The 62,628-nt window shown below is 48.5% G+C and overlaps 1 protein-coding gene across 1 annotated transcript; it reads right to left on the bottom strand.

Moving 5' to 3' along the window:
• Positions 1-1,963: 1,963 nt before the first annotated feature.
• On the bottom strand, positions 1,964-39,054 carry Hs3st3b1 (heparan sulfate-glucosamine 3-sulfotransferase 3B1). Its single transcript, XM_005349870.2, has 2 exons — positions 38,145-39,054; positions 1,964-5,750 (listed from the first exon to the last, which is right to left on the bottom strand). The coding sequence occupies exons 1-2, from the start codon at positions 38,684-38,686 to the stop codon at positions 5,132-5,134; spliced, it is 1,161 nt and encodes a 386-aa protein (XP_005349927.1). The 5' UTR covers positions 38,687-39,054; the 3' UTR covers positions 1,964-5,131.
• Positions 39,055-62,628: the final 23,574 nt, after the last annotated feature.

Genomic DNA, 62,628 nt, shown 5'->3' with positions numbered 1-62,628 from the left:
AAAAAAAAAAAAAAAAAAAAAAAATTACAGCTTTCTATGTTTAGCGTGGTATCATGCACCAGGGTTCTTAAACTTCTATATCAGTCAAAAAATTACCTTGTGGCTTGAACATGAACACTCCCCCATAGGCTCATGTGTTCGAACTATTGATCCCCAGTTGGGTGGCACTGTTTCAGAAGGTTGAGGAACCTTTGGGGAGCCTTACTGGGGGAAATGGGCCACTGGGGGAGGGCTTTGAGGTTTTGTTATGCAACCCACTGCCCACCTGCCTCTTGATAGCATGCATAGCATAAGAGCTGCCTCTGTGCCTGATTCCTGTTTCCAAAGACCCTCCGTGGTGGGTGGCTTCTGCCCCTAAACTGTCAGTCACTTGTATACTCAGCTTCCCCACGTTGGAAAGCACTGACTCTCACAAGGAGAACCTCTTGGGTAGAGTCACAGAGATGGGGATTAAAAGGCTAGTTGAGGAAGATGGAGAGAAAGGAGGCAAGTTGGTCAGTCACCGTTCATGTTGCTCCACCCATGGATACAGAAAATCACCTTGACAAAACAGTCTGGTGTGATGCAAAGTGAATCCCTTACTGAGCTGACATCTGCACCTGAGATACACATTTGTGTTTACACATTATTGGACAGAAGGCCCTGTACATACAGATGTTACCTGATGATATACACTTGTGTTTACACGTTATTGGACAGAAGGCTCCGCACATACAGATGTTGCCCTGTGATACACACTTGTGTTTACATGCTATTAGACCGAAGGCCCTGTATATACAGATGCTATTCTACAGCAATACTTGTGAAATAAACAAACTTCTGTATCTGGGAAAAATAAAATAGGTTCTTGTTTTAAAAATTAATTACCATAAGAATCAGTTAAGTTTTTGTTGTTGCTATTGGTGGTGGTGGTGTTGGGGTGCTTTTATTTTTAACATAAAAACCTATAATCATATAGATGCTATACTATGTCAGGAAGAAAATAAGCTGACTTGGGAAAAACTGAAGATCTAGATTTCTTGTCCAAGCTATCTTTACCTCACATATAAGGGTCCAACTTAATATGAGCACAAAAGATGTGAGAAAGAAATACTGTTATTCAAACTTAAATTCACCTAGTCATGGGCTCAAGTTCACACCAGACCTTTATAGGACATGAGGCTGCCCACTCCTGCCCACCTTGGCTCTGGAAGTTAAAATCCCTGAGTAGTGGACAATACTGGACTCTCACGCTCTGTCTTGCTTCTTCAGTTAACAGAGACTCCATACACAATATCTGAAAAATTGGGGCTGGCAAAGTGGGTAAAGCTGCTTGCTACCAATTCTGATGACCCGAGTTCAATCCTTAGTCTTAGGACTACATGGTAGGACAGGATCAGATCTTGCAACTTGACCTTCATACACACACACACACACACATACACACACACGAATGCACATAGGCCCTGAGTAGAATTATTTTGATGTAGAACCTGTAATTCCAGCACTCAGGAGGCTGAGGCAGGATTGCTATGCATTTGAAGGCAGCTGAGGCTACAGTGTGAGAATGTCGCAGAAACATAAACAACAAAGGAGCCTGGGGAAAAATCTATCTGCCTGTCTCAGGATGACTTTGTGAGTGTGCAAACATGCCTGTCTACACGTGAGAAGTTATTAAAAATATGATGCTGGGCACTGGTGGCGCACGCCTTTAATCCCAGCACTCAGGAGGTAGAAGCAGGCGGATCTCTGTGAGTTTGAAGCTGCTCTGGTCTACAAGGCAAGTTCCAGGACAGCTAGAGCTACACAGAAAAATCCTGTCTCAAAAAACCGAAGAGAAACAGAGAGAGAAATATCACTCTCTTCTCCCAACTGCCACACACAGCAAAACAGGAACAAACTCACATGTTGGCAAAATATATTTTATTTGTTCATACAAAGAAAAGGTATGAATTACCAGAATTTCATTTGCCTAGAAACATCTTTCTCTGTGTAAAATTAATTTGTGTTATACATAGGACAAAATACTTGGTTTAATTTCTTTGTACATATTGGCTACTCTACCACCCACGCCATAGGAGACAGACTGCTAGAAGTTGCACCGCACTTTTGATTACTGGGCTGAATGAAACTCAGTCATAAATTAATGTTATAAAAATAAAAAAAAAACTAACCACACCTTCAAAATTCATTAACCATTCTTTCTGGAAAACTGAAGATAGGAGGGAGCCTTTCATTCCCCTTCCTTAGGAAAACAGCCAGGCAGGACCTGAAACTGGGTTTTCCCCCAAGAGCTGAAGTGCATCTGTCACTCAAAATGACTCCCCAAAAGTCCTATGCCCCCCTCAACATCTCTTCTCTACCATCCAATGAAGAGTTTATTCCCTAGTCATTCTGCCTGAAATACCATGGTGGGTACTACAGAGTAAATGAACGCACCTGTATGCAAACATCCCCAAAAAAGGCTTTCCATGGAAAGGAATAATAATAATTTTTTTAAAAAAAAAATTTTTAAAAATCTCCAAGTTTTTGTGGACTTTTTGTTTGTTCATTTTTAAACAAGGAAAGAAATGAAACTTTTGAAAAAGAAAGTACACCAAAAAAATGTGTCAGAGCTTTCCTATAAACTGGAAGAAACCTCAAACACGTGGTGGGACAAACTGCCAAGCCGTGGGCTGGTGCCTGCCTCCTAGCAGCTCAGAAGCAAAATTCAGCAGCTCTGCCAATGGCCAGAACAGGAAGAGACCTAAGGCTTAATGTTCCAAGTTGCCTAACTCCTCTGAGAAGAGGCCATGTGGGTCAGTAATCACCATCACAGGATGGAGCAGCCTCCTGGGCAGAGGCAGCATCCGGATCAGTCAGGAACTGTAAGCAATCGGGGCCTGATGAAGAGGCACACATGCTGTTTGATTTATCTGACTAACACTGAAAACCTCACCCTACTCCCTCAGTGCTAATTATTGACATCTGCTTAGATTCAAGGACTGTGACCGGGAACAGAATCTCCACTCATTTCAGTGTTCATGACTAAATGACCTCCTTCTAGCTCAGCACGGCTTGTTTTTGTTATAATCTAAAGCAAGGTGTAAACACCTTCAACAAAAATAAAAAAGTGTTCAGCTTGGAAAGAGGTCAGGAAAGCTCACTTGCTTTCTTCCCACTTGGCTGGGGACCGTTCTCCAAACTCTCCGTACTTCACAACAGACTCTGTAAGCAGCCAGAAAACCTTGGTGAAGGCCTCTGACAAGGCCTCTGCCTGTGAACAAGATTCTGCTGTGTGTGAGGGAAGGCGTTCTCGTTCTGATTTCAATCAGCCTTTCTCACAGAAAAGCGTGGCAAGCACTTTTTTTCCACACAGGTGTTTCCACACACCAGCAGCCTGCCAGGAGATGCTACGGTTGTGGTGTCAGCCTCAATGCAGGCAAAACACCACTATGCATAGACTGAAGAAATTGAACAAATGACCGTGAAATGGGCTGGAGATGTGGCTCAGTATTTGCCCAGTGTGCATAGGCCCAGGATTCTACCCTCAGCTCTGCAGAAAAGAGGAAAGAAATGGATGTAACATCTAAGGAACAAACAGCCAATAACCGCCTTCTTCCCACTCTGAGCTTGTCCAGGGACCATTCTGTTGCTCAGAATAAGCTAATTCAAGCTGGGCTATAATTTACAGAAAAATCACAAATTTGGTTACCAAAATATCCCTATAGACCATGGACACCTCTCACTAGTGTCTAAAGACAGGATGTCTTCTCTGTCCACGTTAACTTTGCTCATCCAGTCAAGTTAGCCCATAAAATATCCAAAATAATCCTTTGCAAATACCACAGTGCAGGCATTCCAAACACCCATGCATTTTCGATGGAAGTCTAACTCAGATAACAACCCTTTGGGGGTAGAAGCATTCTGGTTTAGGAAGTTAAGTATATCATGATGTAATGTCACCACACAGTTATACAAATGCCACTAACTAGCCAGAGGACCTCCCCAAGTGTCCTCCTAACACAGAGGTACAGGGAGAATCATCTGCATATTAGTAACAGAGCTGGCAACTGTTCTGCTAAGACCCCACTGCTTCGGAGGAGGCTGTATAAATGTTAGACTTGAGTGCCTACAAGCCACCTGAAGCCGGCTTTCCCAGCCTGGGCCCTCTAGGACAGCCTTCAAAGCCTGCTGTGGTCATTGCCGACAGAGCGCCTCTAGGATGGCCTACGCATTTGGCTGTGTGTCCCCCTCTTCTGCCAGGCTGCTTATCATATCTGAGGGTTTTGTCTTTTTCTCTCCGCTGAGGCTATGAGCCTACTATCCAGAGCCAGCTGGGCCTACATGTAGCAAAACCTCTCTAAACGCTGGCGGCAAAGGATACATCTGAGCCCTGTGGGTCTCGGCATCCAGCAGCCTGGGTTTGTGCCAATGGATCTGTATGGAAGCCTGGGGGACTCTTTGGTGTCACAGCAGAGCTGCATGACTGAGGAAAGCATCACGGTGTGATGCATGCACGCTTCTGCAAATGAGATGCCATCTCTTATGGAGAGCAGCGCTCTGAGTGTCTCACTCCTGGGATCTGGGAAAGGGGTCAATTGTTTGCATACACTTCCAGCTGGCTAAAAGGGACAGAGGGATAGTGCAGAAGGGGACTGGGGGTGGGGGGGGGCATAAGGACATGGGCCCCTGTAAGGGAGGTGAAGGAAACTCACGTTGGTGCTCTTATCAGCGAGGGTGATGAACCGCTTGTGTGAGTCCCACCTTCAGACTACAGCACGCTGAGACAGCTCGGTACTTCCAGGAGGTACCCAGGTAAGAAAACATTACAACCGGCTGAAGCAGCCAAGACCCAGGGAGAGAGCCCCTGGAGGACCCAAGGTGATTAACGGCTGAATACCCGTACCGAACAAAATCTCAAGTTGTGCTTTTCTTCTTCTTAAATACAATGGGGAGGGGAGGAAGCACCATCGATTGTGAGGGACAGAACAAAACGTCGGAGATAAACACTTTGGAATGTTAACAGACCGTGACTCGAACTCTGCAGAGTGTGGCTAGGCAGCTTAGTGAATTAATTGCTTGTGAATTAAAAATAAATTATTATAAAATAGATTTCTGTACATTTTACATACATATAATCTCTCTCAATAGATAAGCCCCGAGGGGAGACTTAGTCCCAGCCGAAGTCGCGGCCGGTCATCTGGTAGAACTTGCGGTTGAAGGGCCTGTAAAAGTCACGCAGCTGCCTCAGCACCTCGCGCGCAATGGCGGGGTGCGCGCGACCCTTAGTCTTGCCCAGGCAGTGCGGCTTGCCGCTGCCCTCCGCCTTCTTGAGGCATGGGAAGCCCTTGGTCTGGTTGAAGTAGAAGTGCTTGTCGGTGATGATGCGCTTGAGGCCCAGGAAATCCTGCACGCGGCGCAGCTCCCCGGCCGGGTCGCTGACCAGCCGCTCCCCGCTCACGAAAAGCATCTGGCCCAGCGGGAAGTGGCGCAGCCAGGGCTCCAGGTGCTTGGCATACAGGCCGATCTGGATGGCGCTCCAGGACGTGTCGATGAGGCCCGCGCTGCGGTTGCGGAACGTCAGGCTCTCGAAGCTGGGGATGTCCGGCCGCTTGGACAGCGTCTGCGTGTAGTCCGAGATGGCCCTAGTCACGGGGTCGCGCACCACCACGATGAGCTTGGTGTCCTTGGACATGGCAGAGATGCGCGCTGGTGCCTCCCGGGTCACGAAGTAGCTGGGCGTCTTCTCCATGGTGATCTGTCCCTCCAGGGTTCTGGGCATCAGGTCCCTGTGGGAGGCAAAGAAACAATCTGAGGTCAAAAATGAAGCTTGCTCAGCCTCCGGGCTCAATATCACACCTAACCCTGGCTCCCTCTTAAATTGAAGCTGTTTTTCAAAACAAAAATGAAACAGGATTTTAGAGGTAGGGTGCATTAATGCGACCCTAACCCCAAACTTGGAGGCCGAATAGCTCCCAGTTGAAGCTGAATGATTTTTCTCTAGATAAGGCCAAGTTCTCTGATGTGCTGGTGTGGGTGTTGCCTCTTAAGTTAACTCAAAGTATCATGTTTTCACGATACCCTGCCTCCTCCCACACTTGATAGATCTTCCCTCGGAAGTGGCCCTGTCCATAGCCCTTCGCATGCCCACTAAGCCCAGACAGTCTTGGGCACCAGAAACCCGACTTGACAAAACGGTCAAAAAGCAACCACACAGGCATTATCTAAAAACTCATCCAAAAACTCAATGAAGTCGGTACAAATGGACAGAAACGTACCACGTGAAAAATCTCAAGACACAATTCGGGAAGCTTCCAAAAAAAAAAAAAAAATCTTAGATTCCATTAGGGCAAATAATTACAAGATATCTACCAGAGGATCAATTTCACCGAAAAGTACTAGATAACACTGTTGGCACAGTCAACACCAGTTATGGTATCTGGGCTGGGTTTTTGCATCAGTAAATGATTATCATTTTAACTACATAAATTAGTGATGTGGCACCTTGGATACAAGACGTGAAACAGAAGGCAGGTGAACTAGCAGCCATTTGGAGTAGTTTGGGTTGTTCCATAGATTATTATTGTGACCCTGCAGAGACTGTTGTGAAGCCGGGTGGGTGGGGGCCAAGCCCTGAACCTAGGACTGAGGAGTCTGGATCCTGTCTACTTGAGGACATTCTCAGTAACTTCAATGAAGAAGCTCTAGGGAGTAAAACCGCACCCATCAAAGACAAGCAAAGGGAAACATGGGAGAAAAAGACTCAGGAAACTCTGGGTAGGGAGGGTGGCAGAGGTGAACGAGACTATGGCATTCAGGCACGCCTATCTCTGCGGTGGCAAACCGAAGGACAGAGAGACAGGAGCTGAGTGATAGATACATCCTCCTATGATGAGATGTCCAGATGTAGGGGCAATTCTAAAAAGGCTACACACACACACACACACACACACACACACACACACACACACACACACACTGTTCGATTTTTAACACTTAACATGGTGCACAGAATCACAGCAGGTATCCGCCAAACAAATATAAACAGTGACGGGTAAGTGTTCTTGCTGACAGGTAAGGCCCAACTGGAAATATCAAAGGCAAACGTCTGAGCTTTGTTTCCCAGTGTGAATGAGCTGGACTTGGAACCCCTTCTCTACTGCTTCACAGTTCTGTGGCCAGAAGATGAGTTATTTAACGTCTCTGAGCCTCAGGACCCTAATGTGCAAAACAGGAGTAATTTCATCTACCTGCTGAGTTGTCTGAGAGAATTAAAGGAGGGGTTCAGAGCCACGAGGGTTTAGCTTAAGGCTTGAAGGCTGTGAGTCTGGAGGTCAGGCCTAGGTTTCAGCTCCTGGCTTGGCTGTGTGTTTGTCTTATGGGGGGAGCTCTTCATCTGTAAAAATGGAAATAGCAGTAGCTACCTTCTGGGGGTTCAATAAAGATAAAAATAGTCACTAATCAATATGCTTAGAGCATACATGACATGCTCACCATGTCTGGTGCGTGCCTGATAATACCACTGTAGCTCCACTATTTATATTTCTGTGCACACGAGTCCTGCCAGTGTAGCTGGATCAAAGGAGGTACAGGAAAGACCCAGGTACTAGATTTGGTCACAGATCTAAGCCACCTATTTGCTGTGGGGTAGAGGTCTGACTGATTTTCACCTGGGCACAAATGGGAGGAAAAAAAAGACAATTTTTGCATCTTTGAGGGGGGGAGGGGATAAATACGCCCTTTTCACCAGACAGAACATTCTAAATGTCTAATTTCAGGGCAGCATACTGTCCACGGCAGTAATCCCAGCGCATTTTTAGAAATGACAGCATAAACTTTATTACATAAGACGGAAAGTTTGGTTTGCTGGAGAGCATGGCTCCTTCCAGGACAAGCCCACTGGGAATGCCACACCAGCACACTTTGCCCAGCCCAGAGGAAGCTCCGCACAGCCCCGCTGGGTGCTAAAGCCAGATTAACCCACTTTGCCCACTTAGTGTAGGGTAGCGGTGCCATCAGGCTAAGGTAATCAAGGATTAAAGAGTCCCAGCTCTCAACTTACTTAGCAAGTCTCTAAAAAGCAGGTCAGCTCAGACACGGGCCAGGTTTCTTCTCTGTGCTGAGCTGTCGGTGACTGGGTGGCTTATAAGAAATCCAGACTCAAAATAAAAGCAAGATGGCCATGTTGAGAGGCAATCGGGTACCCTCATCGTTGTCCCCGGCCCCCAGCCCCTGTCCCATCACAGGGTGACGTCTGCCTGCCTTCAGAGAGTCAGTCTGACCTGACATAGACTTTGAAGTCTGGCTGCCTGGTGTAGTTTTCAAGACCACAATGTATTAAAGAGTGTCGTCTGGATGGGTGACCTGCCTGTCCATGTGCCATCTTCCTCAGAGGAACGCTGACAGCCAGGATGGGTGTCCTGCTCTTAGAGGTGTTTAGAAAACTGGGAAGCTGACCTTGGTACCCAGACTAATAGGAGCTCATTGGCACTAGGAAAATGCTACCCATCACCTTCTGCCAGGGGCTTGGCAAGCTGGAGCAGAATATACTGCACACAGAGCACTGGCCACTCAGCCAGCTCTGCCCACAGACAGCAATGGATACAAGGACCTGCTCTCAGTCTGCCTGGTCCCACAGCACCCCTAAGGAGGGCCTGGTGGTAATGTTCCAATCGCCATTTGCAAGTAGGAAGCCATATAGTAGGAGCAGTAGAAGGGAACGGTGGCTACTTGACAAGGTCCCCGAGTTATGGACACTTGCTGTGCCTGAACGCCAGCTAGCCTGCTAGACTGAGTCGGGGACGTTGACTAGGGAAACCCCTGCCTCCAGGCATGCCCCATAGGACACTCCTCAAGCTACAGGACTTTGAGAGTTGTTAAAACAACAAAGCCAGGGCACCTACTTCTGTGACTGTGACACTCAGTCCCTGGTGTGGTGGAATCTGAGGCTGTCCTCCCCAGTGAGTTTGAAGCAGACAGCAGGTAGTCAGAAGTGTGTGTGTGTCTGGGTTTTGCTCCACCGAATGCTCCCAGGGCCCCCTTTGCAGACTTCAGGCCCATTTAGATCAAACTCTGGGGTTCTGACAGACCTGGCATCGATCTCCTACACACACACACAGCTACAGGTAGGCCTAAGGGAAGACTCAGAGGCCTGACTCAAATTCAGTCAAGCACTGAACCCTTGTTACACTACGCAGGGAACAGAGCACCACCCAAGAATACGAAGAACCCCTTCCATGGAACTTTCCAGGTGCTTACAGGGAAGCCCTTTCCTTCTACTTGGATCTGTCCTTTTCCCTACACCCCAACTCCACCAGCAGGTTCTGCAGCCAAGTTGTGCCCATGCACTACACACATGCATGCGTGCGCGCGCGCGCGCACACACACACACACACACACACACACACACACACACACACACACCTTCCACAACTTTCCTGAGCTCAACAGTGAGTCAGAGGGGAAAAGATAAACTGGCAGCCAAAGGCAAGACTTGCGCTCCCGAGTGGGCGCCTGCCCACCCCAGGCATCACAGAGGTCACTGCAGCCCCAGGCTGGCCCCCACAGAAGCGCATCCCATGGGGTAATTGAGCAGCTCATTACGAAAGCCAGTTTCTCAAATGGAGAGTCCCAGCTGATGATTACACCGTGCTTTGGAGGCTCACAAAGGAACTTTCACAGGCATTATCTGATTTAATCCCTCACCACAGGCCTTTGAGGTAGGTATTGTAATCCCCAATTTACTTATGAAGAAGCTGAGTCTAAAGCAGGGGGGTTGATGTGTGGGTCACAGAGCCAGGACTGCTGGTGCACCCCATCCCACCCATCCCCATGTCTCCCTTTCAGACGTCCTTGTATCTGAACAAAACTAAGAGTGCACGGAGCTGGGCATGTCTCTCTTTAGATACCTCTGTGTTCACAGACTCAATACCTCTGGTTCACAGATTAGAATCTTAATGGCAGATACTTAAGTCCCAATCAGACCCACTGCTGATCATAATTGTCCGAATAGGAGTTAGATTTCGAAACAATAAGCCTCTTTGGCTCACAAATCCCCATTGTTACCTGCATTTTATGGTGCCTGGAAAATCACCCATAGTTCCAAACAGCCCCTGCCCTCCAGCACCCCTGGCTCAGCCCCTCCTCTCCTCTTTGCCACCTGGGTGGGAAAATGCACCTTTCTGAAAGCACAAAAACCTGGTCCACGTCAGGAATCCAGGCTGGTGAAGCTGAAAGTGCAGATCTCTCAGCCCAAGGCTAAGAGAGAGACACTACCCATAGCGATTATGTACAAAAGCCCCTTAGGACGGCCTGGGAGACACTGCCTTGGCTTGTGTGCCTAACGCGAAAACAGAGTGACATTGCAGAAAGGATCCACTCCTCCAGTGAAACCTGCAGAGCGAGGCAAGCTTGTCACCCTATCTTAAAGCCTAGAGATAGATGCTCAGGAACTTCTGGGGAAGCCCAGAGCCTAAGAGCTGGATCTGAGAGCCGTACACTGCAGGCTAGGCGGGCTTAGAGGGGCGTGGGCTGACACCGTGTGGGAATATCTACAAGGAAGTCATGTGTGTCTCATTGTTGGCCAGGTTCTCCTCTAGGTGCACATCAGAACCCCTGAGGGTGGTTTAACAAGACTAAATGCCTGTGCTCCACCCACACAGACTGCATGAACCAGGCCCTGGCTGAGCAGCGCTCCAGCACAAGACTCTCTCCAGCGATTCGTGCGTGCAGACAGGATGCCGCATCTGTGACCTTGGACTCTCGTGTACTTTGTTCCCCCCACCCCCGCACCATTGGCTACTGTCAAGAAAAGACAGTGGTACACACTGAAAATCCCGGTACTCTGAACTGACAGCTGGCAGCTTTGGCTACATAGTGAATCCCAGGCCAGTCTGGGTTTGTGTCATCTGAATCTGTCTCAACAAACAAACAAAAAAGTGGGAAGAGGGGGCTGGAGAGATAGCTCTGTAGTCAAGAGTGTGTGATGCCTTGGGAAGGGTCTGAGTTCGAGTCCCAGCACCCACATCAGGAGACAGCCCACAACTGCCTGTAACTCCAGCTCTAGGGGATCCAATTCCAATTCATTCTTCTGGTCCCTGAGGACACTAGTACACACACACACACACACACACACACACACACACAGAGCATGTACACACATACGCATGCATATTTATGCACACATATACAAAGTGAAATGTATCTTTTTAAAAGTGTGCATCAGGTACAATACTGTGAGCAGAAATACAAGTTGTTTGGTGAATCTAAGATTATTTGGGTCAAAGTCCCAGAGGTCGGGTGGGAAGAGGGTCTCATTCTCTCAGCTGTCATTATACTTCATAGGAGTAAGGCTGTGTGTCCTGGTGGGCTCCAAATTGCAGACAAGAACATACAAATGTGGGCAGGCTTCCTGCAAACGGAAGCAAAGGTTCTGTTTCTGTCATGGATTGTTCTTTCTCTCTCCACACACAGATCTGATCATGAGCAAAAATCCACAGTGGGGCACACCGAAACTGCAGCCAGGGAAGCAGTACCCTTAACTCACAGGACACAGAAAGAAAATCCAAGAGGGCATCTGTTTTCCTCGCCAGAAGTCAGAGCCCATGGTGACAAACCGACAAAAGAATCAACTCTCCCTCACCCCGTCCGTGCTTTTTTCTCAAAGCACGGTAGTGCAAACTCCTATTTCTTCAAGTCCCATAGAATTCAAATGAATGTAAAAATTGGCCACTAGAGCTGGGCATGGGCATGGTAGCGCATGCCTGGAATCCCTGAGCTTGGGACGATGAGGCAGGAGGACTGCTTCCAGTGAGAGGCCAGTTATAGCTGCCGAGCAAAAAAGGAAAGAGTGGGAAGGAAGGAAGGAAGGAAGGAAGGAAGGAAGGAAGGAAGGAAGGAAGGAAGGAAAAAAGGAAGGAAAGAAGGAAGGAAAGAAGGAAGGAAGGAAAGGGTATTGAGCCATCTTCACTGCCCCTTTTGGTGGTGATGCTAGACAGTGAACCCAGGGTCAGGCCAGTGCTAAGAAAATGCTCCATCACTGAACTGTCATCTAAACCCTCTATTTATTTTGATGCAGGGTGTCATTAAGGTACCTGGACTGGTCTTGAACTTGTGATTCTCCTTCCTCAGCTTCTGAAGCTACTGGACCTACAGGCCTGCATGGACGGGCTTGGTCATCCATTCTAATATTCACACAGGGAGGATGAAGTGGACAACTAGAGTCCCAGTCTAGGGTGAGGTATCAACTGCATCATGCTATTATCTGCAGACTGGAGAACTCGGCGCAGAAGAGGAATCCGTGAATGCTGGTTGGTTTCCCCAGAAGAGATTCAGGGTACATGAGCACCAGACTAGGCTCTAGTAGGACTAGCTGGAAGCAAGTTGTTAAAAACAAAGCCCGAGGGAGTAAGAAATGAGAAAGGATCAGAGAAGTTCTACAAAGCACCGATTTTGATGTTTCTGAGCTTCAAATGCTGCCCCAATTTTCTTCCTTTGTCCTTTTTTTTCTTTCCTCTAGCAATACCCCCCACCCCCACCCCCCACCCCGGTCTGACCATCCAGCAGTGGAATTTCCTGCTTGAATGGGGAAATGACACGGCAAAAAGGAAGATTATTAAAATGGGCGTAACGCCTTTGCTGTAGCCTGACAGATGCTGGACAGTCACACAAAACAGTTGATGTGAGTTAATGGCCTTCAGAGACAACGCTGGTGTGGGTCAGGTCTGGTCTTCAGTCAACTGAGGAGAGCTGAGCAGGCAGGGGCTATGCAATCACATCCTTGCTCAGTTACGGGAATACTCCATGTTTTATGAATGCCCATGAAGACTTTTTTCTTCTTTTACAAGTTTTACTTTTTAAAATTATAGAAAAAAAATTCCATTCATGTCCAGTACTAAGAATGTTGACAGACCCACCATCCTGAAGCCTGTGTTGATAGCACTTACCCACCATGGCTTGGCATGTCCCCCAATACAGGACCAAAGACTACCAAGTCCCTGATACCGGTAAATACAAGTGAAATGAGAAAATGGTCACTAAAAACATGCAGATTTTCATAAAATAGGTATAGTTTCTGAAGTATTGAAGTAAGGTTATTCTGTGGGGCTCTCTGCCTCTCCTCAGTACGGCCTCTTGGTGCTCTATCCCCAAATCCACAGGCCTCGGGCTCCGCACTTATCAATCAGCCAGCAGAAGATGCCAATGGGCTCTGCCCATTCAGTTCCACAGTTCTGACCAAACACTCAAGGCCCATGCCAGGAAACTGATGACCAGCCTGTTTAGCATTTCCAAGAAGACCATGTCTAGGCCTGTGACAGTTCATAGACGCGGAACAGAAGAACCAAAGTTTCTAGGAAGACTGTGTCCCACACCCCTTTCCAAAGAAAAAAACCAGTTCCCCGGGAGATCCCAGCAATGAGGAAGCTGCCTTTAAATGTGGGTAAGGAAACCAAGAGTCCTTTTTTTTGAGTATTTGGCAAATCGTGAACACTGGTTTAGCAGTCCTAGGGGTCTAGGGACGGAGGGCTGACTAGGTGGGAGGTGTTTCAGGGCAGGAAAACCTGCTAGGACACTAAAGCAGCGGGGACAGGAAGTCTTAGCCAGCTTTCCATAGCTGCAATGAATTACCAGAGAGCAACCATTAACAGGGAGAAAGACTTGGTTCATTGTTTCGGAGATTTCATCTCATGGGCCCTGTTGCCTTTAGGCCTATAGCAAGGCAGAACTTCAGGGCTGTGGAGGATTGCACTCCAGGTTCAGAGTGAGGAGAGGGTGGGGGAAGGTCAATATCCTGCTCAGGGGCACACCCCCTGTAACTCAACTGCTGTCTACAAGGGTAACCTCCTAAAAGCTCCAGCAACTCCCAACGGAACAGAAGGGTTTGCACAGAGGGCACCGGCTGCTCCAGGCAGGCATGCTCCAGCGCTTTCCAAAAGAAATTCTAAGGCAGGCAGACCGCACCACGGTCATCTGTCCCGTCACAAGATCAGCCACAGCGGCAGGCCTGTGAGAAAACACTCCTTTCTGAACGCCTGTCCCCCACCTGAAGAAGGCTGCCCCAGATTCTCTGCTGTGTTTGGACCTGGTGGTGTGAGAAGTCACACTCAGGAGAAGTCTGTCCTTCCTCCCTTGTCTCCCTCCCTTGTTCTACAGGAAGACAGTCCCAGTCAGGGCTGGAGGAGGAACTCTTCTAGCAAAGTGAGTCTGGCAGTGCCCGGACAGACAGCCAATGAGAAGTAGAAGCTGAAGGGGGGGTCCTTTCTTTAGGGCACACTCCTCTTTCTTCCCAGGGGGCTCCATTTGGTGGAGGAGGACCAGGCTATCAGTTGTCAGTGGGGACCTTCATCTGGGCCCTCTCACTTCCGCTGAGGTCTGCAGCCCACCACAGCTGAGCCCCTTCAAAGGGCCACATCTCCAGAAGTAACTGTCTCCCACTGGGGGAAATGTTTGCATATCAAAGCACTCCTTTGGGAGAGTTTAAAATAATTTCAAATGAAACTGTAAATAGTCTAGATTTCAGGTCTTGCGGAAGTGATGTCATGATTCTTTAAAAGTTCACGGGTCCTTTCGCGCTTTCATTTTTTTTTTTAAGGTAATGGATTGGAAAGAAAGGAAATAACAAAGGATAGCTCCCCAGCCCCGGCCCCAACCCTTGCCCAAGGATTTGGCCTCCATTGTCCTGGAGTTTCAATGCTGCTCAGAAAGAAAAGCTTCTCAATGCTGAGGGGGGGGGGGGTGGGGGTGCGAATGAGCATCTCACTGCCGGGCAGCTGGAGCCCCCTTTCCTTGAGGCCTTTGCCTGGGTCTTAGGCCCAGCTCACAAAGGGGGTGGTTCCTGTTCCGGGAAGGGGCTGGGCCTTGGAAGGGGAGTGAAAAGCTAATGGGCTTTTGTGTTCCAGATCCCCAGGCTTCTGTTTCTGTTTACTGGGTCTCACTGAGGCCTGAAGAGGGGCAAATCTTGCAAAAGCTGAGGGATCTGTGTCCTGTTTCTGGGGGTGGGGGTGGGGGGAAGAAACCTTAAAATCATTAGGAAAAAAGACAGAAGTTTCTTCTGGACACCAGACTACAGAAAGCAAAAGAAAAAAGAGAGAGAGAGAGACCCAGAAGAGAGAAGAGAATGGCCCAAGATCCTACCTGCAGAATTTCACCACAGTGATTGGTCCCTAGGGTCATAAATACCCAGGGTGGGTGCAAACCTAGTCCTGTGACTTCACCTTCCTACTAGGAGCCAAGCTTAGGCAGTTTTCTGTGGTGTGTGTGCTCATGTGTGTGCGTGCATGTGTGTGTGTGTGTGTGTGTGTGCGTGTGTTTGCAGACCCCTTGGGCATCCCTGGTCAACAAAGAGCCAATGGAAATTGCTGAGCAAGGTCCCACTCCACCTGACCCCACATACACAGGGCGGGACAAAGAGCCAGCTTCTCTACACAGTGGCCCACTAGCCTAAGAAACCCTGAACTTCTGTTCCTGGCCTGCCTGTGCACCAGGCTGGGACCTTTCCCAGTGTAGACACATGAATGGATCTGGGCCAATGAGATGGCTCAGGAGGTGACTGGCCCCAGCTCCATGACCTAAGTTCAGCTCTTGGAACTGAACGCAGAAGGAGAGAACCAACTCCCAAAGGTTGTCCTTCCGCATCCACACGTACAAGCAGGAACACGCAGACACCTACACGCAGACAATAGCAATAATCATAGTACAAGAACTTGTTCTTTAATTCGGGGATCAGCTTACAAGTTGTGTAAGTAACCCTGACAATGGCCTTCCCATCTGTCTTCCCCTACTGCCAGCACTGGGTTGGCATAAGCTAGTAGATTATAAGCAGAAACCATCAACATTCGATGGCTGATGATGATGCTCCTGGGGTGGGCGAAGAATCAGAGAGGTGGCAGGAGATGTGACTGGGGAAGGTCAGTGTCAGATAACCTCAGATCTAGGCACCCACTTGTAAGCTGTCTTGTTGTAGTAGCAAGAAAAGAGGTTGTGGTCCAGGTTTGCGAAATAGAAACATCTGTCCCTCCATTTGCTTGCCTGCCTGCCCTCCCTCCCTCCCTCCCTCCTTCCTTCCTTCTTCCTTCTCCTCCTACCCAACATAGTTTGTAGGGGGATGAGCTCTGATAGCAACAGAATTCTCTCCAGGTGGGTGGGGGGTAGGCTACTCTCATTCCCTCTGATGGCTCCTAGTTCTTGGGGGGGGCGGGGGGATGGACAGCTGGAGACAGACATTGCACGGGTTCAGTACTTCAGTTCAAAGACTGATTTAAAAACAAACATTTGGAAAAGACCTGATTTCCTGGAGCCCCTTCCACTCCATGTCCTCCCTTTCTCAGACCCAGGAAGGATGACAGCCATAAAGATAACGGAGGCAGGACATGAGGAGGAGCAGCTTTTAATACAGCCGATAGGAATGTGGCGACAGAGGTCCATGAGAGGCTGGTGAAAAGTCATAATCCAAGCCACCAGTGAGCTCCCTTCTCCCTCTTGGGAAGTTAAGTGGGAGATAATGGCTAATCCTCCCCCCCACCCCTTCTGTTCACCAAGCAACCCTCCCACCCACCTCTTTCTGTTTACCAGCCAAAAGTCTACAAGGAAGGCAGGTTCAGGGAAGTGTCCAGTCCCCTTATCAATGACTTTAAAGGACCCAGGAACATCCTAGAAAGCAAGAGAAGCACTTTCCAACACAGCGACTCAGGAGGTATGAAACCTGGAAACACTGCTGACTGAGAACCAAGGTCCAGCTGGGTCTCCCATCTTGCACAACTTCTCTCTGGTTTACATCCTGGTTGGTTTGTCTGTGCGCTTGAAGCTTTCCAAGGAGCTCTTCGTTTAACAGCCACTGGAAGCCCCAGCCAGGCTCCACCTAGGTGAGAGACCACTTTCAGCTTACTATGATTGGAAGCTCCCTAGAGTCGGCCTTCAGCTGGAGAAAAAGACTCCCCGCCCTATCCGGGCTCACTTTCCCATTGCCGCAGTCAACCATGATGTCTAGAAGCCCAGTGGATTTTCAACAGACCACTACAGACTCCAATTTGCTTGGTATATTTCACACTGGAAGACAGAAGAAAGGGAGAGCTTGTTGCCGGCTGAAGCGATTGCTAAAATATTGTACAGGACCTGACTATGTCCCGTCATCACTGATTGTATCCTATGGAAACTCTTTAGAAGGTGGTGTTGCCTAACTGGTGAGCCCTGAGATAAAATCTCCAGCATCTCCTCAAAATTCAAAAGCGAGCATCCTCACCCTGGCCCCACACCCACTCCAAGAGAACAAAAGTAGCCACAACAAGGAAATCCAGTATGACCACAGAATTACTGAGGGAGCTAAGGATGACAAGCTCTTTGCCTTGCACAAGGCTTACTGAAAAACTAGCCTGGTTACTTAGTTTTAAAAGACCATGTATCTGGTTTGTAATACCTGTCTTATTTCATTAATCTGGGTGTTCTGCCTGCATAGATGCCTGTGCACTGCTTTCCTGTCTGGTGCTCCTGGAGGTCAGAGGCATATTGGATTCTCCTGCAACTGGAGTTACAGACATGAGCCATTGTGTCGGTGCTGAGAATTGGACTCAGTCCTCCGGAAGAACAAGCAATGCTCCGAATCTCCGAGTCCTAAGCCTATATATCTGAAAGCAAAATATTTTACAACATCTCATCATCTGATTGCCTCCCATATTTTGCTTTATACTTATTGAACTATGAATTGTTTTGTTTTTAAGTTACTTATTTATATTTTGTGCACATTGGTGTTTTGCCATGGGTGTTGTGTTGGGATCCTAGGAACTAAAGTTACAGACTGTTTTGAGCTGCCATGTGGGTGCTGGAAATTGAACCCTGTCCTCTGGGAGAACACTCGGTGATCTTAACCGCTGAGCCATCTCTCCAGCCCCTAGACTGTGAATTTTAAAGATATCTATCTTCGAAATAAGATAGCAAAATACCAGTGAGCGCTTGCAAGCTGTCAAGGAATCCAAAAGGAAGCAGTGAGCTATGCTTACAGCTCAGAATGGAAGGTCATGGGGCAGACATGTGAAGAGAATTGGGGGCAACCTGGAAGGATAAATTATCATGGGGCCTCAGCCTCCAGCTCTCAAAGATGACACATTTATGTATCACCACTCCCATTACATTAAGTGACACAATTACATTAAGAGGCCATCAACATTAAGAAGGTCCTGGGCTTGAATGTCAATCAAGAGCAAAGAGGAAGTGTGCTCTGAGATCAGAGAATCTATGCTACTTGAGAGGCAGGAGCAAAGAGCCAGCAAGTGTTGGCCGGTAATAAGCTATGCCCTCTGGTTCAAACTCATAAAAGGCTGTAGTTAGTGACTGCGAAGAAGATGGCTGTAGGGATGCCCCATTCTGTTCAGGTTGTTCTCAACATCAGTTTGCCCGGCAGGCTAACATGATCAAGACTGGGACAGTAGCAAAAGGATAACAGACTGTCATTTAAACAGCAGGACCTCCACAGAGGATGAGTTAGTGAGGCACCTTCTGGGAGGGCTATTTTATAGGCAGGAAACCTCCCCACAAATAGTGCTTATGTGGCCTCCCAATGAATCAAGCCCATATGGCTCAAGATGGGGAAAAGAACCCACGAGGGTGAAACTACGTTCCTGGAAAATGTCACACTTATGTCGGAGACTGAAGACTGACTGGCTTGAATTTTGTGACTAGGAGAAGTTGAAATGTTGCAGATTAAAAACCGAAATAATCTTGGGCTATCTTTATTCTCAGTAGCCAATTATCACTCACTTCTACATTTAGACTGCTATTCTTTTGATTATAAGATAAGACCTCTAGAATGCATTAACTTAGCACGCCACCACAGGCCAATAACCCTCAACATAAGAATGTCATCAGATAGCATCTCAGACCTATAGCAGAATCCTCCTACCCCTGTCTGCTGTGCTGATGTCCCCAGGAGTATATGAGGAAATGCACTGATTCACGACAGTGTTCTGTGACAATAAAAGCATATGTCACCTTGTTGATGGTGGAAGATGCCATTTGAGGCACCCTGAATTTCTACTGTCAGGCCATGGGAACTCATTTCTGACTCAGGAAAGGGACTTCTTCTACCTCTCTTTTCCTTTCTTTCTTACCGCATATCCTCCTGTCTCTCTCAATAACGGGAACTTGTTTTGCGGCCCGCACTGACCCAGAACCCATGATCCTCCTGCCTCAGCCTTCCAGGTGCTGAGATTACCTGTGAACACTACAGCACCAGGTTCAGAGAAGAAACTGTCTCTTGCTTCCTCCCCGTCGATGCTGAGAAGCAAGCTGAGGTTGCCCTCCCCCACCCTGCCCATCACTTCTACTTGCTGTTTCTGCAGATGTCTTTTTAAAAGACAAATCTCAAAACCTTCTAAGCCGTTCCTTGTGTTTTAAGCATGATAATCAAATGCTCTCTGGCCACATGACCTTTCTCCAAGTAAGAAGTACTACAAGACTTTGAGAGGACTAGCTCTGTAGCAGTTCCCTCCCCAACCCTTCAGACCAGCTCAGAGCTGTTTCTTCAAGGCATAATGATGTTCCTTGCTCCCCTGAGACCTTCCACCTCCAGAAACAACCTAATGATCTGTGTGCAGCCATTGGTCCCTTCAGTAACTGCTACCCCCCTAACGAGCACACAAGCCCCGCCGTAGCTTTTGTCCATCTGCTGTGACCGTCCTCGGGGAGTCCCAAGGCCGGGCTGTGTGTCTTGCCTGCACACTGACAAGAATGAATGACTGTTAGAGGAACGAAGAGTAAACAAACAAACAAGCGGCAGGTAGAATCTGCCTTTGCCCTCGGAGCCAATGAGAAGTCACACGATGCAGGAGCTGAGTGGCATGAAATGACATCTTAGGGGTGGAGGTAGGGGTTATCAGTATCATGGGTCTGCCAAAGACTAGTATAAAATAAATATATAAATACAGAAGGACAGAAAGAAATTGAAATAAAATTAAAGGAATAATAAGAAAACATTAAGAGTTGTCTCCACTCGAAAGTTGTGCATTGTTAAGATTCCAGCTTTGGTGACTTGGGAATTCCCAGCAGGGTGGAAGTCTTGAACATAGAGATGCAGACCAAGCCTCGGGCCCACGCTCCATGGATCTTCCTTCCCACCTCTCTGTGACAAAGTTCATTGTCCATTCATAAATTTATGTCAATATTCCTTTACTGCAAGGAAACTTACAAATCCTGTAACAACGGGAAGATTCGCCTGTTTCCTTCACTAACAATGAGTGAGAGAAAACCCTTCATGTGGTCTTGGTCTGTCTGTCTTGGAACATGAGTCATGGCCCTACCTTCTTCCCTCTCCTCCCTTCCTCTCTTCTTCTGTCATCTTTCTCTTCCTTTCCTTATCCTGTAACAAAAAAAGCTGGACGAACTTTGAGGTTTAGCTGTGTGTATGCCAGCGGCCAGCCTCCGGTCTCAGTACCAGAACAGTCATCTTTTCTTTCGCCCAGACAGGCGTCCATCATAGAGGGGAACTCATAGCCACCAGAGCTCACGTCTGTGAAGAATGTGGGTCATTAAATAGTACAGCAAGCAAGAAGGGTGTGTAGCCAGGCATGGTGGCATGTCCGTAGAATCTGAGGCAGGAGGATTTTGAGTTGGAGAAAATCCAGAGCTGTGCTACACAGCAAGACTCTGCACTTGCATGGCTGCAGCTTGCCTTCTCCTGAAGCCTAAAAGGCCGTAGTCGCTGCAGAGGCACCAAATGCGGCCAGTTCCTGATTCCTCTTTTCATCACTACTGGACATCTTTTAGTGTCATAGTCTATATGCTTTGCTTCACACACACACACACACACACACACACCCCTTACGGACCTTCCCAAGAAAGTATATTAAAATAAATGAAATGGCGTGAGCCCAAAGGCATGTGCTGGAGCGGGGCTGGAGGGTGCTGTGCTGGCAATGGGTCAACTCATTCAAAAACAACTTTGGAACAGGGGAAAGCTGCCCCCAGAAGAGCTAGGCGGAAGGTCTTAAGGAAACTGTCAGAGGGTTTAGCACCTATATGCTCTGAATTCATCCACCTGAGAAGGAGCAGGGTCCCTTCCCCAGAAGTTTTGAGGATGGAGTCATTCAGGAAAGAACATCAACTGAGAAGATTGGGGCTCTTGGCCCAAGAGTGAACACAGACAGAAATGGACAGCAGACCAATGCCGTACCCGATTCTCGGATATCAAGCTGCTGCAAAGCCATTTGGGCATATCGGGGGTGGGAGTGTCCAGCGTGAGTCAGTGATTGCCTCCCTCAGAGAGAGAGGCGCCACTGAGCCTCCGGGTTCTCTGGGCTCTGACAAAGCCAGATCAAACTTCTAAGTGTCGCCAGGCTCTCCCCTGGGAATCCACTCTCAGTCCCTGGGCTGAGAACACACACTAAGCCCATAAGTAAACAGCACCTAAAGGAGGGATCAGAGCCCGGCTTTCCTCAGCCCCATTAGCACGTTTGGGAAACAGATCAAACTGAAAGCTCCCCTGGGTTTGCTAAATGCCCAGAGTTAACTTGTCATCCTGAGGTGTCAAAATGCCCAAGTGACAGACAGCCCGGGACCAGGCACTGTGTGAAGAGGCCCTGCTCCAGTCTCCCTGGCTAGTGTCCTTCAGTGTGATCCTATCTCCACAAGGCTGTGGGTTAGTCATGCCTTCACTGCTGCTTTAAGAACAGAGGTTAAAAAAGAAGGTGGGCCGCGGTGGTGCGTGCCTTTAATCCCAGCACTCGGGAGGAAGAATCAGGTGGATCTCCATGAGTTCGAGGCCAGCCTGGATTACAGAGAGAGTTCCAGGACAGCTAGGACTGTTGTACAGAGAAACTCTGTCTCAAAACTCACCGCCTCCCCCTGCAAAAGAAAAAAAAAAAAAGAGGAAGGAAAGATCTGTTTTTTTCTCATGGTTTGAGGACTCCGGCTGTCATAAAGGGGAAGGCATAGCCACCAGAGCTCCTGTCTGTGAAGAACAGAAATGAGGCTCATTAAATATTACAGTCAGGCATGGAGGAATAAGCCTGGAACCTGAAGGCAGGGGGATTTCTGGATGGAGAAAATCCTGAGCTATGCTACAAAGCAAGACTTTTGCTGGACAAAAAGAGGGTAGGGAGGATGGGGCAGGAGACAAAAAACAAAAAGAAACCAACGACAGTGACTGAATTCCATGCCTTGGGCCAGAGTTCCTCAGCCTTTGGGAGTCACAGAGTCTGAGAAAGCAGAGGACCTCTTTGCAGCAAATAAAGGGAAGTTGCTCCTCAGTTTTAGGGGTACACAGACACAGGACAAGAGCTCCTGATGTCAGTGTACAAGAGATCGCGGGCCCATCGTCTGCTCAAGGTGCTAACAGGCCAGAGTGGACATGGATGCATTTGTCCGAGTGTTCGGATCCCATCGCACTGAAGCCCACAGGCTCAGCTCATTCTCAGGTGTTCTGTGTGAGGCTGGGGGCACTGCATTTTACTAAGCTTTGAAAGGATGAGGTCTGCACCATTCTGTCAAATCTCAAAAACATTGCCCAGTGTGATGCTCGAAGTGCCCCCTACAGAAACACAGCAGTCTGCCTCTGGCGAGGAAGAAGCAGGCTTACCCTACATCAGCCACGTTACCATGGAGCCCTGCAGATGGGGTGAGCAAAGGATGGACCTCAGGGGACAGTGCAGCTCAGGGAGGGCAGGCTCCTGGTCCCCAAATCCAATACCGGGCAAACGAAGGAGCAAAACTCAGACTCTAGAATGCTGAGTTTCTAGGGTCATCTCTACCCCAAGGCAACGGCTGTAAGAAGTGTCACACCCCACGTGCTGGTAATCTAAGATAGTTAGTGAGTTAGCAGTGGAGTCAACCTATGAGATCAAAATGTACAAATATCATCACCAGCATCCTCTGACCCATCCGTTATCACCAACCTCCTTTCTAAAGATCTCTGTCCTCCCACCTGCCAATCAAACCTGAAAAGTCTTGATTTAAAATTAATGTTGTTTGTAAGGACCGCATGTGATGATGAAACAAAGAGCATGCATAGACATTTATACATATATAAATGGAATTGCACATGCATGTCCATGAGAGGACATATTTGAGATGGTATGTGCACACAGCAGGGGTTGGTTATTCACAGGCTGTATATGTGACAGGAGTCCCATGTGACCTCAGCAGGTCCTGGGCTGAACCATCCGGGTATTAAGTGTGCTCAGATATTGACACAAAGGAGGAGATGGCATAATGAGCCATCGCTCAGAACACCATTAGGCGGAGTGTGACTGTGTGTACATGTGCATAAGAAAGACAGATTAATATAGGAAGTGGAAGCTGAATGGCCTTCCCTACAGCCAGCAGTCACAAAGCTAAAAGCCCGCAGCTTTGCCGGCCTCAGTTCCCGAGTTCCCGCTCCACAGCGCAGGCTTTCCCCCTTTTCTCAAGTGTGTCATCGTCCTACAGAAGACAAACACTTGCCCAAATGTTGAGACAGAATTTCAGGCCAGAATTGCTCAATGCTGGCTTGGCTTGGAGAGACAGATACTTCTCAAATAAAGAGCTGGAGGAGTTTCACAGGCAGTGCGGGCTGGCTGGGCAGAAGAGCCAGCATGAGGCTCTCTATGTCCAGGGTTCTCCTCCTCCCTTCTACTCCACCCCGGCTGTGAGAGGAGGAGAGAGATCCAAAAGCTAAGGCCAGAAGCCAGAGCTCGGTTGGTCTTTAGAAGAGGGGAGAATCAGGAAGCTGTGCCAGACTGCCCGGGCCCACTCACACCAGGAACAAACGGCTAATAAATCAGCCCTGCTAAGCCACTGAGGCTAGGAGTGAGACACCGTCCCATAGGCTGGCTCTCCTTCTAGCTCATTAACTATCTGAGATTACCACCAAATGGGGGGCGGCCTCTGAGCTGAAAATTAAATTAGCCTAGCTATAAGCCAGGGAGTGGATGTGTCTGTTGAGACAGGGATCCTGGGGAAAACCCAGCCACTGACGGGGCCCCTGTATCTGTCTTGTCCCCGACCCAGCCTCTCCTTTGGTGGCCAGATAAAAGTGAAAGTAAACAGGTTGTGCCGTGCAAAAGAGTGCAAAGAGAGCTTTTGTGCTGTTGTCTTTTGACGTGGAGTTTGCACTAGGGAGCCTTGGATTGAGACCCTCCTGACTGCCTATCACGTGCTGGGAGTATAGGCGTGCACTACCACTCTTGGCTAGAGTAGACATCTTAAGGATGTTTGGTACTGAGGCCTAAGGATGATGGCTCATGTCTATAGCACACTTGGTTAGCATGTGTAAGGGCCTGAGTTGAGTACTCAGAAAGAAGTTTGCCAATGGGGGGCAGGATGAAGGGATATTGAGATCAGAAAGAAAGAAGGAGGGGGGCTAGAGAGATGATGCAGTGGTTAAGAGCACTGACTGCTCTTCCAAAGGACCCAGCTTCAACTCCTAGCATCCACATGACAGTTCACCCCTGTAACTCCAGTTCCAGGGGATCTGATGTCCTCATCGAGACATACATCCAGGCAAAACACCAATGCAAATGAAATAAAAACAAATATTAAAAAAGAAAGAAACAGAGAGAAAGAAGGAAGGGACCAAGAGGGTGGGGTTGAAAATGCAGAGCCAGTGAAGAGGGAATCGGCTGTATATGCACCAATTCCTGGACCCTGCAAACGGGAAGGTGACCACACCCTCAGTACAGACGGTCACCTGCAGAGTCACCCACTTACTGTCAGGTGGGTACCCTGGCTCCAGCATCCCCCTCTTTAGGATCCAGGAATGCAGTGCAGAGTTTACAGCTGCTCCAGCTGCTGGTCCCATTTCGAAGTCGAATTTCTAATTACAGGGCTTTCCTTTAATGGCAGGCTCCATCCCAACAAGCAACAGAACCTCTTTGCGGATGAGGGTCCTCTCCTTCATCATGAAGGCTCTTGAGCCATGCCCTCTTATTCCGGACACCCTCTTTTCCACTCAGTCCCTGCTGAACTCTGTTCAACAGAATTGCTATTTTGGCTTCCAGGTTGAATACTGGGGCATGGGGACGGAAGCCCAGGACAGTCTGCATTAGTCACCTTGCTTCAGTCACTCGTCATTGTGACCAAATACATGATGAGAAGCCAACTGTAGAGAGGAAGGGCTCGTGAGGGGACACAGTCCTATAGAAGGAAAGGCCTGGAAGCAGACCTTTTTTTTTTTTTTTGTGATAGGAGGGTCCAGGCAGGAACCCTTACATCTTGGCAAGAGCATGCTAGTCAGAAGGTGGTCTGTAATATCCTTGAAACAAACAAAAGGCAGGTGCTCAGTAAATTACAAAAAAATCAGGCTGCAAGTCTCTTGGCCCTGTTGCTGTGAGAAAGAACCCTGAGCGAAAGTGACTGAAGGGAGAAAGGGCCTGTATGGCTTCTAGTTCCAGAGGAATACAGTCCACCATGTCAAGAAGGGCATGGTGGCAGGAACAGGAAGTTGGCCGGAAGGAAACACAGTGGCAACACAGGAAGTAGAGCTTGCTAAAATACTTCCTCCAGCCAGGCTCCCGTCTCCTAAAGGTTCACAGTCTCTTAGGCGGTGGCGGCGGCAGCAGCAGCAGCAGCTGTGGACAAAAGTTTACATATGTGGGCCTGGGCGGGCACCTCACACTCAAACACAACAACGGCAATTATAAAGAACAAAACCCAACGTTGGGGACATCCAGATAACAAACAAAATCCCTGCTGAAAAACCCTCATTCTTTCCTGTTTCCCAAGCCCTTTGCTGGTCCCCAAGGTAGACCTCTGGCAGGGAGAATTCTTTTTTTGTTCTTTGTTTGTTTGTTTTTTGAGACAAGGTTTCTCTGTGTAACAGCCCTAGCTGTCCGGCAAATCATTATGTAGACCAGGCTGGCCTCAAACAGTGATCTGCCTGCATCTGCCTCCCAAATGCTCGGATTAAAGGCGTGCGCCACCACCACCCAGGTAGCAGGTAGAATTCTGTAAATTATTCTATGGAGATATGAGAAACGGATTTTAGAACTGGGGAAAATTCCCAACAATTCCAAGTCAGAACACACAACGGACATGCAAGCATCAAGTGGAAAATTCTTTTTTTTTCATAAACATTATTAAGAAAAACTTGAAAATAAATTAAGCAAATCACACACCATAATTAACGAGACCCAACTTCTACTGGACTTCATGAATCCGTATAAGGTTAGAACTAGTGTTCGAAATAGAAGCTGTGAAGTTTCACACTAAACCTCACACTTTCAGGACCAAATACGTTTTATTACTTACCCACCACCCAAAACCAAAAACTCGGGAGAGTTAGAATTAGAAAAGCGATCAGCTTTCGATCCTCTTTCATGAGTCCTGTCCATCGCTTGCATTCAGTCTTCCCGCATCCCCTCATATTTAGCCTTTCTTTTTTCTTCTCTACATTTATACTGTTACCCACACAGGTATTTATTTACACACACACACATACACACACACACAGAGGGGGAGAGAGAGAGAATTAACTAGATTCTGTGTATGAGAGAGAAAATGCATCTTTCTCTTTCTGAGATTATGTGACCTTTTAAGTCCATCCATTTTCCTGCAAATATCTAAGTTCATTTTTCTTTATGGCTGGGTAGTATAGTATATAGATATATAGATGATAGATAGATAGATAGATAGATAGATAGATGATAGATGACAGGTAGATACCAAATTTTCTTATCCATCTGTTGATGGACAACTATGTTGATTTCAAATATTTGCTACAGCGAATAAAAGAGCAATAAACACAGAAATAAATAATTGAATTCTGTATGAAGGTCACATGGCAAAACAAAAGGCCAGCTTTTTATTGATCTATATTTGGCAATGTCTCCACGCAGCCTGGCTGTCAACTCCCGAGCCTCCTGCCTTGGCCTGCCAGGTGCTGAGCCCCACTGTTGATCCTGACTGGTGATCCCCACTGGCTGCTTCAGCCTTTCCACATTAGATCCTCAGAACCCTATCTACTCCCCCAAACTCACCTCCCCCACTGGGGGCCACATGGGTAGGAAGAGGGGGCTTCAACATTTTTCAAAGGAGAGAATGTCCATATGTAGTTGGCTGCTCTCAGCAAATGTTCTTAATTCAGAACACAGAATCCTCAGGAGCCTGTTTGGGGGTTTCCAGCTGTAACAGGAAGAAAATGCAATCCCCAAAATAACTAAAAATGAATGAGTGGTCATGCCCTGGAGGAGATGGTGGGAAGGGAGGCAGGGGTGGGGCAGCCCGACCCAGGAGCTACACCTCTTCTGGGGTCTCCTGTAACACCAGATAAAAGGGTGCAGTTCTAAGCCAAAGCCAATCAGCAATTGTGACCACTTTTATATGCCCTCATGGAAGGTTCCAGACTGAACTGAGTTACTCTGAAGTCAGGGCAGGGACAGGCCTAAGCCATGTGGGAAAGAGGGCAATGTGGCTTCTCTGGGCCTCAGAAGTCTGAGTGTTAGAAATGAAGGTTGGCCCTGCCCATGTGGCATTCCTTCACGGGCCTCCTGGCTCACAGTGCTGGCAGAGAAGCCCTGTCCAGGCATGCCCAGTTCTAAACTCACAGAAGTGGGTAAAGGACAGGCAGACGCTGGCAGCCATGCCCACAGCAGACTAGAGCCCATGTGTTCTTACACATTCCGGTGTCTGGAGTAGATGGGAATAATAGACCAGGGCCTTTCCCACAGAGCTTCAGAGCCCAGGATGAAGGAGAACCTAGGGCACTCGGGTACCCAAAAGCTGGGCATGGACACTGCGGTGACCACACTGGGAAGGACACAGCATCTGTCCAAGATGCCTAAGCAAGCCTGGTCGAGCAGGCTTAGTGCTAGCTACCTCAGGGTGATACCTACCAACTTTCCTGTCTAGCCTGCACTGACCTATCAAGTTACTTCATTTCCCTCAGAGATCCATAGGAAGAATTCAGACATATAGTTCAAACAAGGCTGGTGACAATCTTTGACACAGGAGAATCTGCTGACCTGAAAACTTCCTATGACTGGTAAAAATGAAGGATTCCCCTACCTCTAGATTCCTCCCCATGCCTAAACTCTTGACTTCCTGTGTGCTCCGACCAACTTTTAGTATTCTACCAAGACTCTTGGGCCTTTTTCTCTGCACTTAACACCTTAACAGCTTCCTTAACAATCTGCCAGTAAACTCAAATCCACCCTTCAAAGCCCAACACAGTAGGGCCCTTTGCTTGGTCCGGCTGTATTTCTCTTTATTCCTTATGCTTCTCATTAAGTTGACCCTAGCCAATACTGTGGGCTCCCTGAAGACTCAGACGGAAAACTAACAGCTTGCTTACTGAGTGCCTACTTACTACTTGATCCAGTTTAGATGTTCAAAACTTGGCAGAGAAAATCATGAATGAATGACAGTGGTGCGAAGTATCACCTAGGCATGACTGGCGACTGGGTAGTAAACCTGCCCTGTAACTGCCCAAATCTCACAAGACCTCAAGAAGAGAGAGAGAGAGAGAGAGAGAGAGAGAGAGAGAGAGAGAGAGAGAGAGCGCATTCAATGTCCCCGAAACAGACATGGAACTTTAGAGGACCAAAAAAGAGACAAGCATAAAAAGCTAGTTCAGGACCAGCAAACAGGATCTCGCTATGTGCCTGTCTGCTCTCTCTCTCTGCCCCGTGGACTGCCTCTGCCAAATGTCTGCCTCTGAGCAGGGGGTGGGGGTTGAGGGCATCCTGGCCTGGCAGGTGTTAGACAGACACCAAGTGGGAGGAGCCTACCCAAGACACTGAGCCAGGAGATAAGAAGGTGATCCTAGCAGGCTGAAATACAGACACTCCTGAAACCTAAGTGTACATCAGCAGTAATCAACCCCAAGTTCTTCAGCTAAACTGTCCCACCCACCTCCTGTCCTAATGACACCCAATCCGGAGAGCTCCTCTCTTTCCGGTGCAGTGGGGCTCAGGGTGCCTTCCAGCATTCTCTATGGCTGCAGACACAAAAACAGAACATGTGCTTTTTGTTTTGTTTTGTTTTGCTTCCAGCCCCAGGCTGTTGGTGTTTTGAAGTGTTGTTCACATTATTTAGTGAAGACCTCGGCACTACACCCAGGAAGAACAATGATCTTGGGGCCAGGGCAAAACACACAGAGACCACAGGAACACTGCTGAGCAGGGCGGAGACTAGCTCCATCGTTTCCAACGCAGGCAAACACCCTGCTCGGTAAACACCACAAGACTCGCCTTTGAAAGCAGACCTAGGCTGTTCGTGGAAAGCAGAACCTGCAATTAGCCTGCTCTGGGCAACAACAGCCAGGGGAGGCCTGCTAAAGAAGCCAATGGCAAGACCTGACTTGAAACTCTAGTTCACAAGCCTGCCTCCCACTCCTCAGTGGGCCACTTTCTAACCCCGCCTTTGTTTTACTACCCATCTTCACCTTCGTTATTGTTCACTCTGTAGCAAACCTCTTGGAGGGGGCCACATTGTATCTAAACAGCTATCCCAAGAGCCCAAGAGGCAGGCTTGCATATGGGATTTGATTCAAATAGTAAGAGGGGGCTACCTGTTCCTAGGGTAAAGATGGAGGGAGGCCAGAGTTGGAGGAAGGGAGGCAAAAGCAGAGACAGAGAACATGATCAGGAGGTCAAAGAACTGCAAGAAAACTCAGAGGCTTGCTCCATCAACATACTCCAAATTAGCATCCAGACAAACACATCACAAGATGATGGTTGACATGAATGAAAACAGGATACATACAGGAATTCTGGCTCAAAAGGAGATGCTAGGTCAAGCAAAATTAAACATACATATTTTGTATGTTATATGTATGATCAGAGAAAGAGAGACAGAGACAGAGACAGAGACAGAGAGAGAGAGAGAGAGAGAGAGAGAGAGAGAGAGAGAGAGAGAATTAGTAATACCAATAACTTTAGCCAGATAGTTCACTAAACAGCACCGCGGCCACTCTCTGTGGTAGAGCTGGAAGCATAGTTATCTCCCACACTGTGTCTTTGGTTCAGCCACACTGTTGGGTCCTGCCCTGGTTGTGTGAGGGGGGTGCTGGCATCAGAGACATGTGACTTTCTCAGGTATAAAGGTATCTGTGGCAAAGAACTGACTTTAAGAGTTACCAACAGGTGGAGAAAAAAAAATCTATTAGGGAACTAAACATTTCGAGACAGAAATTTCTCACTGGAATTGACTCAGGGCACCTGGCTGAGTAAGGCCTGTCCCAGGACGACTGCAGAGGTTCAAATACAAATGAAGCGAAATGGGCAAGAAGAAACAGTAAACCCCATTCCCAATGTTTGCGAGAAACAAGGCTGCGGAAATTTCACAATGAAAAGTGCATCGTAGACATGGAACTGGGCGTGCAGCTCCCTCCAATGCCAGAGTCATGGGGAGGGATGAACAAGCTGTGTTCCGTGCCCAGTACGGATGAGAGGGGCTAACCAGCTGCACCCTTTGCCAAAGTCGCACACACTAAGTCTGGACTGCTGTACGCGGTTCCCATCCTCAACACTGACAGCATCTTCACAGGCTACCGAACTGCTAAGGAAAGCCAGGGTGGTGGCAAGGCCCTTATCTGACCAAGGCTCATCCACTGTAAGAAATGCGCCCCTTGGTGGAGAACGGGTCTCGGAAGAATGATGTATCGAGGTGAGGGTACCCGGGAGATCTCTGTGCTTCACACTTTTCTCTTTTGTGAGCCTAAAACTGCTCCAGAAAATGAAGCCTAATCTTTTGAAGGCAACTGCCCAATAAATATGCCCTTGTTAGAGCAGTAGGGGGGAAAGTAAATACAGTTTATAAGAGTGCATTCATTACTCACTGAGCCTGGTGGCATACACCTCTAATCCAACCTACTCAGTAGCCAGAAGGACCCCAAGATAAAGGTCATCCTGGGTGAGCTGACTGGGATCTGCCTTGGATTTAAGCTTTGCTCCACTCCCTGCGGTACACACCCACCCACCCACTTGGGGCTTCTGCGGAGCTAATGGGTGGAAACAGGATGTTTCTTCTTTGTGTATCTGTGTTAACTGGCGGCGCTGGCACATGCTAAATGCCTGGAGCCTTAGGAACAATCATCTGGGAGGCCCCCAGGGACTCCTAAGGGATGGACTGAACAAGGACCAGCTTCCAGAAGGCGGGGAGGGGTCTGGAGGGACTGGTGTCTGATTGTGTCAGTCTCCCAGCCTTCCTCTCTTCCACAGAGTCTGCTCTTTAGGGCAAGAATGGGCTAAATCTTGGATTTTGTTTTTTTCAGTGCCACTTGCAGCAATAAGAAAGCAACTGCTCTCTTCTCCTCACGCCAGAACCAAGTTAGTTTCCACCGAACGCTTGCAGGCTGGGGTCCTGAAGGCGGCCCTGCCGGGCTGGCCAGTCTAATGCTGCAGCAAGGCTAACAAGAGGCTAGAACTGGGCAGAGAATCGCTCAGAGAAAGCCCATGGGCGGGCCTCCGTGCAAGCCCGACGCCATTGGTCTCTGGGCAGTCCCTTCCGACCAATGTGCGCGGCCTGAGGCAGCTCCGCCCGGCTCAGCCCCACAGGTGAGGTCCTGCCAGAAGCGCACGCGCACGCGTGGCAGAGGCTGGCCGGCGTGGGTCCCATTGCACACTAATGTCACCAGGCCTGGAGAGAGGACGGCGGCTCCTCCCTCACATCAGGAGAGGGCGTGGAAAAAGGCTTCTCGGCTCTTCCCAGTGCAGTTTACCCTCTTCACTGACTACCCCCAATCTCCAGAATCCCAGCGTGTGTGTGTGTGTGTGTGTGTGTGTGTGTGTGTGTGTGTGTGTGTGTGTGTGTGTGTTGCGTGTGCTGCAAGGCTGTGTGAGGCAATTTTTGGATCTGGACGTCCCACTAAGTCGCGGATGATGGATGGACACACCAGGAATGGTCATGGTCAGGGTCTCATCTAAGGAGGTTCGAAGCAGTCTTGCTGGGGCTGGAAGTGACAGAGACCTGATTATTAACAGGGTGCTGACTACTGTTCACATCTACCCTGAATACAAAGAAAATGTCTCGTTCTAACAACCAACGTACTTCGTGTCCTTTTATATATTGAGAAATGTGAACTCTTTACTAAAGGTCGTTAACAGCATCTATTTCCCTGGCTACACACTCAACTTTTACATGTAGTTTTTAACTGACACCATTTGTATGAAGTCATGAGGCCGAATGTGATGTCTCAATTCCTGGATACACGAGGGTCATTAGCATATCCATCACCTTAATTTCTTCGTGGTGGGGATGTACAAGTTTCTTCCATTCTGTTACATAATGCGTTATTGTTAGTTGGATCCTCCCTGCTGTGCTACAGAACTTCATAACTTTGCGGGGCAAACACGGAGTAGTACAACTTCATTGTGCACGCTTCTCACGTGTCACGGTGAACTCAGTTCTTTGAGTGAGTCAGGAACTTATGCTATTTTTTAAAAAAATATTTATCAAATGACAGCAAAGTTTGTGACGGGCACACGTAAAAGAATTTTAAGCAGATATACTAGAGAGCCCCTCCTGTGCTCCAGAACGGTATTGTAGGGCTTCTTGAGCACCAGGGACATTGTAACACTTAGCCTCCTGGCTATATGGAATTCCTATCAAATTACTAAGAATAATTATTGCTCCTCAAAGGTAACCTCGCCCATCTCTGGACAAGGATAAGAACCAGTCTACAGGCAGAAGCAGCAATTTTATTTGAGGTAGGATATTCTGGGAGCAAGGAATTAGACAGCCCTAACAAGGTAACAATTTAGATTATAAAGAAGTCTTCTGATCTATTAGTGTTCAGTGATACTGGTGTCCCATTTCTTCTTTCTTGTCACTTGAAGAAGGCAGGATATGCGCTCATGGCCCTCAACACCGTACCACACCCTGGGAGGAGGGGTCAAGTGTCTCCCACTGCCCTGCCCTGAATTCCTCTTGTTCTCTGGGATAACCCAGTGACAGGAGCTGCAGAACCCTCTGGAAATACCCTTCACAGCCCTAGAAGCTGTCTGTCTTCATGCATGTGGGCATTTTGTGCTTCTGTCAGTCAGTTTAACTTCTGTGTTCACAGAGTGAGAACAAGCAGCACCCAGAGGGGTCTTGGTTCCAGGCTTCGGATCTGATTCTGTGTAAACACATCACTCCTGATTTCAGAGAGCTGCCCGTTGTTTTTGTTTTGCTTGAAAAAAAAAGTTTATTCCTAGCAAACTTTCAATTGGAAATAAGTCTAGGGATTCAAAAAGTCACTTTGTAGGAGAAAACCTTATGTCTCATAGTATGGTTTAAACTGAAAAGATTAAACTGAAGCAAGCATATTTAGAATGAGAATTTGAGACATACTGATTTTTCAAAACATAAAAAAATCCCGGCAATTCAGGAGCTGTGTAAAATCACCCTGCCATGGCAAACAGAATACTGCTGACAGGAAAAACACATTTTGTAATTATTAGTGTACATTAAGTCACCACTTATTAAATAAGTAGATTCTTTTAAAAATGCAAAAATCAAACGTGATCAGCATTTAATTCCTATTTACCGTAGTAGCCTATCTCTTAAGAATATTTCCTAAGATATGGACTGCTAATTAATTTTCCTAGACCTGCTGGAAGGTCATTTGGAAGATAATAAGTGTAATTCAATTCATACATTTCGGCATTTTATTTATCTAAAACTAATAGGCCTCTATTAAATATTGACAATTTTATTAACTCAGCATCTGGGAAAAACACTTATGATTAGGTTAATTTATGTTATATTTTCCCCCCAACTTGTAAAAGATTAATCAACCATTTTATGGTGTAATTTAGGAACCTAATTAAAAACAGAGCCCAACACATGCTACACAGTCCTGCTGGTAAATCTTGACAGCGTTCTTACATAATGGTTTGTAGATCAAATTGTTGCATCTCGATGGAGATGTCTGACTTCCTCCCAGCAGCCTAGAAGTGGGTCCCATACTTGCCTTAAACTCAGGTCCAAGGAAGAGCAATTATTTAGAAACAGATCATCCTCAATGAGATCTTAGTCTCTAGTGAAGTCAGAAACAGGGCTGGCTGGCTACCAAGTTTTTCTAAACAGACTAGGCACATGGAGGCAGGAGATCAGCTAAAAATATAAAGGAAATTACTATTTTTCAGCTGGATTTTAGAACCCCTAGGAAAACTGCAGAGTTCCAGCTACATCTGCCTTTTGATTAATAAGTGCAAAGTCATTCTTGTGTCTTTCTTGTCTTTCTCTATCTTTTCCAGTGAAGAAATTAATTCCAAGGGGCTTGAGAATGTCACTTAACCTGGGCCTCGCAGCCTGAAAGGGGCAAATGGCATTGAATAAACCACTTCCTCCGGGAGACACAGGCTGTTTTCTCAGCCACTATCCTTGAGAGATATTTTTGTCATTTTAATGACTCCTTTGCTTCTAGCTGTGTGGTACAGAGAAATAAAAGTGCCAGAACGGTGTGATTGTCCACATCTAGTTAGAAACCAGTGTAGGATAGTTCCAAACCATCCTGACATTACAAAGGCTTTAAGATAAATGACAGCGTGGGCACTCTACATGGGGGGGGGGGATTGGAGGTGGGCAGGAAACCCACAAACTCTATTAGAGCAGAAATCACTTTGAATAATTACACATGAGTGACGCCATGTTCTGGTCACTAAAGTCCGGAAGCCTGGCACAGAATGACCTCTTGTTGGAATAAGACCTCTGCCACTTCTAGCTGGGAGTCTCTGAGCAAGTTGATTAGCCTCTTTGCCAGTGTCTCCTCACCATCCAAGTAGTCACTTCATGGATGGCAATGAGGATTAAACTAGCTAACTTGATCATTTGAAACAGTGCCTGGTTCAAACATTTAGTACAGTTTAACTACAACACTGGTAAACCACACATACACACACGCACGCACGCACACACACACACACACACACACGCACACGCACACGCACGCACACACGCACACACACACATGCACGGGCAAGGGTGGGGGTGGGGGATGGTCATTGAAGTGCCGCCTAACGAAATGGAAAGGAAAGCCATTCTGTGACAGGAGTTCCCACCACCGGTAAACTATGTGGAGCAAATGACAAGCCAACAAGGACTAAGTTAATTCCTAAACTTGGGCTATCAAATTCACGGAAATATACAAAAACTTAAACTGGATCAAGAAGAAATGCTTTTTAAAAACTGCAGCATTAATACTTCTCCAGTTTAAATCCGGGTACCAAGCTAGTTGGAGGTTTGCTTCACCTGGGGGGGGGGAGGGTTAAGTTCCTGCTCCCCTAGCCCCAAATCTCTCCTTCATGGCACTCACAGACAGCTCCATGAGCCCCTTAGACATCACCATCGGGCACTCTCTAAGCTTGGAGGCCGATTAGAGAACTAGAAAGTCTGCTCAGAGCTCTACAAACTGGGACTCAGGCAGCCAGAGGCTGGGACTAGCTCGCATTAGCTTTGTGCTGCTATTTGTAAACTCCGGTGCTGTAAAGAAGCATTATGTCTGGGTGGTGGCACAGAGTCAGCTCCAAGCTGCCACCTCTGCAGGCTCTGGCCTTCCAGGAGTCTGGGTCACCCATTGGCTGATGGTTTCTTGGTAGGGAGCTAGAAGGACTGCAAATTCCCTGGCATCCAGGAAAACCCACCAGGCCCTGGTTAGGCCCCTGGCGGGGCTTTGTATTAACCCATTAAACTCATTAACAACTTGCTCAGACACCGCCACGATCTCATTCTACAACCCATTGCTTGCTGACCCCAGAACTCACCATTCCACACCCCCTCCCATTTTGTCACAAATGCCTTTAAAAAGGCCAGTCCTCGCTCACACTCTGGCTTTGAGGACTGGTTTTAACCATTATTCTGCCTTGCAACTCTCTGGTTAATCATTATTTATGCTGTTCTCCAGCGGGCAGGCCTCTCTCCGGACCGAGCAGAAGGGACCCTGCAGGCCTGATTTGGCCCTGTGAGCCTGGTCGACTCCAGCCGGGCTAGGTGCAGCGCTCTGGGTCAGGGTTTCTGGCGCTTGTTGAAATTAAAGTTTCAGGGTTGCTTTCAAATTATTTGTGAAGTCCTTACAATGGCCCAGTCACCCAGAACAGTCTAAAGTGATTTACAAGTTTTAAGTACACAGAAAGCATTTTACATATTTTTTTTTTCTTTAAGAAAATATCCAGTAACTCTGCTGGCACGCCGATCCCTGGTGAGACAGCCCAGGAAGGTCTCAGTCAGGACACTTGTACCGTGGCAGTTAGATCCACCAGGTCACCGCCGCGGGGCCTGTGCCTCTCGGTGGCGTCAGAAGGTAGAGGACCCTGGTTCACCGCGGCCTGGTTGGGCCCGGTCTCCGAGGCTGCTGGCGCTACAGCTTCGGGTCGCCGGTCCCCGCCACGCTCTTGGGCTGCGCTCTCCGCCCTTCGAGCGAGCGCAGCCAGGGCCTCCAGCTCAGCAAGGGCGGTGGCAGGTGGAGGCAGCCACCTCCGCCTCCGCGCGAATCTTCCAGTGGGGATTTCCACCGCCTGCTCCAGGTGCCTCTAATACGCTCAAGTGCGCAGTGACTCGCCTTCCAGTTCCTCCCGACCCGGCCTCATGTGGGTCTGACCAAAAAGCCTGTGTTGCCTTGGGCTCGGCTCCACCACAAATGGTTCTAATCATTAGCCTGCCACCCTGTCCTCTGAACATTATCCCAGGAGCGGGGTGTGTATGGGGAGGATGTGGGATAGAGGTAATATCAACATATCGATAGAAATAGCCTATGGTTAGTGAGGCTAACCCCATGGTAAACTGCACCTGGCTACACCAAAGTATTGGCGCTTACGGGTCCACCCAGAATCCGCGTTATTCCCAGGGCTCCGATAAGCGCACCCATGCCCGCCGGTGGGACGTGAACCCGGGCGTTGCATCTGAGTCCCCCATTCCTAACCCGCAGTGTCCTGGGAACCGCGAAAAGGGCGGTGGTCACAGATGGCTTAAATCTCGAGACTTGGGCAACCCCTCACAATTAAAGGGAAAAAAAGCATAAAGGACAAAGGGGAGGGGGCGGGCTAGGCTGGGAAAGGAGCTGCTTTAATCCTCTGGGGTCAGGCCCTTTTATTCGCCACGCCGTCCGGGTCCTGGAAAGTATGGTCGAAGCAGAGAGCGAGGTTCGGTTCGTGTCTCTCCTTATTTTCGAAAGTCGTGACCCTCTTTGAAAGTAATTGGGTCTGGAAAAAAAACTCGAGGGAGAGGAGAGGACTCGGTGGTGACCTAAGGGACTGGGGACCCGACCGGGTTTCCGGAAACTGGGGTGTGACCCCTCCAGCAGCTCACACCAGCCCAACAACCCGGGATGCAGTGGGCAGAGGTCGCGATTGTGACCCCGGAGTCTGGGTCCCTTTGGAACTGGACACACATCCGGAAGTCACGACCTCGAAGCAACCCCCATTTCTCAATCAATGGTCCAGAGATATTCTTTGAGCCCGGACGTGTCCCAAGGTCCGCGGAAACTAGCGTCCTGGCCGGGGCTCTCTCAGCACAGAGGCCAGGGACACGGCAACGCGCCGGCAGCTCCCCGAGCGCCCAGAAGCTTTCGAAGTGGCTGCGGGCTGCAGTGCGCGCCTTTGCCCGACAGGGACCAGCACAGCTCCACGCCCGGCGCACAGCAGCCAGCAAATCGGCGCAGCAACCCCGCCACCCTCCCAAACACAGGGGGCTCTCCAGCCAAGCAGGTCAGACCCCCTTTGGGTTCCGGTAACAAGGAGAATTGTAACAAAAAGTTAACAGACTCAAGGCAGCCTTGGCGCCGAGCCTTAGCTTGTCCCCCTTTTCCCATCTGGGCAGCAGAAGCGACTCTAGCTGTTGGTGTGTGGAGGAGGCTGCGACCCAGAGACGCACAACACTCCCACAGCACTCCTCCCCGCGTCCCAGGCTGCGAAAACTACAAAATCCTAGCCACACCGAGTTATCCGATTGGGATATCGCCACCGCTGGAAAGTAGCTGGTTCCTCTGTCACTTCCCCAGTAGCTGCCGGGTATCTTTGCAGCCAGGTCGCCTGAATGATTCCAGAACGCAGCGGACCACGGAGCCACCCGCGCCCCGCTACAAGTTTTTGTAGGTTGCTGTCACAGCCTAGCCGCGCGCACCCAGATTCTCTGCCAGCATCCACCCACAATATGTGGTCGCTTTTTGGTCCCTGCCCTCCCTCGGTTGCCCGAAGTTGTACCCCTGCTACCTCCCCACCTGACGAGCAACGGCTCCGGGGGGTGGAGGTGGGGGCTCAAGGCCCGGATCGCGGCCGGCACAGCCGGCCGCTGGAGAGGAAACTCACCGGTACCAGGCGAGGCCCTTATGGTAGCTGCGGTCGAAGAAGTGAGGCTCGGCACCCACAGCGCGCACGTCGGGGTGCACGCGCAGGAACTCCAGCAGCGCCCTCGTGCCGCCCTTCTTCACGCCGATGATGATGGCCTGCGGCAGCTGCTTGCTCCCAGAGCCGCTGAAGAAGCTGGAGATGGGGCTGGGGGAGTCCGGTGCCTCCGGACTCTGCTCCTCTTGACTCCCGGCGACTACTGTCTTATCCTTGCCTGCAGCCAGCGACGCCCGAAAAGGCATCTTAGGGAATGTCTCATTCGGAGCTGTGACCAGTGCTGGCTGAGCGTGAGCAGCGCGGGATCCCGAGCCCAGAAGCAGCAGGCCGGGCGCGGCGGTGCAAGAGCCGGCGCACGAGTATAGGAACATGTAGAGCCAGAGGCAGAGCATGGCGAAGAGCAGCGCGAGCTTCCTCCTCACCGGCGGCGGGGGCTGCGGCGGTTGCGGCAGGAACCGGCCCGGGACATCGAGGCAGGACCGGCCGCCGCTCAGGCGCTGCCCCATGCGCGGCCGGCTGGCGCGGCCAGGGGCATGGCTCAGCACATGGCGCGAGTCCTGCCGGAGCAGAGAACACCAAGAGGGTCCCCTGCCGCTCTGCGCCCGAAGGATTCGGTTTATTGCCCTCGTGTGCGCGCTGCTGCCGAGGCTGAGGCTCTTTCCCGGGTGGCGGCGGCAGCTGCAGCGGCGACGGCTCTTGACATGTTGCCCACCAGAAGCCGGGACTGGAACGCAAAGTCAGGGCGGCGAGAATTGCGGGCAGATGCGCTGCGGAGGACGCTGTATCCTGCACCCCGGATACTCTGGACGGGGCGCACAGCAGCTCGCCGGGGCTGCCTCCTCGCAGCCAGGAGATTGAGAGCAGCCCCGGCGCTTGCCCGCAGAGGCTGCGGAGAACTGCGCAGGAAGAGAGCCCGGCACTGAGGTGGAGTGGGCGGTCCCGGCCTTCAGAGTGACGGGCCGCGCTACCTACCAGGAACCGCGAGCTGCATGCAAATGTCAGAGCTTCACCCAAGTCGAAACAGCCAATCGTCTCTCGGAACGTGGGGGTGTGGAAAGGGCTCGGAAAGGGGGGGTAGAGCAGTCTGGGGTTATTATTGGCTTCAGAACTCAAGGGGCAGGCTCGGGGAGGCGGGGCCACTAGCTGGTGACAGGAGCAGATGGTGAGGATGCTGGAGTGACCTGGCTCTGGAAGAGGTCCCACTCAGAGTGGAGCTCTCCTGTACACGCGCGCTTTTCCGCACTCGATCCTGGAGCCAGTCTTGGCTGTAGTCGCCTTGTGCAGTCCCCATCCAAGAGTTTCGCCATCCCATCCGGTTCCAGAGTGTAAGAGCTGCAGGGCGGAGATGGGGAATAAGAGGGAACCCCAACCTGTATCTAGCCCTACCGCGTACCCAATTCTACACTCTAGGATCGGGGAAACAGACTCTGATTTAGGAAGTTTAATCAGGGGAAATCGGCGGAAGTCACTGACAGCCTTTCCCCGTTGTGTCTTAACATTTGTTGAGGGCGATCTCCTTGCCCTTGCCTGGGACAGACGGAAACTTTACCTTGCGCTTTCCCAACTGTCTTGAAAGGGCTGTGGAGATGGGTAGAGGGGAGGGAGATAATTTGATTAATTTAAGACCCTAGCTGAAAATTAAAGTCGCATGTAGGAGGTTTTATATGGGTATCTGTTCTTTGGCAACATTAATTTGACAATACGCTAACTTCTTGAATAAACAATAAAGCCTGCATCTGCCTGCCCCTGCTTAGGAGAAACAATGACTTTCTGACCTATGACATTGATTCTTAGGCGTTTTTCTCCAGCATTTTTTTAAAAGACGAATGTCGAAATAAGGCACATCCACGAGTAGTGAGTAGCACCTATTTAATAATGAAAATCCATTCCGAAGTCCTTCCTAGTTTCGCACATTTGTCTAGGGGAGAGGCCGGCAAGAGGGTCTTCGCAGAAACTGTTGGCGCTTGTGCAGGAAGCGCGGGCGCTGGTGATTCGCGGGGCTAAATTCCTGCGCGGACATTCAGAGTTAGGAAGGTCGGGATGTTGGAGTTTACCCGGGTGGCTTGGGGCCTTTCATTGCCTGGAACCCATCCTCCGCAAGGCCGACAAGACTCTGGTGCCAGGCTGCGTGCGATTCCGGGGCAGAATACTCGTTCCTTTCGACCCCCGTGCGGGCCACGGAGGCCCAGGAGGTGACTCACTGTGTGGCCACCGGCAAGCTGCTCTTCCCGGTGGGCACAGGCTGGCGAAGCGGACCAGATCTTATCCTCCCCCACCCCGACTCCAGCTATCTGGGACCAACGTACAGGTAACCAGAGAGCATACTTTCCCTTCCGGAATAAATGTCTCCAAGCGCCCGGAGCTCTTGCTGCTCCCCCGACGCAGTACGGGTTCCGGCCGCTGGAATCAAGCTGAGAAAGTGAGTTTGAGTTACGCACCTCGGATTTGAAAGTGCATCCTAGCCATCGCGATGACCGAAGAGTGCAAGATAACAGAGCGGTCACCACCGACCCTACGTGCCTCTGCTATGCTCTTTAGACATCTCTGTGTATCTAGCTCGAGCCCAAGCCAATGTCCCACAAAACTGTCGAAAGGGAAATCATTTGGTTGGAGGACACTTTTCTTTCTTCTCGTTTATTATAGCAGTTAGAATTCCCAGGGTTGTGTCGTCCCCATCCCACCCCACCCCACCTCCCGCCGCCACTATCGCTAAGACGTTTGGTCTTCGAAGTGATTTAATCGCCCTCCCTTTTAATCGGTCAATTTCATTTTATTTTAAACTTCTAATGCAGGGAGCAAATGCATTTCTGGGCATTAGCCCGACTTTTTGTTCTGAGACCGAGATGGAAACATCATCGGTGTCTCCGAAGGACGCGTTTTCAAGTTCTCGTTATTTAGATGGGAAGGAAGTTACTGATTTGTGAGTGGTAAATTGTAGTTCCCACGTGGCTCCCTTCAGGCCTGACTGAGTGGGAATAAAAATGATCCCTGTCCTGTGGGTTAGCAAAGTGAGCAAGTGAGCGATTACAAATCGAGGCCACCGGATATATTTGGAGTCTCTTTTTCCGGGGGTGGAAAGAGGAAGGCAGCAAGTGGAAGCAAAAGACGTGGGCGTCGGAAATTGCCAAGAGTGTGGCGCTGAGCTGAGCGCCCCAGGGCTAAGTCGCAGCCTAGCCCACTCAGTTCCACTACAGAAAACAATAGGGGAGGTGTACACTTGGGCCACGCTAAGGCACCGGCCACTCAAGGTCAGAATCGCAGCTCCAGCGAGTTGCAGAGGGCGAACGCTGGCTTTAGCCCTTTTGCCTTCGGGCTCTTGAGAAGCTGTCCTCCAGCCTTTGAGAGTTACTCCTGAGCCGCTGCTCCCCTTGATCCGACCTCAGCAGACGTAAACTCTTACGTGGCCTTATGCAGCAAACGCGAGGTCCGACGTTCGTTCCTAGGCAGAGCAGAAAGCCAAGCTGTCTGAGAGCCCAGCTGGACCCCCTTCCCTTACCTGTCGCTCCTGCATCCATCAAGAGCCACCACCAAAACCAGAAGAAAAGATTTCCCTCCAATAATCTTATCCACAATGTTTGCTCTTTGGAATATACGTTAAGGAGAGAATTCAAATTCAGCACACCTGTGAGGTTTACGTCTTATTTGGGTTGTTTTATTTATGATTAACTAATGGGGGCGCGTACCCAGGGCCTGGATGGCGGTTCTAATCTGCAGGGCAGCGGTAGTCTTTGCCCTTTTCCCCCAGGTCCTGCTGCTAGCAACCTGTTGTGTCCCCCGAACTTTCTAAAAGGACTGGCTTGAACCAAGATTCAAGCAGAACTCGTTCCTGAGTTTCCATCCTAGGGTCGAGCCGCCTCCTCCAGCTATGCCTGCGATCAGCCTCCTTTCTGGTGGCTTCGCCCCCACCGCCACCTCCACCCCCGCCTGTCCCTGAGGGACTGCAGAGCAGCATTTCCTGGGCGGCCTGAACCGGCGTTCCAGAGTCCCAGTTCCTGCCACCGGAACCCTCAGCATCGCTCTTTGCCAGCTCAGCCGCCCCAGGAACTGAGCAGCTGCTAGCCGGATCTGCCCTCCTTGGCCAGGCGGGAGGGATCGGCGGTGGGTGCGGCCGCGGGTACCCTGCCCGCCCGCCAGGGAGCGCTCCGGCTGCGCTACTGCTGGATTGATGGCCGCTGCCGTCTGCTCTCGGCAGCGCCTTAAGGAGAGGTTTAGACTCGATACCTACTGCTGTTGGCGCCTCCTGGACATCACAGGCGCTTGGGTCCTTTCTGTTTCCTCCCAAGGCTAAGGATGCGGCAGCCCAGAGGCTAAGCGTAGGGTGGGGGAGTGAGTGAGGAATCCCTGGAGATGGAGATGGTGGGATTGGGGGCAGGGGGGGAAGGGGGGCGGTGATTCTCCAAAAAGGCTAGAAAAGCAACGGACTGCCAGGCCCCTCTTTGAGGCAAGAAGAGCCAACATCAATCCCAATGGGAAGCTGAACCCAGACTCTGACTAAATAAAGCGTGGCCGTTGGGGAACCCAGCCGTCAGCCTTACAAGGGAGATACGAGTCCTTATATCATAAGGAAAAATGTGTGACACCCAGATTGGGCTGGTGGCTCGTGATGCGATGATTAAGTGCTGTGCTCACTCTACAGTCTTTCTGTACCGTGCAGGGCATACTGACTGGGCAGGGGATTCCTGGCACCCAGGGCAGGCCATGGAAATCGGGGAGACCCAGAGATGCCTGGCGCCCTTCCGGGTGGATGCTTCCATACTCTGGAAGTCAATTTCTGTCAGGAAGTCCTCTTCTCACAGCCTGGCTGTCTACAGGCTCCACCACGAGGGCTGCTCAAATTGAGGGGGGCAAAGCGACCTTTACTCAGCTGTGCCTTGCCAAAGCCGGGACTCTGCCGCCCCTTAAAAAGTCCTCTGATTATACTTTCGTCAGAGTTCCCAGTCGAAGGGGGTGATTCTTCCCTGCCAGGACTCTGACCTGTGCTCTGGTAGATCTACATTGCTTTCCCTGATCTGCCTCCCATTTCCTGCCTGCAGGAAAGTCCAAAGCCTCAGAACATTAGGTCATAGATTCGGTCTTCAGTCCTTCCTCTTAGAAGCAGACCCTCAAACCCCAGGCCTGTTCTGGGGCTTCAGCTCTCCCAGTCAAGCTGTTGCAGCAGCGGAGGGAAAGAAGGCTGAAAAAGACCCATCCTATTTGTCTTTCTCACCACAGACTTCCAAGGGGACATAAAGTTGTGCTACAACCCTGAGTATCTTCAGGACACCCACCTCCCCGGCCTCTAAAACAGGCTTTCATCTTTTGTCTGTTTTGTTTTGTTTGCGGCAGGGTTTCATGATGTAGCTCTGGCTGTCCTGGAACTCACTATGTAGACTCTGTAGACCAGACTGGTCTTGAACTCAGAGATCCTGTTGCCTCTGCTTCCCAAGATTAAAGAAGCTGTGCCTCTCTCCAATGAGACAAGGATTTCTGGAGCTTCGCTGGGAACACCCAGAAGGCAGGGCACTGCCGACTCCCTGGGACACAAGAGTGACCCCAGTAGAGCTCTAGACCTCAGCATTTCTCACCCCAAAGGTATCTTCCTTAATGTACCAGCCGAGGGCATGTTATCCATTCATCTGCTATCCCTGGCTGCAGAGTCTCTATGGAGAGCAGCAGGGTTTAAAGGCAGGCAGATCCCTCCACAGGGAAATGACTGAAGCCTTCTGAGCTCCAGAACCTCCTATAGGGTCAGCAAAGGATGAAGGATGTGGACCCATATCCCAGCTCCACTTCTGGTCCCTGTCCAAACCTGATCCTTGACCCCTCTACAGTGGGGATTAGGAGTGGGGAAGGTGGAGCAGAACACTCTTCTTTTGCTTCCTGCATACTTCCTAGGACCTACCTGTACCCCATCTCTGGCATGGTTCATATCAGCACCCAGCCTGCTTTTATTCATAGCAACATCTGTGTATTTTCTATCTTCTTTCTGGTTCCTTTTAGTGGAGCTATTTTTATTTATTAAGGATAGAAAATTATTTAGCTTCCAAAAATAGTCAAATGTATAAGAAACACTGATTATGTCTCTTTCAGAAACAAACCTTGACTCTCTCTTTCCAGACACCGCCATGGTTTCGTAGTACACACTGCCATTTTTTTTTTACACTGTTCTACATTTATTTTTATGTGTATGAGTGCTTTGCCTGCATCTACGTAGGTGTCTGGTACCCACGGACGTCAGTGGAACTGTAGTTAGAGATAGTTGTGAAACACCATGTGGGGGCTGGCAACAAAGCAACAGGTGTTTTTAATCGCCGAACTTTCTCTCCAGCCCTGCAGCTCATTTCTACAAAGCTGGGAGTATTAAGTAGCCACTCTACCTTGACACAGGTGACCACGCCCTATCAGTGTATATATAGATAACATCAGTGCTACATTCGTGTTAGTGGCCAGTACTGATAGGGTATTAACTAAAGAACCACAGTTTGCATTAGGCTTTGGCCTTAGAGTTGAACGCCCTGTGAGGGTTGACAACTGGATAATGACAAGAATCCACCATTATTAAGAACTCACAGAACAGGTTCCCTGCCCTAAGAGCCCAGTATCCTGACCTGCCCACCACACACCCTGTCACAGCGACTTTTCTCCATAGTTCCACTTTTGCCATATATCACTGCAGCGGCCTCTGTGTTTTCCTAACTCTGTGGCATTAAAGAGGTGTGACCTTGGGAGCTGAAGGAACTCTGAGGCTTTGGCTTCGTGAACGGGACTGGTATCTCGGAGACAGGGCACCACAGAAAGTTTATCCTTTTTGGCCTCTCCTCCCATCTCTTTGGCCACTTGAGACATAGCACTCCTCCTCGAGAGAGGACCACTGCTCCTGCCGGTGCCTCTGCCTTGAAATGCTGTCACCTTAATGATGAAGGAAATAGTGGACATTTGAAGTCACTATTTCTTTTTACATTTACTTATTTACTTATTTTTATTTATTTATTTATTTATTTATTTATTTATTTATTTATTTATTTATTTATAGAAGGGTAGAATGCACGTGTGTCATGCATTCCACCCTTCTATAAATAAATGACCTCCGCTCATGTGGCGGTCAGAGGACAAGTTGCAGGAGTTCGTTCTCTCTATTTTCCACGTGGGTCCCGGTACTTGAACTCAGGCCCCCACTCTTGGCAGCAAACCCTCTTACCCTCTGAGACACCTCAAGGGGCTCTGAAGTCACCCACTTTTGAATTGGGTTCTTATGAAGCAACTGATAACAGGATCAGAGCGCACCCTCATATCTGAAGACATTTTAGGGTTTTTTTTGTCCTTTTTTTCTTTTTCAAATATTTGGCTGCCTGTAAACACGATCTCGGGAACTGATGGCTCACGTGGGACTCTGATCCTCCTCTTCCCTTCCTATTTACCTATAAAATTCTTCAGTTTAAAGACTCAGATCTTCCAATTGGAGTGAATTTATTTTTTTTAAAGATTATTTGGTTTTATTTTATGAGCATGAGTGTTTGCCTGCATGTTTATATGTGCACCATGTGAGTGTGACCAGAGACCAGAAAAGGCCAACCTGGAGCTGGAGCTACAAAGAGTTGTGAGCTGCCCTGTGGGTGCTGAGAACTGAATTCGAGTCCTTTGTGAGGCCAGCCAGTGCTCCTAGCCGCTGAGCCATGTCTCCAGCCAGCGGCTTTATCACTAGCATGACTGCTTTCCTGGCATTGGTCTGCTCCACTTCCTGCTTCTTGTGCATTCTGTGGCAGCTGGGTGGTACTCTTTGATGTCCCCACTTAGGCTCTCCCTCACCTGTACTGTTGAGAGGCCACACCCTCCTGGGCTCAAAGGCTTTCTTCCTGGTCATATTCTGCTTGTTGGGCCTTTTCTCTCTGCTAGGTCCCCTTGGTGTGTTCGCTCTTCCCGGGGGCCCCTCAGTGGGGACATCTGCTTGCTGCAGCTGTAGCCTGCAGAGGAGCAGTCCTGAGTGATGACAGCAGCCCCTGTCTCTGGGTGCCTGCGGGGAAGCAGTGTTGTCAGTGGTCCACACAGATGGAGGACAGGGACGCTCTCCTTCTAAACTCCGCCCACCTCACATCACCAGTTTCCCTCCGCTCAAGCCCCGCCCCGACTCCCAAAGCAGGTTAGGCCATTCCTTGCCCCGTGCGTGTGCATTACCACTAAACGCCACGCCCAGTCCTGCCACCTCTCTTGGGAGAATTTTGGAGATGAACACATCTAAGATAGCATGTTCCCAGAGTTCCAGTCCAGAAGGAAGCTAGAAGATGCTTTTCTGTCCCATTTCACCTGAGCTGGAGGTGCTGAGTTCAAGCCTAGCACTGTCTTCCTCCACACTTGGAGCTTTAGTTGGTTTTGCCTTCAACTTACTATTTGCTGCCCTTTGTCTCGGCTTAGTCCTCTTCTGTCAACTTCCCAAATGTCAATATTGCTCCAGCTTTCCCGGGCCCCCTTCCCCGACTCAGCCAGTCTCACCCAGGGCTCGTTTTACCTTTACCCCTTCTTCAGTGACATTTAACAGTCTATAGGGACATTTTTTTTTTTTTTTTTTTTTTGGTTGTAGCATCTAGTGGGCAGACGCTGGCTCACAGCTTAACAAGCTGCAAGGCTCAGGCAGCGAGGCCCTGGCCCCAGTGCCCACAGGAGGAGCACAAGGGGCCACACTGCATGGGGATGCAGTATGATTCTGCCTAGCCCTATGACTTTAAAGACTTTACATGGTCTAACGAACCCAGATGTTCACTTGCAACCCAGACCCAACCCTCAGCGTTTGGATGTGGCCACCCAACTGAATTATACCGATTCCACTTGAACTTCTCACAGAAACATCAGAACTTAAATATAACAAGGATGGGCATCTTGTTCCACCACAATTTAAATTCAAAACTGTCAGCTTTTTGTGGTGTTACTTTTTTTTTTTTTTTTTTTTTTTTAGAGAACAGCCCGTTGTCTTCAATAATGGCTGCACCACTTTACAATCTCAGTAACAGTGCATAAGGGTCTGGCTTTTCTACAGCTTGCTGAACCCTGTTTTCCATTTCTTTTCTTTTTCTTTCTCCTCCTCTTCATCTTCCTTTCTTTCATTTATTTTTGTTATTTCAGGTTGAACCCAGGGTTCTCCCCCCCCCCCACACATGGTTTCTCTATGTAGTCCTGGCTGTCCCGGAACTCACTCTAAAGACCAGGCTGACCTCAAACTCTGAGATCCTCCTGCCTCTGCCTCCCAAGTGCTAAGATCAAAGGTGTGTACCACATGCCAGTCTTTCTTTCTCTTTTTCTTTCTTTTCTTCTTTCCTTCTTTCCTTGGGGGGGGGCAGGGTCTTCTATATACTAGGAAAGTGCTCTGAACTCTACCAAGAATCCAGGGCCTGTTGCTCCAGGTCTATAATCCCATCAGTCCTGGGCTCAGTGTGTTACCTTTCTTTAGCAGCAGTGGTTATCATGGGTGTGAGGTCCTCAAAATGGCATTGGTTTTTGTTCCCTAATAATTCTGCTATCTGAGGATGCTTTATTTTATTTTTTTTCCTTCTTTCTTTTTGTTTGTTTGTTTGGTTGGTTGGTTTTGGTTTTTGTGAGACAGAGTTTTTATGTAACAGCACTGGGTGTCCCAGAACTCACTCTGTAGACCAGCCTGGCCTCAAACTCACAGAGCTCCGCCTGCCTCTGCCTCCCAGGCGCTGGGATTAAAGGTGCACACCACACCTTAAAAGATGCTTTCTCTGTACAGGCTGCAGACTCAGAAGCAGTGCCACTCACCGGTGAGGCTCTTTCAGCGACTCCAGGATTGAAAACATTGAGCTACAATCCAGGTTTCTCCATGCCCTTAAAAATTTGGATCAGACAACCCCTTTGGATGTCAGTGTGGCGATTTCTCAGAAGATTGGGAAACAACCTCCCTCAAGACTCAGTAATACCACTTTTGAGTATATACCCAAAGGATGCTCAATCATGCCACAAAGACATGTGCTCAACTGTGTTCACAGCAGCTTTGTTTGTTATAGCCAGAACCTGGAAACAACCTAAATGCCTCTCGACTGAAGAATGGATAAGGAAAATGTGGTACATTTATACAATGGAGTATTACACAGAAAAAATAATGACATCTTGAATTTTGCAGGAAAATAGATGGAGCTAGAAAGCATTATTTTGAGTGAGGTAACCCAGACACAGAAAGATAATTATCACATGTACTCACTCATAGGTGGTTTTTAAACATAAAGCAAAGAAAACCAGCCTACAAACTACAATCCCAGAGAACTTAGACAACAATGAGGACACTAAGAGAGACTTACATAGATCTAATCTACATGGGAAGTAGAAAAAGACAAGATCTCCTGAGTAAATTGGGAGCATGGGGACATTGGGGGAGGGCTGAAGGAGGAAGGAGAGAGGCAGGGAGGGGAGCAGAGAAAAATGTAGAGCTCAATAAAAATCAATTAAAAAAATGTGGACCAGTCTGTAGTTTTCACCCATCAAAATTGGCCCTCTTCCTGTTTCAATCATTACAGCCACCAAGGCTCCTACCTAAGAGGATGCTGAGGACCTGCCTTCAGCAGCAGATCCTCCCTACACAGAGAGAGGGAATGGCGGCGCCACACCCAGGAGTCCAGATGCCTCAGTAAATTGCTCAGGGAATTGGAGGAGCTTTTGAAGTAGCAGGTGGCAGTCTGCAAGTCTTTGAACCAGATTCTATTTACTTATTGGCTAAAAAGGAATCGTGGTGTTTTAATCGAAGAGAAAATCCTCAGAGGTATCTGGGGCATCGGAGGTTCTTATAGCATGTCTCCCCAAGGTCTGCGTTAGTGTATCCAACATTGTAATCTGATGCCTCTGAAGGCAGCAAGAAGTTATGTGCTGTTAGATGCTGCTGGCTATCAGAGGTCCTTTCTGCATCTTGAGATGTGTTACTCCAGGATGCCCCTGTAGCCAGGAATTCATTGTCTTGTATTTCTGACAAGCCACCACGTTCTTCAATTGTAGTCTGTGTGTGTGTGTGTGTGTGTGTGTGTGTGTGTGTGTGTGTGCGCGCATGTTTGTGCATGTATGTGTGTGTTGCTGGGCATCAAACTCAGGCCTTGAGCATTCTAGGTTCAGCCCGGGAGCTCCATCCTACACCCCTTGACTTTAATAAATGCAGATTCTGGGACTAGGTGCCACTCAGAAGTTAAGCGCACTTGTTACTCTTCCAGAGAAACCTCTCCCACATACCCATATCCCCCACATACTTCTAGTCCCCCACACCTCATACCTCATACCCCCCACACCATAACCTTTCCCTAGTACCTCATACCTCCACCATAACTTTCCCCCCACACTCCATCCCCCTGCCATAGCCCCCTACACACCCTATATCTCCCCACACTATCACCCCACACACTGGAAATACCTTTTCAGCCCCACAATCAATTCAGCCTGTACCAACCCCAGAGAGTACTGTCTACATCCTTTCTCCAGAGACATGGTGAGAGTCACCACCTTGCAGGATAACGCTGTGACTCCTGTTCCCTGTACTTATTCTAAGATTGAGGAAGGCAGTGCTGAGCCTGCAGGCATGGGCACTTGGGATTTTTGGACTGGCATTCACACAAAATCACCTGTAGTTTAAATAGCAGTTGCCTTTAAATGCTACAAATTTGAAATTGAATTTGAAAAGAGGCAAGGGCCATTCATAGTTTGGCCAAACATGGCCTGAACGAAATACAAGACCTATAGCATTTTGACCTTCAGCCTCTGGCCTACACAAACCCCTCTCTTCTTTCTGATCTAGAAGCCCAGAGGAAACAACAGCTTCCCAGCACACAGAGTGGAAACATCTCCTATAAAGGAGAAAGCATTGTCAGGGTGGAGGTGACTTTTGAAGGCCATTCAGAGCAGTAGGCACATCCCCAGAACGCAAAGGCCTCTGGTTCCAGGAGTGGTGCCTTAGGGAGCTCTGCCGGTCAGCTTTAAGGTCCATTCTGCCTCTGCATGGTTGACCTTTCCTCTTTACACACATGCCTAGCTTCACCACCCAGGGAACAACTTCAAGTTCTCTTTGGGAATTGCCCTCCATTGTAGCATGAATTCTAATTGTTCTTAATAAAAACCAGAGTCAGATATCAGGGGTGTGGAAGCTGAGAGATCAGAGAAGCAGTGCATGTGGCCAGCCACCAGAGAGTCCTTTCATCTCTACCAATGCAAAGATGGAAAGGGTGATCCTGTCCTCAGACTGTCTCCTCAGACTGTCTCCTCAGACTGTCTCCTCCCACCTTGTATTCTCCTCTCTGCCCAGCCATATCACTCCTGTCTCCATCTCCCTAGTGCTGGGATTAAAGGCATGATATCCCAAGTTCTGGGATCACCTTTGTGTGATTTCTGTTTCTCCTTTAGACAGACTCAATCTTGTGTAGCCCAGGGTGGCCTTGAACTCACAGAGATCCTCTACCTCTGTCTCCAGAGTCCTGGGATTAAAGATGTGAGCCACCACTGCCCGGCCTCTAATAGTTTAGCTCTGCATTCTGATATTTATGCAAGCTTTATTTGTTAAAATATCACCACCTTTTCCTTTTTTTTGTCTAAAATAAAAAAGGTTATAACTAATATAAGAAAAACTATATACAATAAGTACAATAACCATATACAATACATACAGGCAATAAGCACATCAACAATGTCTAGTCCATTTGCATTTGACAAATTCAGAGAAAAATACTCCATTTGCGAGTCAAAAGTGTTGTGCCTAATTCACTTTCTAGTCTAACTTTATTTTTTTGTTTTGTTTTGGTTTTTGGTTTTGGTTTTGGTCTTTGAAAACAGGGTTTCTCTGTGTAGCCCTGGCTATACTGAACTTGCTCTGTAGACCAGGCTTGGCCTTGAACTCACAGAGATCCACCTGCCTCTGCCTCCCACGTGTGTGTCACCACCACTCACCTTTTGCTTTGGTTTTTCTAACTTGTATTACCATCCAAAATTATCTTTTGATGTCTTTCAAACTTATAAACTTTATAGCTCTTTAATGAGTTTCCTTTCTGAGTCTGGTAAACAAGGAAGATTATAACTATAACTCTCTAGTCTCCAACTCCCTCAGAGATCCGAGAAGGAAATAATATTAACTGAGTAAGCAGGAAGTGTAAGCAAGTGACTCCCCCAAAAATGTGAGGAACAGCTGACTGCCTGGACAGTCACCCAAGGTTCCACTGCAATGTTAGAGCCTCCGTCTTCAGCCTACAGTCCTAGAATATTCGACAGACTTTTTATTGTCATTGTTTAGGGGGATTGGTGACAAGTTGCTATTGATAATGAACAGGAAAAAAGCTAAACAAAAGAGATTAGATACAGAATTTTTGTTTTAAAGAAAAGGGAGGCATATAGATATGATAAAATAAAAAGGCAGATTATTGAACCTACTTTTAAAAAGCAACTACTAGTTTTAAATATTTTACACTGGATTGGACTTTTGCTTATTATATACAAATTTTGTATGTTGATACAAATTTGAGGTTAATTTTGTTAGAACATACTACACATACATTTCTACTCTTGTTCAAAGTACTATACCTATACAGCTCAATTAACAATATAACGAAAATTTCTAGTTCTTAAAAGTTATTATTACCAACTGTTTAGAATAAGAAGATGCAGATTAATAATTAATCACTTATTACAAATAAACTTGCAGTCACATTAAGTATGTTTTTAAGATAAAACAGAGATATATTTTAAGTAGACAGGTCATAGTCAAACATTTCAGATCTACAGAATATGACATTTAAGATGTTTTAATAACATAGGTTTTAAAATGATAATGAGACATGTCTGCTCCTGGTAGCACCAATCTACTTCATAGAAGGTAACTGGCATTGAAGAAACTCCACTTTCTTTGTGGCAAAAGTAAGCACTGAACAAGAAAGTGTCCTTGCCTCGCTTGCTGACAGTATGCTCTCCAAACTGGACAAGCAGGACACAAAAGAGAATGATTGCCAAGACAAGGTGGGACAGTCCTTCAAAAGTCCTGCTCCACTGCCCTCTGCCCCACTGCCTGACCCAGTCTGCTGCTCACAGAATGTGCTCACAAATTTCTGAGACTGAAAGTAGTTAAGTCACCTGAGCATCTTGGATTACTATATCCCAGTTGGGTCTGAACACCCATCAACAGAACATGGACAACGGTCTGGTCTGCTTCAGACCTTAGACATGCAAACATAAATCATCCACAGATCAAAACCTTTCTGTAGTCTTCCCTCCCTCCTTCCCTCCCTCCCTCCCTCCCTCCCTCCCTCCCTCTTGACCTTTCCTAAACTAACCCCTAAACTGGACACCACTAGCAACAGGCATGATTGTAAATAAAGGTTATTAACCATGCACTTTGAACAACTCATGGCTCAAGGTAATTTTGATACCATTAAGTGTGGATATTATATAAAAACATAATATATTCACGGTGACGGGGAGAACAGCACACTAACGTGAATGGGGATGAGAAGGGAATGCAGGTAGAAACTGCATGAGGCAGTTTAAATGGAGAGTCCTTCCCATTTATGTGGACCTGTCTTTGGAAGTAGGAACAGGTACTAACCAAGGTAGTGAGGAGGGCTAAGTTATCTCCTTATATGCTGGGCAGTTTTTCTCAACTTGATACAATGTAGCATTACCTGGAAACCAACTGAGAAACTGCCTCCATTTGAATAGCCTGTATGCATATCTGTGGGACATTTTCTTGATTAATGATTGATATGAGAAGCCCAGTCTACCATGTGTGGTACCAACCCTCGGCAGACAGTCCTGGATCTTACTAGAAAGCAAACTAAGCCAGCCATGAAGAGCAAGCCAGTAAGCAGTGCTAAGCTCTTTCCTTTAGTTCCTGCATCAAGCTCCCGCCCAGATGCCCCTGCATAATGGACTGCAATCGATATGTGGGAATAAAGTCCTTCCTTCCCCAGCTCGCCTTTTATCTGTGTTTTATCACTGTAACAGAAAGCTAATTCAGACACTACCTGACAGTCTGGAAATCAATGACCGGCCTGCCTTTCAAAGCAGCATTTTGTGACCCTCTGTCTGCTTTTGGCACCCTTGATTGAGAGGAGAAACAAGCATCATCTAGCTGTGATCCGTGCAATCCCACGTCATGGGCCTGTGTCGTGTAGTGTGTGGTGGTCCAGGGCTTGGTGAAGGTCTGGCATTTCTAAACCTGTTTCTCCTTTTCTGCTTGGCCTCCAAACCCTGGACATTTTGACTTTTTTTTTCAGCCTCCCTCAATGGTCCTACAAATGCCGGTGGCCATAAATGTCCTCTGGGTGCCTTGATGGCTTCCCCGTTTTCAGCTGCCCAGCCTCTGAGACGCAGCCTTCTTCCAGAGACATCGGCATCGCACTGCCTCCACCTGAGTCCACACGCCAGGGCTTCTCTCCTGGACGAGGACACAATACCCTCTTAGAGTTCCAATTCTCAGCGCTTCATCTTGCTGCCAGCGATATGACAAAGGACCAGTCACTCCCTGCATCCAGCCATCTCAGTCACCTTCTGCCACCCCCCGACCCTTTCCGTTCCACCGGTTGCCTTTCACTCTGATGAGCACATGTCCCATAGTGACTTTTGAGAATGCTACCCACCATTCTGTGTCCTTGTCTCCAATCTCTGTGTGGTTCCTGCTTTCCAGCTACCTGCTCTCATTCACACATCGCCAGTCCGAAAGACTTTCCTTGGAATTGTGGGAAAGCAGGTTCCTCATTCCTCAGGGGGCACAATCATCCCCTTGTGGTTGGTACCCATGAGACCTTGCAAAAGACACTAAGGACGGGATTGTTTCTCTTTCCTTTGTGCTGAGATCTCGTAAGCTCAGAGTCACATCAAGAATGTGCCAAAAAATGTCTCTGGTCTTCTTGTTATGGAGGAATGGCAAGCCAGAGGGTGGGGGCAGAGCAGGGTGTCTTTCCGCCATGGCAGTATTGAAGACAAGCGGAAGCAGACAGAAGCAACTCTGTCAGAACCCTGGAGACAGCTCAAAGCTTCACACTAATTATGTGAATGACAATAATAGCCAACAATGTTGTCCTGTCTTCAAAACAGTAGGAAAGCTGGGTGTGCCAACCCAGCCTCTGCTGAGTTCCTCCCCAGAACACTGGCAGTCTTGGCCTTGGAGGAGCAGCAGCCCGAGTGCCCACTTTGGGACTCAGGTTCTTTGAATGAGAGGGAGCAAATTAGAGTGCAGGCGTGTTTTGAATTTGCTGGAGGAACTTGAAGGAGCGGTCTTTGTGTGAGCTGAGCACTAGAGAGAGCCAGGGGGTTGCCTGTGGTCCCAGCACTAGAGAGAGAGAGAGCCAGGGGGTTGCCTGTCATCCCAGCACTAGAGAGAGCTAGCCTGTGACCTGAGCACTAGAAAGACAGGGGCAGGAGGCCAACTTGGGCTGCAAATGGAGACTCTATTTCAAACAAAACAAAAAAACCCAAACCATACTGACCAACCAAAGACCCAGAGATATCTGGGAGAGACATGATGGGCCAGGACCTAGACCACCCAAGGCCCCCAGGAAACAAAGGCAGCAGAATCCTGCCCCAGGTATGACAGGGTTTAGGGAGGCACACACATGCCTCAGGCTCCTGAATGCTGGGAAAAGAACAAAATGACTTTAGGATTTTGTCTTAGGCTCCTCTATCATTTAGGGCGATTCTTGTTGAGAACTGAGGGAGTGTCCCAGAAACAAAGTCAACAGCAAACACCAGCAGGACCCCTTCTCTTTTGTGTGCGCGAGTATTCTGTGTACACATTTGACTTCAAGCCATTCAAGGAAAACGATGTCAAAACACTAGCTAAACACAAGCGAAAAGAAGAAACCAATGCCCACACACAAGTAATAGGCTTTGCAGAGGGACTTAGAAAGTAGTTTTTGTTGTTGTTTTTAAACAGACAATTACAGCCTTCGACAATCAAAGCAAATGAACAAAGCCCAAAGAAAACAAACAAGTCAATAAAAAACCCAGGGAAGGGCGATCACCTGATCTCTAGAATTACAGCATCACACCGAGAAATGTCCAGGTGTCAGAGGCAACAAAGCTCAAGGCACCTGGAGACTGGAAGACTTGGCTCAGAAAAAGGGCAAAGTTAGGAGAAAAACTACCCCCAAGGAGTCAAAGAAATCAGATAGACTTAACAAGGTAACTATCTTAAGTATTCTCATACCCAAAATGAACTGAAATAAAACAACAAATGAAATAAATGAGAATATCATTAAAGCGTAAGAAATCTTATTTTTTTAAAGAACCAAACAGAAACTCTACACTAAAAACAAACAAACAAACAAACAAACAAAAAGCCTTTCAAAAGAGATTCAAAAGCAGATGTCCAGCTCTCCCTTCTCTTCCTTTTTGGAGGCAAACTCTTGCTGCATAGTAATGGTGATCCTCCTGCCTCGGCCGTCCAAGCGGTGGGATTACAGGTGTGTACCACCATGCCCAGCCCCAAAGCAAATCTGAGTAGGCAAAACAAACACAAACAAATGTGTTAGACTTAGAGCTAAAATTAGCAGACTCTGAAATCAAGAAAAGGAAGAAACGTGAGCACGAGGGGCCTACGGGCACAGTGAGGCGAGCCAACAAATACAGCAACACAAGAATGAGGAAGAGGCACAGAGAGACAGAGACACACAGAGAAAGACTAACACCCCAGACAAAATGGTGGGGCTGCAGAGGTGGTTCACTGGTTAAGTGCACTGGCTGCTCTCCCTGGCGACCCAGGTTTGATTCCCAGCACTCACATAGAGGCTCACAACCATCTGGAACTCCAGTTCCAGGAAGTCGTCTTCTCCTCAGGAACACATATGGGGGTACACAGGCATTTAGATAAACACTTATACACATAAAATAATAAAGGAAAGGTTTAAAAGAGAAAGCGTAATGATTTGCAGTGGCCCATCTTTGATTAAACATATGAACCTAGAAGTCCAAGATTTTAACAAACGGGAGCATCAATTGCAGGCAAAGATGTGGAGAAGCCATGAATGGAAGCCCCTGTGTGCTGCCTCTGGGAACACTGCTGGGAAAGCATGGGTAGCTCCTCATCATTTAACCCTGGGGTTACGGTAGGGTTCGGCAATTCTACTATTATCAGTTGTATATGCAAAAGAACAGAAAGAATGGACTTAGAGAATCTATACTTTATTATAGATTATAGACAGTGAAGAAGAGCGAGGCGGCTAGCTCTGGGCCTGTGACTCAGATGGCATGAAACTCCAGCATGACATCATTGGCATAAAGTAGACAGGTGGGTAAGCTCAAAGTGGCTTCTTGTGAAGGGCACCATGGTGCCGTCTGAGGATGCCAAGGGCACTGTCTTAGTTAGGGTTTCTATTGCTGCGATGAGACCATGACCCAAAAGCAAGTAGGGGAGGAAAGGGTTTATTCAGTGTCCACCTCTACAGCATTGCTCATCATTGACGGGAGCCAGGACAGGAACTCAAACATGGCAGGAACCAGGAGGAAGGTGCTGATAACCGCGGTCATGGAGGGGATGCTGCTTACTGGCTTGCTCTCCCTGGCTTGATCAGTCCACTTTATTATAGACCCTAGGACCACTAGCCCAGGGATAGCACTACCCACAATAGGCTGGTGCCCATCTTCTCAATCACTAATTGATAAAAAGCCTTATAGCTGTATCTCATGGAGTATTTTCTCAGCTGAGGCTTCTTCTTCTCTGATGACTCTAGTTTATGTCAAGTTGACACAAAACCAGCCAGTACAAGCTTGTTTAGAGGGGATCAACAAAAGCCAAGGGTCCAGGATGCTGCACTAAGGTAAGTAAAGATGCCTTTTACGGCAGAGGATCCCCTCCCCTGCCCCAGCTGATGGGTTACTGTGAGGACTCAGCAGAGCGGGTGTGGAAAGCATCACCACCACACTACACCTCTTGTGGTCCCTGCACAACTGCCCAGTCAGCCTCAGGGACCCTCAGCTTTTTAGGTCCTGCTTCTTCTCCTGGCTGCCTGTTTCTCCGGTCTCTGCATGCAGTCTGTCCTCTCCAGCACAGGTTCCCACAATGTTCCCCAGTCCGGTTATTCCCTCCTGGGTAGCCAGGCCCCTGATGGACAGAAGAGCTACTGGAGGACACCGGCAGGTCTCACTTCTTCAATGGCTGTGGTCTGTTCCAATGAGTACCCTGTGAAGGAGAGAGGTGTTGCCTCCGTGAAGCTCTCCAGGGGTAAGCTGTGGGCTGGCAGAGCCTTTTTCAAGTAGCACGCAAGCCTTTCCCCACAGTTTTGAAAGTAGTCATGGAAGGTGGGATGCTATCCACCCGGTGTCTTCTTCCTGTTTCTCACTGGCGGTGTTTAGTCCCACCTTCCCTCTTCCCACCTCCCACTTGCACCATCTTTCTCCTGGCTGGATAAATTAGGACCTTGGGTCCGTGTGCTTCGGTGGGTATGCCGTTCAAATTCGAAAGTAGAAAGGTATAGCGGTTTTAATGGTAGCCCTCCCTACAAAATCACGGTCACTCAGAACCATTCTCCTGGACTAGGTCATACTCTTAACAAAAGGTGGCTCTGTAAGAGAAAGGGAAACACAAAAGAGCGTTGTCTGAAGGCTGAGAGCAGAGTAGTGTCTCTCATTCTGAAGGACAGCTGGGACTACAGAAGCTGGAGCTGGGGCAAAGATTCTCTCCTAGGCCTCTAGATCCAATCAGCAGCTCCCACACTGGAGAAGGATTTCACTGTTTCAAGCCACCAAGACAATGGCAATGTGTTACATACAGAGCCCCTAGGCAATCACAGGACAGGGGACGAAGGCACAGGTGTCCCCAGAGGCAAAGAAGAGAGCACTGGAGAAAACGTGCTGGCGTGACATTCACATCTGTCTAATGTAACCGCTGCTCCAGCCTGGATGGTTGCAGGAGCCATCTACAGATGCAGTCATGCCTGGGGGTGGCAGGTGGAGAATGAAGCTGGAAACCCAAGAAGGCTGGGAGGCTGAGCCTGGGAGATCAAAGAGAGACATTGGTTCATTAAAAATGGATGATGTTGTCAATGGGGATTACTGCAGGAGACGGAAGGAGAAAGAGTAAACAGGTTGAAATGAGCTAAGGGGGAGAGATGCATTCTGGGGACGGTAGCAGAGAGCAGGATTTGAACCGGTGGAGGACTTGCATTTCAGGTGAGGCTAGTGGGAAGCAAGAGAAGTGATTGCCTTAGGTGAAGGAAAGGGGTCTGGGCATGGAGCAGGGAAGGCCAGGACCCCCAGAGGCCAGACTGAGGTCTAAAGTAAGGATCTGTTAATCCTCCGTACAATGGGACCTGGCAGGAGAAAGAGGGAGGGGAGTGTTTGGTTTAGCATCTAGATTACAATGTGTAGCAAGTTAGTTTTAAACTCTGTTAAACTTGGGGGCAGTTTCTTTCCAGTCTTTGGCAACTCTGCAGGCAGAAGGTCATAGAGGGAAGTGAAGCTGTGTTTGAGGAATCCTCACACAAATTTCCATAGTGGCTGCGCTAATTTACATCCCTGCACACGCTATGGGAGGATTCCCTTTGTTGACTATGGCATTTGCTATACCACATTCTGCCCTCGTATTTCAAGGGGGAGAGAACTCCAGGCATCTAACTGGAGATTGTGCCATCTAACTGATGGGGGTGGAATGTCTTTACTGAATTGAGTTCTTCATTTATCAGACTTTCTTTTCCTTCATGTGCACCCCTAAATCCTCTTGCTCTCCTTGCAGGAGCCAGAGCCTGAGTTACCTAGTTTGGTCCCTCCCTCCCTCCCTCCCTCCCTCCCTCCCTCCCTAGGTGTATAAACTGAGGCTGGCTTTCAGTGGATCAGTTAAGACCCAGGAGCTCCAGGAGAAGGTAATAAGAAGCTAGGTATGGATCAAGTAAGACCAGGGCCTCCAAAGGCCAGATGGAGGTTTAAAGTAAGGGTTGGTTCACCCTCAGTACAATGGGGCCTGACCAGGAGAAGGAAGAAAGGGAGCCATTTGACTTGTCTATAGATTCCGGTAAGTGGCAGGTAGTTTAAACTCTGGTAATCTTGGGGGCAACTTCTTTCTAAGCAGCAAGAGTCATTTTTATGAGTATGCTGGCCAAACGTCTCAGAGTTTGCCCATTTCCCAATGATACAAAGACGGCATTCGGTAGAGATGTGCTTGGGTTTTGTTCTTCCCCTAGGCTATAGTATGTATGTAGGCGTGAGCTCTTTGGCAATGCCAGGCTGCAGAGCACAACGCCTGTCTGTGCTCTATGCGCTACCACACAGTTCACGAGCTTCGGGCAAGGGGCTGAAGGTTGAAACACACAAAGACACACAGAGACACAGACCTCTAGTCACTGATAAGAAGCCCCTTATTCAATAGCACCATGGAGGCTTATATACCCAACAGTCAGGTGGGCCAACAGGTGAAAACCTTATCCTCTGATCCTCAAGGCAAGGCAACACGTGCTCGTGAAGCAGAGCTGGTAAACAACTTTGACACATCTTTCAGTAATTCAGATCAGAAGGAAAGTAAAGATCTCTAGCAGGGAAGAGCCGCTGGAGGCCAGGACACCAAATGGTCCCAACACCAGGCAGCGCAGTGGTAGTGTCTCTTAGGAGAGCCCCCAGCCCTTCAGAAGGTGAGTGCTTCTCCCTGGCTCAGGGCTTTCAGCTCTGCTCAGCTGCACCACTCCTAGGTAGGTAGCTAGCTGAAGAAATTTAAGTCAGCATATCATGGAGACAATTGCATAGCCACGTGTATTGTGGTATGATTCACAACAGCTGAGATATATATCAGCCTGGATTCCCAGTAACAGGTAAGCGAATAAAGAAACAGGGGCATCTATACACACTGGAGTTTCACTCACCAGAAAGGGGGATAAAATTATCCACATTCAAGACAAATAGCATCTTTTCTCTCTTGGGGACACATCTAGATCATTTTCCTTTTTTTTTTTTCCTGCTCTATATTTTTAAAATCTAGATCTTAATGTATGTACTTTTATCAAATATATTCATGCCATTTGTTACTATTTGGGCAGAGACAGGGTACCTGCAGGAGGAGGAAGTAGATGAGGGAATCCTGTAGAGGGTGCATATAAACACCTAAAAGCGGTCGGTGGTGGCACACGCCTTTAATCCCAGCACTTGGGAGGCAGAGGCAGGATCTCTGTGAGTTCAAGGTTAGTCTGGTCTACAAGAGCTAGTTCTAGAACAGGCTCCAAAGCTACTGAGAAACCGTGTCTCGGGAAAAAAAAAGAAAAAAGAAAAAAAGACAACACACAATATGCAGGCATAAAATAGCATGATGAAACCAGTCTCATTACATACAATGAGTATGGCTAACAATAAATTATTTACAGTGACGGTTTTAAAGGGAAGGAACAGTAATAGAGAATTCAAATCTCGTTTAGGAAGTATTAGTTATCGTCTGAAGGGAGCCAGGGTGCGGTGACCTGAGGTTAGCCTTAGCAGAAGTAGAAAGGGCTGGATGCCCAGGAGTGGGGAAAGCAAACAAGGAAATGCAGCCAGACACTTCAGAGGCAAGCATGTACACACGCCTACACCCCATGCTTATGGTGTAATGACTTCAACCAAAGCCGTGTTCTACATCAGAGCCTCCAGCTATGTCTACTCAAGGCCAAAATAACTAAATAACTCAGCCAGTTCTGTGGGAAAGACCTGCAATCCCGGTGCCTCTGGAGGCTGAGGCAGGGGAGTGGCAAGTTCAAGGCCTGTCTGGGATACAAAATGAACTTAAGAATATTCTAGGAAATTTAGATCTTATCTCAGAAGGAAAAGAAAAGAAAAAGTAAAAAAACTGCTGGGGATACAGGTTAGTGGTAAAACGTTTAGCTAGCATGTGTGAAGGCCCGGGTTCGAGCCTGAGCACCCCCGCCACACACACACAATTGCATAACCATGTGAACAGTTTTTGTTTTGTTTTTTTTTTTTAAAGAGGTCTCTGCTGGCTGACCTTGAATCACAGAGATCCTCCTGCCTCTGCTTTCCAAGCGCTGGGATAAAGACACACAGCACCATACATGGTTGCTTTGAAACTTTTAATCAGCTGAACTTTTAGCTGAGCTAAGAGCTCAAGGAGGCAGCATGTTATAGAGGTGTGATATTGTGATTTATAGTAAGAATATATATTCTCAAAAAATAATATATATATTCTCTCCCTACACACGCACACACGCATGTGCGCACGCATGTTCTAAAGGTAGAGAAAGCGTCAGCGATCGTAAGAAGCCCTTTGTGAAACACTTAGCTATGTTAACAGGACCCCTTGGCAGTCTCCTCACAGGGGCTGGCTGCCAGGGAAGCCAGCCATGTCTTAGAGGGTTGGCATCTCCATCTCCTGGAAGGGCTGAGAGGAGGGCTGGATGACGTCATCACCACGGGTCTATGCCACAGTCAGTCATGCCTCCTTAAAGTGAAGGCTTCACAAAGCCCCAGGCAGAGCGGTCCAAACCAGTGAGACTGGGAGATGCTGGGAGGTGATGTGTCCAAGGCAGGTGAGCTGACTAATCTTTGCCAACTTGGCACAAACTAGAGTCACCTTGGGAGGCGGGCACCTCAGCTGAGGAATGCCTCCACCAGACGTCCTGAAGACCAACCTGTGGGGCATTTTCTTCATCGTAAATTAAGATGGGAAGACCCAGTGCATTGTGGAACATACCATGGTTAGGCAGATGGGTCTGGGCATTACAGGAAAGGTAGCTGAGCAAAACAAACTTCCCTCCCCCAGTTCCCAAGTTTTGTTTGTTTGTTTGTTTTTGTGGTTGTTTTATCGCAATGACAGAAAACAAACAAGAAGAGCAGGTAGGGGGTCCCGGGACTGTCCTCATGCTGCACCCTCCTAGTGTCCGCCATATAACTGGTCCTGCGTGCACCCTTGCATTCTTGTGGGCTGTTTAAATCAATGAACAAACCCGATGAGAATGTGTGGGTGCCCGTCACTTGTAGATGCTTGGCCAGAAGTACAGGCAGCAACCCGGGCCACAGAGTGGCCAGTGGAGTGGAAGAAGGCCATTGGGACCAAGCCCTGGCCTCAGGTTTCTGTTGACTCCTGGCAGATAGTGTTGCCTTGCACTAAATAGTATCAAGCCTGCTGGAATCTTCAGAGAACTGCTTAGTATGAAAAACACACACACATTTGGGACCCAGGAGCTCTTTGTGTGGGTAGCGGGGTCAAAGGCAGTTTGCTCTCATGTTTTTCCCATGCAGGAGGGAAGAACATGGACTAACTCTATTTTCTTCTCTAATCTGATATGGCTAGATTGTGTGCTATTGTAGGCAGGAGCTCCCAGAAGTGGTGACACACACAAACTCACGGTTACAGCTGAGTGGCAGACTAGCATTGGAACCTGGGCCTAGTGCCCCAGCCATGGTTCCATTCCTGTGCAGGATCAGTGGATCTACGTGCACCTTACATCTCAGAAGCTATCTGGCTGCCACGGAGCATGCGCCAGAGGAAGTAAGATACTGCGGGGGGGGGGGGCGCATGTCTGATAAGCAGTCCTACACC

This window comes from Microtus ochrogaster, chromosome 7 (assembly GCF_000317375.1).
Source record: "Microtus ochrogaster isolate Prairie Vole_2 chromosome 7, MicOch1.0, whole genome shotgun sequence".
Classification (NCBI taxonomy): domain Eukaryota; kingdom Metazoa; phylum Chordata; class Mammalia; order Rodentia; family Cricetidae; genus Microtus; species Microtus ochrogaster.
Note: the sequence above shows the minus strand (reverse complement) of the source record. Positions and strands in the feature narration are given on the sequence as shown.

Bases quoted from the DNA above. Each gene is read 5' to 3' on its own strand.
- Hs3st3b1 (XM_005349870.2), bottom strand. From the start codon at position 38,686: ATGGGGCAGCGCCTGAGCGGCGGCCGGTCCTGCCTCGATGTCCCGGGC. The intron at 5,751-38,144 runs GTGAGTTTCCTC...TGCCTCCCACAG, and splicing joins AAGGGCCTCGCCTGGTACCG to GGACCTGATGCCCAGAACCC.